The sequence below is a fragment of the Vigna unguiculata genome, unplaced genomic scaffold, assembly GCF_004118075.2.
Source record: "Vigna unguiculata cultivar IT97K-499-35 unplaced genomic scaffold, ASM411807v1 contig_522, whole genome shotgun sequence".
Lineage (NCBI taxonomy): Eukaryota > Viridiplantae > Streptophyta > Magnoliopsida > Fabales > Fabaceae > Vigna > Vigna unguiculata.
In genome coordinates, this window is record NW_021011239.1 from 28192 (window position 1) to 100280 (window position 72089).

Consider the following 72089-nt stretch of genomic DNA (forward strand, 5'->3'; position numbering starts at 1 on the left):
AACACAGCTCCGAGAAAAACAACAGCCATCCCACTTAAGCAAACTAGCCAGATTCAAAGAAAGATTCAAGAAACCATCGGTCACGAATCGTAAAAGAAATATCATCTTGGCACAGCAACATGAGTATCTAATACAACCCACCACACCAGACCCAAAAACCCCCATTCTAGAACTAGGACAATTCCTTCAAACACAACAGATATTGTACATGCCATTTCTGAATCAAATATAATAACAGAGGCATACAGTATCTGCTATTTTAATACTGATAAAAAGAATATCTTAGTATTTCAAATGCACATTGTATATGATTCAAAACCTGAAATTATTGGGGGTGCCAAGTGTGTGAAAAAGAAGTCAGACATAAATGAAAATAGATATGTTGAGCATACAACATAAACCACAACAATTGTTATAATCAAAAGATCATATTAGCATAACATCTATGTAACTCAAAGCAAGAATCATATCCTGAACCCTAAGCAAGAATCATATCCTGAAATTAACAAATTCTTCTCAAAAACTCCAGTCTTAATCTCAGATAAAGAAATAATCACATAATGAAATAAGCCAACTAATGACATAAAAGGTGACTTCATCTTTGATAACTAGCAAACATATTCATTGCTAATGTGTCTCGAAATCTTGTCCATTCTTCGGTGACTTGAATAGTTGCAACTTCATCTGTGATATTGTTTTGAATTATTTCCCTTGATAGGGTTAACTCTTCATCTACATTAGCTAAAAGCTTTAGGTCTTGAACTTCTAAAACTTTATCAGTTAGTCCCTCATTTCTGATGAAGTTATGTAACACAAAACAAGCATTGATAATCCTTATTTGTGTCTTTATATCAAAAAATGAAGGAGTTCTTAATATGCTCCATCGTTTTTTCAATATCCCAAATGACCTTTCTATTTCATTTCGTGCACTTGCATGACGAAGATTAAACAACTCCTTGTAAGTTTGAGGGGTGTTCCCAATCCACTCATTGAGATGATATCTAGTCCCACGATATGGTGCTAAAAATCCAGGACCATTAGTATATCCCGCATCCACAAGAAAGTACTTACCTACAACAGTTTAAAGTAAAAATCATAGGCTTCAATTAAAATTAAATTAAATATTATTTTTAAAAGATATTACCAGTTGGGATTTTAAGTTTATTTTGACGATGTAAAGCATCTCGTAATACTCGAGAATCTCCTGCAGAACCTTCCCACCCAGGTAACACATAAATAAACCTTAAATCTGGACCACAAACTGCCAACACATTTGTAGAGACATCACCCTTTCTATTACGATATTTAGGCCTATCTTCTGGAGAAACTGTTATCGGAATATGAGTTCCATCAAGTGCTCCAACACATTTCTACAAGCAACATACATTTATTAATATGTAATGTCTATACAAATGTGTAAAGTTAATTAATCTAGTATAATTATCAATAAACATACCTCAAACCATCTCCATCTACTTGCATCAAGACCTTCCAGGTTATAAGTATGAAACTTCAAATAATCCTTGCTCACTTTCATTATCGCTCTTAAGACATTATTGAATTGTCTACTTATTGTTTCTTTTGATCTATAGTAACTAAATTGTATCACCCTGTACTTAAGATTGTGAGCTAGGATATGTAAAAACATCGCCACTGCCTCAGTTATTGGAATATTTTTCGTTCTTACCAATCCACCTCTCTCTTTTAAAATTTTACAAAGTTTGAGAAACGCACTTTTACTAACTCTTAGTTGTTCAATACAATCTTTTTCTGTCCCTCTATAAAGACGATTAAGGAAATTACGTCGTTCCAATTCCCAATTACGAGCAGGTTCCTTATCTAAGTAATTATTGTGATACCATACTGCTACACTCATAAACATATAAACAACATAAGCAGCAGCAATCATAATGGTTTTCTTAAATTCCTCTCTTTTACGTTTCCTTGAAATAATTGCACCATCATTTATACTAGTATCCATTTCTTAACAATATGTTGGCACTGAAAGAGTAAAAGGAAACAACAATTAGTTAAACAACAAAATCCATATTGAATATAGTATCTAAAAGTACACCTACACTGGTGACCAACTCACTGGCAGGAGAAACTACACCTACACTCAAGCTGTCAGATCTTATCTAGGTATGCATGTTGCCAAACTCAACTATGTTACTTTTCCAATGCAAAATCCATGTTATCAATAAAAAAATATATATGCGGGAAATTTAAGACTAATGGCAAGACAACTTGTGCAAATTACAGGATTCTTATCTATGTGTTGTTGCAAATTCAACTTTCATATCAGACAAATTATTTATAGTTACACAGTCACTGCTTGAATTTGTACACTGAAAACTGGGAACATGTAATTCCCAATAGACTCCATTAAACCTGAATGGGTGAAAAATCCATTCCCGGGTACTAAATATCAAAATCACAAATTATACCTGCCACACTTTTGACTTTAATTTGGATTTAAATATTATTTTGCATAAAATAACAAAAGGTTGATGATATTGACAGAAAATTTTCGAGTATCTCCCTATAAATACTATTTCGCTGTTACCAGTTTCCACCATAAGTTGTTCCCATGACTTCTTCACACTCACACTTGTTGTTCCTTCTTGGAGTGGCACTTGTTACTACACCAGCAGTGGCCAATTTCAACATACCCATTTATGAGCCTCCCCCAATTGGGATACCAAAATTGAACCTCCACCCATCTATGAACCTCCACCAACTGAAAAACCACCGCCATTATATAACCCCCAATTTCTCCCTCCACCACTGTTCCATCCTCCATATGAGAAGCCACCACCAGAAAACTAACATTGCTTGCTTAAGTTTAACACTAGAAAACTAACATTGTGACTTGAACATTTCATCGAATATTTAGTAGGCAAATGGGACAAAAATGATAAACACAAAATATTAAACTAACATTGAAACCCAAATCCCAAATGCAACAACCAAATAAGGAAGAACAATGAAAATAAAACAAAAAGTAGAGAAGAAAAGGGAAAGAACAAGTTGTGATGGTGTGAAGGAAATAAAAATGTGGTGGAAGAGGAAGAATGTTGTGTACCTGCAGAGGAGTAGAATATTCGTGTGAGCAAAGCTAGTGAGAGAGGAACAGTGACGGGACTGTGAGAGAGGAACGGGGCTGTGAGAGAGGAGCAGAGAGAGCACCACTGAACCAGAGAGAGCACCAGAATATTCGTGTGTGAGATGAAGAATTTTAAATTCTAACTATTTTGAGGGCATTTCAATTACTACTGTTTTAGTTAATTAAAATTCCTTAAAAAAATACCTGCATTTCAAATACCTTTTAATTTCTCTGTCCAAACAACACATTTTATCACAAAGTAATTTAAATTCTTTAAAAAAATGAATTGACTCATTAAATTACCCTATCCAAACACACTCTAAAGAAAAAGTTGATGGAAAAGGTTGTAGAGAAACAAGGTGTTTAATCGAAGACCACCAATGTTTAGTTGCATTCGTTTACGAAAGCGAACAAAATGTTGTAAGCCAAAGATTGGTGGAGAAACTCTACTTACCACAAAGCTTTCATGCGAATCAAGCAAGGATCAAATTCAGTACAGGATAATGTGTGAAAGAAGTATTATGTGATATTTCTCCCACGAACTCTTGTCATCTTCTTTTAGATGGGCATGGCTTCATTTTAAAATGATCAATCTTGATGAACGTTCCCTTTATTTGAGGCATGAGGGACATAAAATGAAGTTGAAATTTATGACACCAAGACAAGCCAGTAAGGATCAACATAGGCTGAAGGAGAAAATAGAAAAAGAAAGAATAGAAAAAGAAGAAATATCAACTACAAAAGGAAGGACAATTGAAGAAAAAGAAAAGAAAGAGAAGAAAAAGATGATGGAAAAGGTAGTAGAGAAACAAGGTGTTTAATCGAAGGCCACCCATTTTTAGTTGCATTCGTTTACGAAAGCGACAACAATGTTTTAAGCGAAAGATTGGTGGAGAAAGTTCAGTTACCAACAAGCTTCAATCCGAATCAAGCAAGGATCAAATTCATTACAGGACAATGTGTGGGAGAAGTATTATGTGATCTTGCTCCTACGAACCCTTGTCATCTTCTTTTGAGATGGGCATGGCTTCATTTTAAAACGCTCAATCTTGATGAACGTTCCCTTTATTTGAGGTATGAGGGACATGAAATGAAGTTGAAGTTTATGACACCAAGAAAAGCCAGTAAGGATCAACATAGGCTGAAGGAGAAAATAGAAAAAGAAGAAATATAAACTACAGAAGGAAGGGAAATTGAAGAAAAAGAAAAGGAAGAAAAGATAAAGATGATGGAAAAGGAAGTAGAGAAATAAGGTGTTTAATCGAAGACCAACCATGTTTAGTTGCATTCGTTTACGAAAGCGAAACAATGTTGTGAGCCAAAGATTGGTGGAGAAACTGTAGTTACCACGAATCTTCCATCCGAATCAAGCAAGAATCAAATTCAGTACAGGACAATGTGTGAAAGAAGCATTATGTGATATTACTCCCACGAACTCTTGTCATCTTCTTTTAGATGGGCATGGCTTCATTTTAAAACGCTCAATCTTGATGAACGTTCCCTTTATTTGAGGTATGAGGGACATGAAATGAAGTTGAAGTTTATGACACCAAGAAAAGCCAGTAAGGATCAACATAGGCTGAAGGAGAAAATAGAAAAAGAAGAAATATAAACTACAGAAGGAAGGGAAATTGAAGAAAAAGAAAAGGAAGAAAAGATAAAGATGATGGAAAAGGAAGTAGAGAAATAAGGTGTTTAATCGAAGACCAACCATGTTTAGTTGCATTCGTTTACGAAAGCGAAAACAATGTTGTGAGCCAAAGATTGGTGGAGAAACTGTAGTTACCACGAATCTTCCATCCGAATCAAGCAAGGATCAAATTCAGTACAGGACAATGTGTGAAAGAAGCATTATGTGATATTACTCCCACGAACTCTTGTCATCTTCTTTTAGATGGGCATGGCTTCATTTTAAAATGCTCAATCTTGATGAACGTTCCCTTTATTTGAGGCAAGAGGGACATGAAATGAAGTTGAAATTTATGACACCAACACAAGCTAGTAAGGATCAACATAGGCTGAAGGAGAAAATAGAAAAAGAAAGAATAAAAAAAGAAGAAATATAAACTGCAGAAGGAAGGACAATTGAAGAAAAAGAAAAGAAAGTAAAGAAAAGATGATTGAAAAGGTTGTAGAGAAACAAGGTGTTTAATCGAAGGCCACCCATGTTTAGTTGCATTCGTTTACGAAAGAGATAACAATGTTGTAAGCCAAAGATTGGTGGAGAAAGTTCAGTTACCAACAAGCTTTCATCTGAATCAAGCAAGGATCAAATTCAGTACAAGACAATGTATGAAAGAAGTATTATGTGATATTGCTCCCACGAACTTTTGTAATCTTCTTTTGAGATGGGCATGGCTTCATTTTACGACGCTCAATCTTGATGAACGTTCCCTTTATTTGAGGCATGAGGGACATGAAATGAAGTTGAAATTTATGCCACCAAGACAAGCCAGTAAGGATCAACATAGGCTGAAGGAGAAAATAGAAAAAGAAGAAATATAAACTGCAGAAGGAAGGGAAATTGAAGAAAAAGAAAAGGAAGAAAAGATAAAGATGATGGAAAAGGAAGTAGAGAAATAAGGTGTTTAATCGAAGACCACCCATGTTTAGTTGCATTCGTTTACGAAAGCGAACACAATGTTGTAAGCCAAAGATTGGTGGAGAAACTCTAGTTACCACAAAGCTTTCATGCGAATCGAGCAAGGATCAAATTCAGTACAGGATAATGGGTGAAAGAAGTATTATGTGATATTGCTCACACGAACTCTTGTCATCTTCTTTTGAGATGGGCATGGCTTCATTTTAAAATGCTCAATTTTGATGAACGTTCCCTTTATGTGAGGTATGAGGGACATGAAATGAAGTTGAAATTTATGACACCAAGGCAAGCCAGTAAGGATCAACATAGGCTGAAGGAGAAAATAGAAAATGAAGAAATATAAACTGCAGAAGGAAGGAAAATTGAAGACAAAGAAAAGGAAGAAAAGATAAAGATGATGGAAAAGGAAGTAGAGAAACAAGGTGTTTAATCGAAGACCACCCATGTTAAGTTGCATTTGTTTACGAAAGCGAACACAATGTTGTAAGCCAAAGATTGGTAGAGAAACTCTAGTTATCACGAAGCATTCATCCGAACGAAGCAAGGATCAAATTCAGTACAGGACAATGTGTGAAAGAAGTATTATGTGATATTGCTCCCACGAACTCTTGTCATCTTCTTTTGAGATGGGCATGGCTTCATTTTAAAACGCTCAATCTTGATGAACGTTCCCTTTATTTGATGCATGAGGGACATGAAATGAAGTTGAAATTTACGACACCAAGACAAGCCAGTAAGGATCAACATAGGCTGAAGGAGAAAATAGAAAAAGAAGAAATATAAACTACAGAAGGAAGGACAATTGAAGAAAAAGAAAAGGAAGTAAAGAAAAGTTGATGGAAAAGGTTGTAGAGAAACAAGGTGTTTAATCGAAGACCACCCATGTTTAGTTGCATTCGTTTACGAAAGCGAACACAATGTTGTAAGCGAAAGATTGGTGGAGAAACTCTAGTTACCACAAAGCTTTCATGCGAATCAAGCAAGGATCAAATTCAGTACATGATAATGTGTGAAAGAAGTATTATGTAATATTGCTCACACGAACTCTTGTCATCTTCTTCTGAGATGGGCATGGCTTCATTTTAAAATGCTCAATCTTGATGAACGTTCCCTTTATTTGAGGTATGAGGGACATGAAATGAAGTTGAAATTTATGACACCAAGACAAGCCAGTAAGGATCAACATAGGCTAAAGGAGAAAATATAAAAGAAAGAATAGAAAAGAAGAAATATAAACTGCAGAAGGAAGGGAAATTGAAGAATAAGAAAAGGAAGTAAAGAAAGAGATGATGGAAAAGGTAGTAGAGAAACAAGGTGTTTAAACGAAGGGCACCCATGTTTAGTTGCACTCGTTTACAAAAGCGACAACAATGTTGTAAGCGAAAGATTGGTAGAGAAAGTTCAGGTACGAACAAGCTTCCTTGCGAATCAATCAAGGATCAAATTCATTACAGGAAAATGTGTGGGAGAAGTATTATGTGATATTGCTCCCACAACTCTTGTCATCTTCTTTTGAGATGGGCATGGCTTCATTTTAAAACGCTCAATCTTGCTGAACGTACCCCTTATTTGTGGCATGGGGGACTTGAAATGAAGTTGAAATTTACGACACCAAGACAAGCCAGTAAGGATCAACATAGGCTGAAGGAGAAAATAGAAAAAGAAGAAATATAAACTACAGAAGGAAGGACAATTGAAGAAAAAGAAAAGGAAATAAAGAAAAAGTTGATGGAAAAGGTTGTAGAGAAACAAGGTGTTTAATCGAATACCACCCATGTTTAGTTGCATTCGTTTACGAAAGCGAACACAATGTTGTAAGCCAAAGATTGGTGGAGAAACTCTAGTTACCACAAAGCTTTCATGCGAATCAAGCAAGGATCAAATTCAGTACAGGATAATGTGTGAAAGAAGTATTATGTGATATTGCTCACACAAACTCTTGTCATCTTCTTTTGAGATGGGCATGACTTCATTTTAAAATGTTCAATCTTGATGAACGTTCCCTTTATGTGAGGTATGAGGGACATGAAATGAAGTTGAAATTTATGACACCAAGACAAGCCAGTAAGGATCAACACAGGCTACAAGAGAAAATAAAAAGAAAGAATAGAAAAAGAAGAAATATAAACTGCAGAAGGAAGGGAAATTGAAGAAAAAGAAGGAAGAAAAGATAAAGATGATGGAAAAGGAAGTAGAGAAACAAGGTGTTTAATCGAAGACCACCCATGTTAAGTTGCATTTGTTTACGAAAGCGAACACAATGTTGTAAGCCAAAGATTGGTAGAGAAACTCTAGTTATCACAAAGCATTCATCCGAATGAAGCAAGGATCAAATTCAGTACAGGACAATGTGTGAAAGAAGTATTATGTGATATTGCTCCCACGAACTCTTGTCATCTTCTTTTGAGATGGGCATGGCTTCATTTTAAAACGCTCAATCTTGATGAGCGTTCCCTTTATTTGAGGCATGAGGGACATGAATTGAAGTTGAAATTTACGACACCAAGACAAGCCAGTAAGGATCAACATAGGCTGAAGGAGAAAATAGAAAAAGAAGAAATATAAACTACAGAAGGAAGGACAATTGAAGAAAACAGAAGGAAGTAAAGAAAAGTTGATGGAAAAGGTTGTAGACAAACAAGGTGTTTAATCGAAGACCACCCATGTTTAGTTGCATTCGTTTACGAAAGCGAACACAATGTTGTAAGCCAAAGATTGGTGGAGAAACTCTAGTTACCACAAAGCTTTCATGCGAATCAAGCAAGGATCAAATTCAGTACAGGATAATGTGTGAAAGAAGTATTATGTGATATTGCTCACACGAACTCTTGTCATCTTCTTTTGAGATGGGCATGGCTTCATTTTAAAATGCTCAATCTTGATGAACGTTCCCTTTATTTGAGGTATGAGGGACATGAAATGAAGTTGAAATTTATGACACCAAGACAAGCCAGTAAGGATCAACATAGGCTAAAGGAGAAATATAAAAAGAAAGAATAGAAAAAGAAGAAATATAAACTGCAGAAGGAAGGGAAATTAAAGAATAAGAAAAGGAAGTAAAGGAAAAGATGATGGAAACGGTAGTAGAGAAACAAGGTGTTTAAACGAAGCGCACCCATGTTTAGTTGCACTCGTTTACGAAAGCGACAACAATGTTGTAAGCGAAAGATTGGTAGAGAAAGTTCAGGTACCAACAAGCTTCCATGCGAATCAATCAAGGATCAAATTCATTACAGGAAAATGTGTGGAGAAGTATTAGATGATATTGCTCCCACGAACTCTTATCATCTTCTTTTGAGATGGGCATGGCTTCATTTTCAAACGCTCAATCTTGATGAACGTTCCCTTTATTTGTGGCATGGGGACTTGAAATGAAGTTCAAATTTATGACACCAAGATAAGCCAGTAAGGATCAACATAGGCTGAAGGACAAAATAGAAAAAGAAGAAATATAAACTACAGAAGGAAGGACAATTGAAGAAAAAGATGATGGAAAAGGTTGTAGAGAAACAAGGTGTTTAATCGAAGACTACCAATGTTTAGTTGCATTCGTTTACGAAAGCGAACAAAATGTTATAAGCCAAAGACTGGTGGAGAAACTCTAGTTACCACAAAGCTCTCATGTGAATCAAGCAAGGATCAAATTCTATACAGGATAATGTGTGAAAGAAGTATTATGTGATATTGCTCACACGAACTCTTGTCATCTTCTTTTGAGATGGGCATGGCTTCATTTTAAAATGCTCAATCTTGATGAACGTTCCCTTTATGTGAGGTATGAGGGACATGAAATGAAGTTGAAATTTATGACACCAAGACAAGCCAGTAAGGATCAACATAGACTGAAGGAGAAAATAGAAAAAGAAGAAATATAAACTGCAGAAGGAAGGGAAATTGAAGAAAAAGAAAAGGAAGAAAAGATAAACATGATGGAAAAGGAAGTAGAGAAACAAGGTGTTTAATCGAAGGCCACCCATGTTTAGTTGCATTTGATTACGAAAGCGACAACAATGTTGTAAGCCAAAGATTGGTGGAGAAAGTTCAGTTACCAACAAGCTTTCATCTGAATCAAGCAAGGATCCAATCCAGTACAGAACAATGTGTGAAAGAAGTATTATGTGATATTGCTCCCACAAACTCTTGTCATCTTCTTTTGAGATGGGCATCGGTTCATTTTAAAACTCTCAATCTTGATGAACGTTTCCTTTATTTGAGGCATGAGGGACATGAAATGAAGTTGAAATTTATGACACCACGTTAAGCCAGTAAGGATCAACATAGGCTAAAGGAGAAAATAAAAAGAAAGAATAGAAAAAGAAGAAATATAAACTGCAGAAGCAAGGGAAATTGAAGAATAAGAAAAGGAAGTAAAGAAAGAGATGATGGAAAAGGTAGTAAAGCAACAAGGTGTTTAAACGAAGGGCACCCATGTTTAGTTGCACTCGTTTACAAAGCGACAACAATGTTGTAAGCGAAAGATTGGTAGAGAAAGTTCAGGTACCAACAAGCTTCCTTGCGAATCAATCAAGGATCAAATTCATTACAGGAAATGTGTGGGAGAAGTATTATGTGATATTGCTCCACAAACTCTTGTCATCTTCTTTTGAGATGGGCATGGCTTCATTTTCAAACGCTCAATCTTTATGAACGTTCCCTTTATTTGTGGCATGGGGACTTGAAATGAAGTTCAAATTTCTGACACCAAGATAAGCCAGTAAGGATCAACATAGGCTGAAGGACAAAATAGAAAAAGAAGAAATATAAACTACAGAAGGAAGGACAATTGAAGAAAAAGATGATGGAAAAGGTGTAGAGAAACAAGGTGTTTAATCGAAGACTACCAATGTTTAGTTGCATTCGTTTACGAAAGCGACAAAATGTTATAAGCCAAAGACTGGTGGAGAAACTCTAGTTACCACAAAGCTTTCATGTGAATCAAGCAAGGATCAAATTCTGTACAGGATAATGTGTGAAAGAAGTATTATGTGATATTGCTCACACGAACTCTTGTCATCTTCTTTTGAGATGGGCATGGCTTCATTTTAAAATGCTCAATCTTGATGAACGTTCCCTTTATGTGAGGTATGAGGGACATGAAATGAAGTTGAAATTTATGACACCAAGACAAGCCAGTAAGGAACAACATAGACTGAAGGAGAAAATAGAAAAAGAAGAAATATAAACTGCAGAAGGAAGGGAAATTGAAGAAAAAGAAAAGGAAGAAAAGATAAAGATGATGGAAAAGGAAGTAGAGAAACAAGGTGTTTAATCGAAGCCACCCATGTTTAGTTGCATTCGATTACGAAAGCGACAACAATGTTGTAAGCCAAAGATTGGTGGAGAAAGTTCAGTTACCAACAAGCTTTCATCTGAATCAAGCAAGGATCAATCCAGTACAGAACAATGTGTGAAAGAAGTATTATGTGATATTGCTCCCACAACTCTTGTCATCTTCTTTTGAGATGGGCATCGGTTCATTTTAAAACTCTCAATCTTGATGAACGTTCCCTTTATTTGAGGCATGAGGGACATGAAATGAAGTTGAAATTTATGACACCACGATAAGCCAGTAAGGATCAACATAGGATAAGGAGAAAATAAAAAGAAAGAATAGAAAAGAAGAAATATAAACTGCAGAAGGAAGGGAAATTGAAGAAAAGAAAAGGAAGTAAAGAAAAGATGATGGAAAAGGTAGTAGAGAAACAAGGTGTTTAACGAAGGCCACCCATGTTTAGTTGCACTCGTTTACAAAGCGACAACAATGTTGTAAGCGAAAGATTGGTAGAGAAAGTTCAGTACCAACAAGCTTCCTGCGAATCAATCAAGGATCAAATTCATTACAGGAAATGTGTGGAGAAGTATTATGTGATATTGCTCCCACAACTCTTGTCATCTTCTTTTGAGATGGGCATGGCTTCATTTTAAAACGCTCAATCTTGATGAACGTACCCTTTATTTGAGGCATGAGGGACATGAAATGAAGTTGAAATTTATGACACCAAGACAAGCCAGTAAGGATCAACATAGGCTGAAGGAGAAAATAGAAAAAGAAGAAATATAAACTACAGAAGGAAGGGAAATTGAAGAAAAAGGAAGAAAGAAAAGATGATGGAAAAGGAAGTAGAGAAACAAGGTGTTTAATCGAAGACCACCCATGTTTAGTTGCATTCGTTTACGAAAGCGAACACAATGTTGTAAGCCAAAGATTGGTGGAGAAACTCTAGTTACCACAAAGCTTTCATCCGAATCAAGCAAGGATCAAATTCAGTACAGGATAATGTGTGAAAGAAGTATTATGTGATATTGCTCACACGAACTCTTGTCATCTTCTTTTGAGATGGGCATGGCTTCATTTTAAAATGCTCAATCTTGATGAACGTTCCCTTTATTTGAGGCATGAGGGACATGAAATGAAGTTGAAATTTATGACACCAAGACAAGCCAGTAAGGATCAACATAGGCTGAAGGAGAAAATAGAAAAAGAAGAAATACAAACTGCAGAAGGAAGGGAAATTGAAGAAAAAGAAAAGGAAGAAAAGATAAAGATGATGGAAAAGGAAGTAGAGAAACAAGGTGTTTAATCGAAGACCACCCATGTTTAGTTGCATTCGTTTACGAAAGCGACAACAATGTTGTAAGCCAAAGATTGGTGGAGAAATTCAGTTACCAACAAGCTTTCATCCGAATCAAGCAAGGATCAAATTCAGTACAGGACAATGTGTGAAAGAAGTATTATGTGATATTGCTCCACGAACTCTTGTCATCTTCTTTTGAGATGGGCATGGCTTCATTTTAAAATCTCAATCTTGATGAACGTTCCCTTTATTTGAGGCATGAGGGACATGAAATGAAGTTGAAATTTATGACACCAAGACAAGCCAGTAAGGATCAACATAGGCTGAAGGAGAAAATAGAAAAAGAAGAAGAAATAAAACTGCAGAAGGAAGGGAAATTGAAGAAAAAGAAAAGGAAGAAAAGAAAAGATGATGGAAAAGGTAGTAGAGAAACAAGGTGTTTAATCGAAGGCCACCCATGTTTAGTTGCATTCGTTTACGAAAGCGACACAATGTTGTAAGCGAAAGATTGGTGGAGAAATTCAGTTACCACAAGCTTTCATCCGAATCAAGCAAGGATCAAATTCAGTACAGGAAATGTGTGAAGAAGTATTATGTGATATTGCTCCACGAACTCTTGTCATCTTCTTTTGAGATGGGCATGGCTTCATTTTAAAACGCTCAATCTTGATGAACGTTCCCTTTATTTGAGGCATGGGGACATGAAATGAAGTTGAAATTTATGACACCAAGACAAGCCAGTAAGGATCAACATAGGCTGAAGGAGAAAATAGAAAAAGAAGAATAGAAAAGAAGAAATAAAACTCAGAAGGAAGGGAAATTGAAGAAAAAGAAAAGGAAGAAAGAAAAGATGATGGAAAAGGTAGTAGAGAAACAAGGTGTTTAATCGAAGGCCACCCATGTTTAGTTGCATTCGTTTACGAAAGCGAAACAATGTTGTAAGCCAAAGATTGGTGGAGAAACTCAGTTACCAACAAGCTTTCATCCGAATCAAGCAAGGATCAAATTCAGTACAGGACAATGTGTGAAGAAGTATTATGTGATATTGCTCCCACGAACTCTTGTCATCTTCTTTTGAGATGGGCATGGCTTCATTTTAAAACGCTCAATCTTGATGAACGTTCCCTTTATTTGAGGCATGAGGGACATGAAATGAAGTTGAAATTTATGACACCAAGACAAGCCAGTAAGGATCAACATAGGCTGAAGGAGAAAATAGAAAAAGAAGAAATACAAACTACAGAAGGAAGGGAAATTGAAGAAAAAGAAAAGGAAGAAAAGATAAAGATGATGGAAAAGGAAGTAGAGAAACAAGGTGTTTAATCGAAGACCACCCATGTTTAGTTGCATTCGTTTACGAAAGCGAACACAATGTTGTAAGCCAAAGATTGGTGGAGAAACTCTAGTTACCACAAAGCTTTCATCCGAATCAAGCAAGGATCAAATTCAGTACAGGATAATGTGTGAAAGAAGTATTATGTGATATTGCTCACACGAACTCTTGTCATCTTCTTTTGAGATGGGCATGGCTTCATTTTAAAATGCTCAATCTTGATGAACGTTCCCTTTATTTGAGGCATGAGGGACATGAAATGAAGTTGAAATTTATGACACCAAGACAAGCCAGTAAGGATCAACATAGGCTGAAGGAGAAAATAGAAAAAGAAGAAATATAAACTACAGAAGGAAGGGAAATTGAAGAAAAAGAAAAGGAAGAAAAGATAAAGATGATGGAAAAGGAAGTAGAGAAACAAGGTGTTTAATCGAAGGCCACCCATGTTTAGTTGCATTCGTTTACGAAAGCGACAACAATGTTGTAAGCCAAAGATTGGTGGAGAAAGTTCAGTTACCAACAAGCTTTCATCCGAATCAAGCAAGGATCAAATTCAGTACAGGACAATGTGTGAAAGAAGTATTATGTGATATTGCTCCCACGAACTCTTGTCATCTTCTTTTGAGATGGGCATGGCTTCATTTTAAAACTCTCAATCTTGATGAACGTTCCCTTTATTTGAGGCATGAGGGACATGAAATGAAGTTGAAATTTATGACACCAAGACAAGCCAGTAAGGATCAACATAGGCTGAAGGAGAAAATAGAAAAAGAAGAAATATAAACTGCAGAAGGAAGGGAAATTGAAGAAAAAGAAAAGGAAGAAAAGATAAAGATGATGGAAAAGGAAGTAGAGAAACAAGGTGTTTAATCGAAGGCCACCCATGTTTAGTTGCATTCGTTTACGAAAGCGACAACAATGTTGTAAGCCAAAGATTGGTGGAGAAAGTCAGTTACCACAAGCTTTCATCCGAATCAAGCAAGGATCAAATTCAGTACAGACAATGTGTGAAAGAAGTATTATGTGATATTGCTCCCACGAACTCTTGTCATCTTCTTTTGAGATGGGCATGGCTTCATTTTAAAATGCTCAATCTTGATGAACGTTCCCTTTATTTGAGGCATGAGGGACATGAAATGAAGTTGAAATTTATGACACCAAGACAAGCCAGTAAGGATCAACATAGGCTGAAGGAGAAAATAAAAAGAAAGAATAGAAAAAGAAGAAATATAAACTGCAGAAGGAAGGGAAATTGAAGAAAAAGAAAAGGAAGTAAAGAAAAGATGATGGAAAAGGTAGTAGAGAACAAGGTGTTTAATCGAAGGCCACCCATGTTTAGTTGCATTCGTTTACGAAAGCGACAACAATGTTGTAAGCCAAAGATTGGTGGAGAAAGTTAGTTACCAACAAGCTTTCATCCGAATCAAGTCAAGGATCAAATTCATTACAGGACAATGTGTGAAAGAAGTATTATGTGATATTGCTCCCACGAACTCTTGTCATCTTCTTTTGAGATGGGCATGGCTTCATTTTAAAACGCTCAATCTTGATGAACGTTCCCTTTATTTGAGGCATGAGGGACATGAAATGAAGTTGAAATTTATGACACCAAGACAAGCCAGTAAGGATCAACATAGGCTGAAGGAGAAAATAGAAAAAGAAGAAATATAAACTAAGAAGGAAGGGAAATTGAAGAAAAAGAAAAGGAAGAAAAGATAAAATGATGGAAAGAAGTAGAGAAACAACGTGTTTAATCGAAGACCACCCATTTTAGTGCATTCTTTTACGAAAGTGACAACAATGTTGTAAGCAAAGATTGGTGGAGAAACTCTAGTTACCACAAGCTTTCATCCGAATCATGCAAGGATCAAATTCAGTACAGGACAATGTGTGAAAGAAGTATTATTGATATTGCTCCCACGAACTTGTCATCTTCTTTTGAGATGGGCATGGCTTCATTTTAAAATGCTCAATCTTGATGAACGTTCCCTTTATTTGAGGCATGAGGGACATGAAATGAAGTTGAAATTTATAATACCAAGACAAGCCATAAGGATCAACATAGGCTGAAGGAGAAAATAGAAAAAGAAGAAATATAAACTGCAAAAGGAACGAAATTGAAGAAAAAGAAAAGGAAGAAAAGATAAAGATGATGGAAAAGGAAGTAGAGAAACAAGGTGTTTAATCGAAGGCCACCCATGTTTAGTTGCATTCTATTACGAAAGTGACAACTGTAACACCCCAATTTCGGGACGTCACGGAACGTAAAAAAATTTTACGATTCGCGGAAAAAGAATTAACCATTGAAAATGTTCTAATTAAAACCTTTTAACTTAAAAGTAAATAGGTCATCCAAATGTTAACTTGAAATAATAATATTAATAAATAAACAAAGTTCCAACTAAAATCTAGAAATTAAAAGAAAATAGTCTTCCATGTTCAATATACTAGGAATCCAAAATAAAATCTCATAGTCTTCACTGTTTAATTTAAATCAACAAAATAAACCATAAATCCCCGAGTCCACTCCATCCTTTCCGATATCTACTTCGAGTCAGAATTATCTGCATTACCGTCTGCTCCCGCATAACACACACGTTATACGATCATCGCACAGGCAACAAACATACAACAAACAAATAGGGGTAAGCTAACCATAAACAATGATATTCATAAAAGAAATTTATACATAAAATATATGTCTAAAAATACTTAACGTCGCATTCCAGAAACAATTAACCAAAATCAAAATAATCATGCTAAATTAAGTATAACATCACACTCATCTCAATTCTTCAAATATAGTAATCATAACAATCCTTGGTTTTCCGCGGCCTCTCACCCCACAACAACATCTAGTTTCCTAGAACAGATGGTTTGATGTGTCCTGCTTAATGCAGCCAGACTGTCTCCCTTATTCCTCAAGGAATTATGAGTAAAAACGTCGATGCATCGCACATCGAGCACTATACTCGCAACGAGCCGAAATAAGGAGAAAACATCTTTCCCCTCCCCACTGCTTCACACAGGCGAGAGGGTACAACACTCTAACCAATCCTCTACCACTGCTTCACACAGGCGAAGAGGACCCCTTTCCACTGTTTCACACAGGCGAAAAGAGTCTCCACTGGGCTCCTAGGTACGGAAAACCTCACACAACATTTAATTCCACCAAGAGCTCTTCAAGCAAGACAAACACTTCCAACATACAACACATAAAAATCACATATCGGCAACAAAGTACTCACCACCACCTCATGCATAGCAACCCAAGTCCATAATGAAAACAAAATTCATATTCCACACCTAATTCATGTGATCAAATAATTAAACCATTGAAACACCAATACATATAATATATTCAGCCATGAAAACAAGAACCTGCTCCATGTTTTTACCAACCAATTACCACCCACTAACAAGTACATATTTGAAGAACAACAGAATGAAGCTGCACCAAGATAAAACTAACGTAAACAGAATACAAGCATCCCACCCAAACCATATTTTCCTTATCTCATACATATCCAATCAGTCACGCATACCGAAGAAAAAATAATAGACACCATTGTATCATGCATTCACGTGGGAAAACATAGAAAGAGTGAAGAAAGAGGAAATAAAAAAAAATGAACCAACATACAACGTAAAAAAAGCTAAAGAACCACTGCACCAATTTAATGACCACGGCACCTCACAAATATCAAATGCAGTAATTTGTCTACCACAATCTCCTATTGGGCCCCACATGCTAAAGTTAAATTTAAAAGGGTTTGTTTCCATAAGCCTATTGGTGTTTAATGTGGATAGTCCCTGACACATAAAGAATGGAAAGAGAAAATAAAGAACCCGTATGGAAAGCTTCACTGCATCAACGAAAAATAGGAAAACCAGATTATTGGCAAGCACGTAACCTTATGCATGAATCAAACGTAACTGCAGCAACGCACATAACCACCTTGCACCCATGCAAAAAGATATGAAACACAAACCGCGACCCTACAAAACTGTGACAGCACCATGTATATTGACCCATAGTAATCTTCATGATTCATACTCGAATAAGTACCCATCCAACAGAGTATCATGAAAATTTGGAAAAAAAATAACCACCATGCATTAAACCCAACAGGAACCAAACCCCAACGAAATGCATGCGTCATTTATCAAAAACAAAGCCACCAAGAAATCATGCAGACACGCATACAGATGTTAACGGTAATCAAAGGAAACTACACCATTCAATTTAACAACAACCACCTCAAAGCTTTATTCATCAAATAATCAAGGAATAAAGAAAAAAAAAAAAGACCAAGAACAACAAACTTCAAACGAAAAGAAAAGAAAAGGTCAACTTCCCCTACCTCTCTTGATGATTCCTCTTCTCTATCAGAGTCACTAAAAACTCTAACTTCCACTCTTCCTCTCTTTTCCTTCTCCCGTCTCACCCCTTCTCTTCTAAGGAATATTTCTAGGGTTTTACTTTATCTATTCTCACCTAATAATTCTGTTATGATTCTCTCAGTTTAAATTATTTCACTGGCCCATTTTATTTTTTCTTATCTTTTAACTCCAAAAGATAAAAACCAAAACAGAAAGATAAAACAGAAAAGAAAAATAAGCACATGAAGAAAATAAAGTGGCTGCTGTGTGCTTGAACCCAATATTTCCGCATGCAGCATGCTTGGAAACCACAACCCCATTCACTCCCCATGGGTCCCATCCCTTCCAAAGAGAAGAAAAACTTTATTTAAAATAAAACACAACATTAAGGCCTTTTCCGTCCGCAAGGTTCGAACCCCTGCACCTGCTCATCAATGCACGGAACTCCCACCACCAGGCTACATGCCATCACGTGATTTAATTTGCATTATAAGCATTAAAGTCTTATACTCTACAAACCATAATTTCTTAAAGTAGATAAATAGCAACTCTAATTACCTATTTAATTAAATTTAGTCCTAGATCATGACTAAATTTATTTATAGATCCATACCAGAATATAAATCACTATTTAATTTTTACCTAAAATGTTCCAAGTTGTTCGTGGATCTTACATTCTCCCCCTCTTAGAAATTTTCGTCCTCGAAAATTGCTCTATTCCGGAAACAAATATGGATATTCTTTCTTCATATCTTCTTCCAGCTCCCAAGTCATTTCCTGTGTCTTTTCATTCCAAAGTATCTTCACCGTGCGAATCTCCTTCCCTCTAAGCTTCTTTGTTTGCACGTCTAACACTCGTATTGGTCCAGCATCCAAAGTTAAATCCTCTCTAACTTGAATGTCATCCACTTCCAACACATGTTCTGGATCCTGAATGTACTTCCTCAATTGAGATACATGAAACACATTATGCAAATTTGCCAATTGAGGTGGTAAAGCTATCTCATAGGCTACTGGTCCAATCTTTCTGAGAATTTGATATGGTCCAAGAAACTTTGGCGACAATTTCTTTGATCGAATAGCTCTTCCAACTCCTGTTGTCGGTATCACTCGTAAAAACACATGATCTCCTACATCGAATTCCAATGGTCTCCTCCTCTTGTCAGCATATGATTTCTGCCTGCTCTGAGTTGCTTTCATTCGTTCTTGAATTAACTTCACCTTTTCTGTGGTTTGCTGTAACAACTCCGGACCTACTGCGACTATTTCTCCATCTTGATACCAACATAACGGTGTTCGACATCGCCTCCCATACAGAGCTTCATAGGGTGCCATCCCTATACTAGAATGATAGCTGTTATTGTATGTGAATTCTACCAGTGGTAATACCTCACTCCAACTTCCGAGATGATCTAACACACATGCTCTCAACAGATCCTCCAAAGACTGGATAGTCCTTTCTGACTGCCCATCGGTTTGAGGATGATATGCTGAACTCATCCTTAACTGTGTACCCAAAGCTGTCTGCAAAGTCTGCCAAAACCTCGAAGTGAACCTTGGATCTCGATCTGAAACAATACTTACTGGAACCCCATGCAATCTCACTATCTCACGGATGTACAACTTCGTCAACTTATCTAACGACATCTTCTGATGAACTGGCAGGAAGTGTGCACTCTTTGTTAACCTATCTATGATCACCCATATAGAGTCATGACCTCTCGACGACCTTGGTAAATGAGTTATGAAGTCCATTGCTATACTGTCCCATTTCCACTGTGGAATATCCAATTGCTGTAACATTCCTCCTGGTCTCTGGTGTTCCACCTTAGATTTTTGACATATTAAACAAGCTGACACGAACGCCGCCACATCTCGTTTCATTCCACACCACCAAAATGATTCCTTTAAATCTTTATACATCTTAGTCATACCAGGGTGTATGCTAAGATGACTCTTGTGTCCTTCTTCTAGAATCATCCTTCTCAAATTTGACTTAGCTGGAACGCACACCCTATTCTTGAACCGTAAGATACCATCCATACCTATGACGAAATCTTTGGCTTGATCAGTACCCAGTAATCCAACCATACTTTGCAACCCTTGATCAGCTAATTGTTCTTCCTTAATCTGCTCCAGGAAATCATTGGTAATTGTTAAGTGACTGCACCAGATATGGTCGTTATTAAGCTGTAAGCCTAAATTCATATCTCGGAACTTCTCTATTAGCTCTAGCTCCTTCATCATCAATGCAGACATCTGAACTCGTTTCCTACTCAAGGCGTCAGCAACTACATTAGCCTTGCCTGGATGATATAGTAATTCAAAATCATAATCCTTAAGATACTCCATCCATCTTCTTTGTCGCATATTCAATTCCTTCTGGTCGAATAAGTACTTTAAACTCTTATGATCACTGTAAACTTGGAATCGCGCTCCATAGAGATAATGTCTCCAAGCTTTCAAGGCAAATACCACCGCAGCTAACTCAATGTCATGTGTTGGATAATTTTTCTCGTGAACCTTCAACTGACGGGATGCATATGCCACTGGTCTCTTGTCTTGCATTAACACGCATCCGAGTCCTTGATAAGATGCATCACAAAAAACTTCGAAAGCTTTACTAGTATCTGGGACAATTAAAACTGGAGCAGTTGTCAACCTTCGCTTCATCTCTTCAAAACTAGCCTCACACTTGTCAGACCAGATAAAAGGCTGATCCTTGCGTGTCAACTGGGTCAAAGGTCCCACAATTGTGGAGAACCCTTCCACAAACCTCCTATAGTAACCAGCCAAGCCGACAAAACTCCGTACCTCCGTTACAGACTTCGGTCGCTCCCACTTTAATATTGCCTCCACTTTTGCTGGGTCTACTGAGATCCCTTTAGCAGAAATCACATGCCCCAAAAACTGCACTTCTTCTAACCAGAACTCACACTTGGAGAATTTTCCATATAGTTGACGTTCTCTCAAGATCTCCAACACGGTTCTCAAATGTTTAGCATGCTCTTCCCGACTCTTAGAATAGATGAGAATGTCGTCAATGAATACGACCACAAACTGGTCCAAGCAAGATCGGAAAATGCGATTCATATAATCCATAAAAATTGCAGGAGCATTCGTCACTCCGAACGGCATCACCACATACTCATAGTGTCCATAACGTGACCGAAAAGCTGTCTTTTGAACATCATTTGGCTTAACCAACATCTGATGATATCCTGACCTTAGGTCAATCTTTGAAAACACACCGGCGCCTCTCAACTGATCCAATAAATCCTCGATCCTAGGCAAAGGGTACTTGTTTTTAATCGTGACTTTGTTCAGCTGTCGGTAGTCAACACACAACCGTGAACTCCCATCCTTCTTTTCACAAGCAAAACTGGAGCTCCCCATGGTGATACACTTGGACGGATAAATTTCTTTTCCAAGAGATCTTCTAACTGCTTTTTCAATTCTGCAAGCTCGGCGGGGGCCATTCTATATGGAGCTACTGACACCGGACCTGCTCCTGGCACTAAATCAATTGCAAATTCGACTTCCCGACTTGGTGGTAACCCTGGGACTTCTTCTGGAAAAACATCCGCGAATTCCTCCACTACTGGTATGCCAGTGATTTTCTCTTCTGTGTTCTTCGGTTTTTCTTCTTCAACCCATACTACGTAGCATTCAGCTCCTTCTCTGATCTCCTGTATGACCGCCCGTGATTTTACAATCTGCCCATCTTTTATGTCTGGAACAACCACCTTTTGTTTCCCACAATCTATGATGACATCATTGGTCGTCAACCAATCCATCCCTAAAATCACATCCAACCCTTCCAGTGGCAAGCGTACCAAGTTAACCGTGAACTTGCGTCCAGCTATTTCAATCGGACACCCAACGCAAACTGAACTGGTTGAGACTTGTCCTGATGCTGGCGTAGAAACCACTAACTCACATCCGAGATCACGGACTGGTAACCCGAGCCTTTCCGAACACATCAAGGATACAAACGAATGCGATGCACCCGAATCAAACAGAACATTCACACGTTCACCAAACAACAAACAAGTATCCTGAATTAATTTACCTGACTTATTTGCCTCTGATCCAGACATAGCGAACACCCTTCCTGCTGCCTTCGTCTTTTCTCCGAAAGACTTTTGCTGCTGCGGAGGTGCTCCAGACTTCTTCTCAGGACAAGAGTTCGCAAAGTGACCTGGCTTCTGGCAATTGTAGCATTTCCTCTCGTCTGGCTTTGCCCCATGGAGTTTAGGACAATTACGCCGGAGATGAGCTCCTCCACATTCATAGCACTTCATCAATCCCTGTCCACCACGCTGAGGTCTAGAATAAGGTTTCTTCTGTTGTCTACCTCCAGTGTTATTACCAGGGTGTGACCTCATAACTCGATGCGGGTCCGCTTCCAATTGTTCTATCATCTTCGCCTGCTCTACTAAAAGTGGAAACTCTCTGATCCTCATAGGCATTATCACCTTCATCAGATTGTGACGCAATCCCCTTTCGAATTTTCTGCACCGCCACTCTTCACTCATGTTCTGAGAGTAGAATCGAGCTAGATATTCAAAGCGATCAACGTAAGCTTGCACTGATTTGTCTCTCTGAAGTAGTGTCAAAAATTCTGCTTCCCTCTCATGTCTAGCGCTATCTGGAAAGTACTGCCCCATAAACTTTGTCCGGAAACTTGTCCAATCGATGACCTCGTTACGAGCTTCCATCATCCGTTGCATGCCTCCCCACCAGTACTCAGCCTCGCCATTAAGCAAAAAAATAGCATACTCCAGCTTTTGTGCGTTACTGCAGCCGAGCACCCGAAAAATCTTCTCAATCTCTCGAATCCATGCATCTGCCTCATCTGGAGTTGCTTTACCATCGAACTTTGGCGGTTTGTGACGCATGAATTCATTCATACCATTATGTTGCACTGGTGCGTGCACCGCCTGCGGTTGTTGGTGTTGCATTGCGTCGACCAACCGCTGAATAGCTTGAGCCATTTCGTCAACAGAGTTGGTCGAATTCTGAGATCTACGTGCCATTGTTCTAATATGTATATAATCAAATAATTACCAGTTAAATATTATAAAACACAATACAATTCAAAGTCACACAACATCAACTAGACGAGCTCACTCCCCACAATCCCAAAGTTTTTTCGAAAACCTGGCTCTGATACCAAAATGTAACACCCCAATTTCGGGACGTCACGGAACGTAAAAAAAATTTTACGATTCGCGGAAAAAGAATTAACCATTGAAAATGTTCTAATTAAAACCTTTTAACTTAAAAGTAAATAGGTCATCCAAATGTTAACTTGAAATAATAATATTAATAAATAAACAAAGTTCCAACTAAAATCTAGAAATTAAAAGAAAATAGTCTTCCATGTTCAATATACTAGGAATCCAAAATAAAATCTCATAGTCTTCACTGTTTAATTTAAATCAACAAAATAAACCATAAATCCCCGAGTCCACTCCATCCTTTCCGATATCTACTTCGAGTCAGAATTATCTGCATTACCGTCTGCTCCCGCATAACACACACGTTATACGATCATCGCACAGGCAACAAACATACAACAAACAAATAGGGGTAAGCTAACCATAAACAATGATATTCATAAAAGAAATTTATACATAAAATATATGTCTAAAAATACTTAACGTCGCATTCCAGAAACAATTAACCAAAATCAAAATAATCATGCTAAATTAAGTATAACATCACACTCATCTCAATTCTTCAAATATAGTAATCATAACAATCCTTGGTTTTCCGCGGCCTCTCACCCCACAACAACATCTAGTTTCCTAGAACAGATGGTTTGATGTGTCCTGCTTAATGCAGCCAGACTGTCTCCCTTATTCCTCAAGGAATTATGAGTAAAAACGTCGATGCATCGCACATCGAGCACTATACTCGCAACGAGCCGAAATAAGGAGAAAACATCTTTCCCCTCCCCACTGCTTCACACAGGCGAGAGGGTACAACACTCTAACCAATCCTCTACCACTGCTTCACACAGGCGAAGAGGACCCCTTTCCACTGTTTCACACAGGCGAAAAGAGTCTCCACTGGGCTCCTAGGTACGGAAAACCTCACACAACATTTAATTCCACCAAGAGCTCTTCAAGCAAGACAAACACTTCCAACATACAACACATAAAAATCACATATCGGCAACAAAGTACTCACCACCACCTCATGCATAGCAACCCAAGTCCATAATGAAAACAAAATTCATATTCCACACCTAATTCATGTGATCAAATAATTAAACCATTGAAACACCAATACATATAATATATTCAGCCATGAAAACAAGAACCTGCTCCATGTTTTTACCAACCAATTACCACCCACTAACAAGTACATATTTGAAGAACAACAGAATGAAGCTGCACCAAGATAAAACTAACGTAAACAGAATACAAGCATCCCACCCAAACCATATTTTCCTTATCTCATACATATCCAATCAGTCACGCATACCGAAGAAAAAATAATAGACACCATTGTATCATGCATTCACGTGGGAAAACATAGAAAGAGTGAAGAAAGAGGAAATAAAAAAAAATGAACCAACATACAACGTAAAAAAAGCTAAAGAACCACTGCACCAATTTAATGACCACGGCACCTCACAAATATCAAATGCAGTAATTTGTCTACCACAATCTCCTATTGGGCCCCACATGCTAAAGTTAAATTTAAAAGGGTTTGTTTCCATAAGCCTATTGGTGTTTAATGTGGATAGTCCCTGACACATAAAGAATGGAAAGAGAAAATAAAGAACCCGTATGGAAAGCTTCACTGCATCAACGAAAAATAGGAAAACCAGATTATTGGCAAGCACGTAACCTTATGCATGAATCAAACGTAACTGCAGCAACGCACATAACCACCTTGCACCCATGCAAAAAGATATGAAACACAAACCGCGACCCTACAAAACTGTGACAGCACCATGTATATTGACCCATAGTAATCTTCATGATTCATACTCGAATAAGTACCCATCCAACAGAGTATCATGAAAATTTGGAAAAAAAATAACCACCATGCATTAAACCCAACAGGAACCAAACCCCAACGAAATGCATGCGTCATTTATCAAAAACAAAGCCACCAAGAAATCATGCAGACACGCATACAGATGTTAACGGTAATCAAAGGAAACTACACCATTCAATTTAACAACAACCACCTCAAAGCTTTATTCATCAAATAATCAAGGAATAAAGAAAAAAAAAAAAGACCAAGAACAACAAACTTCAAACGAAAAGAAAAGAAAAGGTCAACTTCCCCTACCTCTCTTGATGATTCCTCTTCTCTATCAGAGTCACTAAAAACTCTAACTTCCACTCTTCCTCTCTTTTCCTTCTCCCGTCTCACCCCCTTCTCTTCTAAGGAATATTTCTAGGGTTTTACTTTATCTATTCTCACCTAATAATTCTGTTATGATTCTCTCAGTTTAAATTATTTCACTGGCCCATTTTATTTTTCTTATCTTTTAACTCCAAAAGATAAAAACCAAAACAGAAAGATAAAACAGAAAAGAAAAATAAGCACATGAAGAAAATAAAGTGGCTGCTGTGTGCTTGAACCCAATATTTCCGCATGCAGCATGCTTGGAAACCACAACCCCATTCACTCCCCATGGGTCCCATCCCTTCCAAAGAGAAGAAAAACTTTATTTAAAATAAAACACAACATTAAGGCCTTTTCCGTCCGCAAGGTTCGAACCCCTGCACCTGCTCATCAATGCACGGAACTCCCACCACCAGGCTACATGCCATCACGTGATTTAATTTGCATTATAAGCATTAAAGTCTTATACTCTACAAACCATAATTTCTTAAAGTAGATAAATAGCAACTCTAATTACCTATTTAATTAAATTTAGTCCTAGATCATGACTAAATTTATTTATAGATCCATACCAGAATATAAATCACTATTTAATTTTTACCTAAAATGTTCCAAGTTGTTCGTGGATCTTACAACAACAATGTTGTAAGCCAAAGATTGGTGGAGAAAGTTCAGTTACCAACAAGCTTTCATTTGAATCAAGCAAGGATCAAATTCAGTACAGGACAATGTGTGAAAGAAGTATTATGTGATATTGCTCCCACGAACTCTTGTCATCTTCTTTTGAGATGGGCATGGCTTCATTTTAAAACGCTTAATCTTGATGAACGTTCCCTTTATTTGAGGCATGAGGGACATGAAATGAAGTTGAAATTTATAATACCAAGACAAGCCAGTAAGGATCAACATAGGCTGAAGGAGAAAATAGAAAAAGAAGAAATATAAAATGAAAAGGGAAGGGAAATTGAAGAAAAAGAAAAGGGAGAAAAGATAAAGATGATGGAAAAGGAAGTAGACAAACATGGTGTTTAATCGAAGGCCACCCATGTTTAGTTGCATTCGTTTAGGAAAGCGACAACAATGTTGTAAGCCAAAGATTGGTGGAGAAAGTTCAGTTACCACCAAGCTTCCATCCAAATCAAGCAAGGATCAAATTTCTTACAGGACAATGTGTGAAAGAAGTATAATGTGATATTGCTCCCACGAACTCTTGTCATCTTCTTTTGAGATTGGCATGGCTTCATTTTAAAATGCTTAATCTTGATGAAAGTTCCCTTTATTTGAGGCATGAGGGACATGAAATGAAGTTGAAATTTATGACACCAAGACAAGCCAGTAAGGATCAACATAAGCTGAAGGAGAAAATAGAAAAAGAAGAAATATAAACGGCAGAAGAAAGGGAAATTGAAGAAAAAAAAAAGGAAGAAAAGATAAAGATGATGGAGAATGAAGTAGAGAAACAACGTGTTTGATCGAAGACAACCCATTCTTAGTTGCATTCGTTTACGAAAGCGACAACAATGTTGTCAGCCAAAGATTGGTGGAGAAACTCTAGTTATCACGAAGCTTTCATCCGACTCAAGCAAGGATCAAATTCAGTACAGGACAATGTGTGAAAGAAGTATTATTTGATATTGCTCCCACGAACTCTTGTCATCTTCTTTTGAGATGGGCATGGCTTCATTTTAAAATGCTCAATCTTGATGAACGTTCCCTTTATTTGAGGCATGAGGGACATGAAATGAAGTTGAAACTTATGACACCAAGACAAGCCAGTAAGGATCAACATAGGCTGAAGGAGAAAATAGAAAAAGAAGAAATATAAACTGCAAAAGGAACGGAAATTGAAGAAAAAGAAAAGGAAGAAAAGATAAAGATGATGGAAAAGGAAGTAGAGAAACAAGGTGTTTAATCGAAGGCCACCCATGTTTAGTTGCATTCGATTACGAAAGCGACAACAATGTTGTTAGCCAAAGATTGGTGGAGAAAGTTCAGTTACCAACAAGCTTTCATCTGAATAAAGCAAGGATCAAATTCAGTACAGGACAATGTCTGAAAGAAGTATTATGTGATATTGCTCCCACGAACTCTTGTCATCTTCTTTCGAGATGGGCATGGCTTCATTTTAAAACGCTTAATCTTGATGAATGTTCCCTTTATTTGAGGCATGAGGGACATGAAATGAAGTTGAAATTTATGATACCAAGACAAGCCAGTAAGGATCAACATAGGCTAAAGGAGAAAATAGAAAAAGAAAGAATAGAAAAAGAAGAAATAGAAACTGCAGAAGGAAGGACAATTGAAGAAAAAGAAAAGGAAGTAAAGAAAAAGATGATGGAAAAGGTTGTAGAGAAACAAGGTGTTTAATCGAAGGCCACCCATGTTTAGTTGCATTCGTTTACGAAAGAGATAACAATGTTGTAAGCCAAAGATTGGTGGAGAAAGTTCAGTTACCAACAAGCTTTCATCTGAATCAAGCAAGAATCAAATTCAGTACAAGACAATGTATGAAAGAAGTATTATGTGATATTGCTCCCACGAACTTTGTAATCTTCTTTTGAGATGGGCATGGCTTCATTTTAAAACGCTCAAACTTGATGAATGTTACCTTTATTTGAGGCATGAAGGACATGAAATGAAGTTGAAATTTATAATACCAAGACAAGCCAGTAAGGATCAACATAGGCTGAAGGAGAAAATAGAAAAAGAAGAAATATAAAATGAAGAGGGAAGGGAAATTGAAGAAAAAGAAAAGGAGAAATGATAAAGATGATGGAAAAGGAAGTAGAGAAACAAGGTGTTTAATTGAAGGCCACCCATGTTTAGTTGCATTCGTTTACAAAAGCGACAACAATGTTGTAAGCCAAGGATTGGTGGAGAAAATTCAGTTACCAACAAGCTTCCATCCAAATCAAGCAAGGATCAAATTCCTTTCAGGACAATGTGTAAAAGAAGTATTATGTGATATTGCTCCCACAAACTCTCGTAATCTTCTTTTGGGATGGGCATGGCTTCATTTTAAAACGCTCAATCTTGATGAACGTTTCCTTTATTTGAGGCATGAGGGACATGAAATGAAGATGAAATTTATGACACCAAGACAAGCCAGTAAGAAACAACATAGGCTGAAGGAGAAAATAGAAAAAGAAGAAATATAAACGGCAGAAGGAAGGTAAATTGAAGAAAAAGAAAAGGAAGAAAAGATAAAGATGATGGAAAATGAAGTAGAGAAACAAGGTGTTTAATCAAAGGCGACCCATGTTTAGTTGCATTCGATTACGAAAGCGACAACAATGTTGTAAGCCAAAGATTGGTGGAGAAAGTTCAGTTACCCACAAGCTTTCATCTGAATCAAGCAAGGATCAAATCCAGTACAGGACAATGTGTGAAAGAAGTATTATGTGATATTGCTCCCACGAACTCTTGTCATCTTCTTTCGAGATGGGCATGGCTTCATTTTAAAACGCTCAATCTTGATGAACGTTCCCTCTATTTGAGGCATGAGGGACATGAAATGAAGTTGAAATTTATGATACCAAGACAAGCTAGTAAGGATCAACATAGGCTAATGGAGAAAATAGAAAAAGAAAGAATAGAAAAAGAAGAAATATAAACTGTAGAAGGAAGGAAAATTGAAGAAAAGAAGAGGAAGTAAAGAAAAGGAAGTAAAGAAAAAGATGATGGAAAAGGTTGTAGAGAAACAAGGTGTTTAATCGAAGGCCTCCCATGTTTAGTTGCATTCGTTTACGAAAGAGATAACAATGTTGTAAGCCAAAGATTGGTGGAGAAAGTTCAGTTACCAACAAGCTTTAATCTGAATCAAGCAAGGATCAAATTCAGTACAAGACAATGTATGAAAGAAGTATTATGTGATATTGCTCCCACGAACTTTTGTAATCTTCTTTTGAGATGGGCATGGCTTCATTTTAAAACGCTCAATCTTGGTGAATGTTCTCTTTATTTGAGGCATGAGGGACATGAAATGAAGTTGAAAGTTATGACACCAAGACAAGCCAGTAAGGATCAACATAGGCTGAAGGAGAAAATAGAAAAAGAAGAAATATAAACTGCAAAAGGAACGGAAATTGAAGAAAAAGAAAAGGAAGAAAAGATAAAGATGATGGAAAAGGAAGTAGAGAAACAAGGTGTTTAATCGAAGGCCACCATGTTTAGTTGCATTCGATTACGAAAGCGACAACAATGTTGTTAGCCAAAGATTGGTGGAGAAAGTTCAGTTACCAACAAGCTTTCATCTGAATCAAGCAAGGATCAAATCTAGTACAGGACAATGTGTGAAAGAAGTATTATGTGATATTGCTCCCACGAACTCTTGTAATCTTCTTTTGAGATGGGCATGGCTTCATTTTAAAACGCTCATTCTTGATGAACGTTCCCTTTATTTGAGGCATGAGGGACATGAAATGAAGTTGAAATTTATGACACCAAGACAAGTTAGTACGGATCAACATAGGCTGAAGGACAAAATAGAAAAAGAAAGAATAGAAAAAGAAGAAATATAAACTGCAAAAGGAAGGACAATTGAAGAAAAAGAAAAGGAAGTAAAGGAAAAGATGATGGAAAAGGTGTAGAGAAACAAGGTGTTTAATCGAAGGCCACCCATATTTAGTTGCATTCGTTTACGAAAGAGATAACAATGTTGTAAGCCAAAGATTGGTAGAGAAGGTTCAGTTACCAACAAGCTTTCATCCGAATCAAGCAAGGATCAAATTCAGCACAGGAGAATGTGTGAAAGAAGTATTATGTGATATTGCTCCGACGAACTTTTGTCATCTTCTTTTTAGATGGGCATGGCTTCATTTTAAAATGCTCAATCTTGATTAACGTTCCCTTATTTGAGGCATGAGGGACATGAAATGAAGTTGAAATTTATGACACCAAGACAAGCCAAGAAGGATCAGCATAGGCTGAAGGAGAAAATAGAAAAAGAAAGAATAGAAAAAGAAGAAATATAAACTGCAGAAGGAAGGGAAATTGAAGAAAAAGAAAAGAAGTAAAGAAAAAGATGATGGAAAAGGTAGTAGAAAAGCAAGGTGTTTAATCGAAGGCCACCCATATTTAGTTGCATTCGTTTACGAAAGCGACAACAATGTTGTAAGCCAAAGATTGGTGGAGAAAGTTCAGTTACCAACAAGCTTTCATCTGCATCAAGCAAGGATCAAATTCAGTACAGGACAATGTGTGAAAGACGTATTATGTGATATTGCTCCCACGAACTCTTGTCATCTTCTTTTAGATGGGCATGGCTTCATTTTAAAACGCTCAATCTTGATTAACGTTCCCTATAGTTGAGGCATGACGGACATGAAATGAAGTTGAAATTTATGGCACCAAGACAAGCCAGTAAGGATCAACATAGGCTGAAGGAGAAAATAGAAAAAGAAAGAATAGAAAAAGAAGAAATATAAACTGCAGAAGGAAGGGAAATTGAAGAAAGAGAAAAGGAAGTAAAGAAAAAGATGATGGAAAAGGTAGTAGAAAAGCAAGGTGTTTAATCGAAGTCCACCCATGTTTAGTTGCATTCGTTTACGAAAGCGACAACAATATTGTACGCCAAAGATTGGTGGAGAAAGTTCAGTTACCAACAAGGTTTCATCTGAATCAAGCAACGGTCAAATTCAGTACAGGACAATGTGTGAAAGAAGTATTATAAGATATTGCTCCCACGAACTCTTGTCATCTTCTTTTAGATGGGCATGACTTCATTTTAAAACGCTCAATCCTGATTAACGTTCCCTTTATTTGAGGCAGGAGGGACATGAAATGAAGTTGAAATTTATGACACCAAGACAAGCCAATAAGGATCAACATAGGCTGAAGGAGAAAATAGAAAAAGAAAAAATTAAACTGCAGAAGGAAGGGAAATTGAAGAAAAAGAAAGGAAGAAAAGATAAAGATGATGGAAAAGAAAGTAGAGAAACAAGGTGTTTAATCGAAGGCCACCCATGTTTAGTTGCATTCGTTTACGAAAGCGACAACAATGTTGTATGCCAAAGATTGGTTGAGAAAGTTCAGTTACCAACAAGCTTTCATTGAATCAAGCAAGGATCAAATTCAGTACAGGACAATGTGTGAAAGAAGTATTATGTGATATTGCTCCCACGAACTCTTGTCATGTTCTTTTAGATGGGCATGGCTTCATTTTAAAACGCTCAATCTTGATTAACGTTCCCTTTATTTGAGGCACGAGGGACATGAAATGAAGTTGAAATTTATGACACCAAGACAAGCCAGTAAAGATCAACATAGGCTGAAGGAAAAATAGAAAAAGAAAGAATAGAAAAAGAAGAAATATAAACTGCAGAAGGAAGGGAAATTGAAGAAAAAGAAAAGGAAGTAAAGAAAAAGATGATGGAAAAGGTAGTAGAAAAGCAAGGTGTTTAATCGAAGGCCACCCACGTTTAGTTGCATTCGTTTACGAAAGCGACAACAATGTTGTAAGCCAAAGATTGGTGGAGAAAGTTCAGTTACCAATAAGCTTTCATCTGAATCAAGCAAGGATCAAATTCAGTACAGAACAATGTGTGAAAGAAGTATTATGTGATATTGCTCCCACGAACTCTTGTATCTTCTTTTAGATGGGCATGGCTTCATTTTAAAATGCTCAATCTTGATTAACGTTCCCTTTATTTGAGGCATGACGGACATGAAATGAAGTTGAAATTTGTGACACCAAGACAAGCCAGTAAGGATCAACATAGGCTGAAGGAGAAAATAGAAAAAGAAAGAAATATAAACTGCAGAAGGAAGGAAATTGAAGAAAAAGAAAAGGAAGAAAAGATAAAGATGATGGAAAAAAAGTAGAGAAACAGGGTGTTTAATCGAAGGCCACACATGTTTAGTGGCATTCATTTACGAAAGCGACAACAATGTTGTAAGCCAAAGATTGGTAGAGAAGGTTCAGTTACCAACAAGCTTTCATCCGAATCAAGCAAGGATCAAATCTAGTACAGGACAATGTGTGAAAGAAGTATTATGTGATATTGCTCCCACGAACTCTTGTAATCTTCTTTTGAGATGGGCATGACTTCATTTTAAAACGCTCATTCTTGATGAACGTTCCCTTTATTTGAGGCATGAGGGACATGAAATGAAGTTGAAATTTATGACACCAAGACAAGTTAGTACGGATCAACATAGGTGAAGGACAAAATAGAAAAAGAAAGAATAGAAAAAGAAGAAATATAAACTGCAAAGGAAGGACAATTGAAGAAAAAGAAAAGGAAGTAAAGGAAAAGATGATGGAAAAGGTGTAGAGAAACAAGGTGTTTAATCGAAGGCCACCCATGTTTAGTTGCATTCGTTTACGAAAGCGACAATAATGTTGTAAGCCAAAGATTGGTGGAGAAAGTTCAGTTACCAACAAGCTTTCATCCGAATCAAGTAAGGATCAAATTCATTACAGGACAATGTGTGAAAGAAGTATTATGTGATATTGCTCCCACGAACTCTTGTAATCTTCTTTTGAGATGGGCATGGCTTCATTTTAAAACGCTCATTCTTGATGAACGTTCCCTTTATTTGAGGAATGAGGGACATGAAATGAAGTTGAAATTTATGATACCAAGACAAGCCAGTAAGGATCAACCTAGGCTGAAGGAGAAAATAGAAAAAGAAGAAATCTAAAATGAAGAGGAAGGGAAATTGAAGAAAAAGAAAAGGAAGAAAAGATAAAGATGATGGAAAAGGAAGTAGAGAAAAAGGGTGTTTAATCGAAGGCCACCCATGTTTAGTTGCATTCGTTTACGAAAACGACAATAATGTTGTAAGCCAAAGATTGGGGAGAAAGTTCAGTTACCAACAAGCTTTCATCCGAATCAAGTAAGGATCAAATTCATTACAGGACAATGTGTGAAAGAAGTATTATGTGATATTGCTCCCACGAACTCTTGTAATCTTCTTTTGAGATGGGCATGGCTTCATTTTAAAACGCTCATCTTGATGAAGTTCCCTTTATTTGAGGAATGAGGGACATGAAATGAAGTTGAAATTTATGATACCAAGACAAGCCAGTAAGGATCAACCTAGGCTGAAGGAGAAAATAGAAAAAGAAGAAATCTAAATGAAGAGGAAGGGAAATTGAAGAAAAAGAAAAGGAAGAAAAGATAAAGATGATGGAAAAGGAAGTAGAGAAACAAGGTGTTTAGTCGAAGGCCACCCATGTTTGTTGCATTCGATTACGAAAGCGACAACAATGTTGTAAGCCAAAGATTGTTGGAGAAAGTTCAGTTACCAACAAGCTTTCATCGAATCAAGCAAGGATCAAATCTAGTACAGGACAATGTGTGAAAGAAGTATTATGTGATATTGCTCCCACGAACTCTTGTAATCTTCTTTTGAGATGGGCATGGCTTCATTTTAAAACGCTCATTCTTGATGAACGTTCCCTTTATTTGAGGATGAGGGACATGAAATGAAGATGAAATTTATGATACCAAGACAAGCCAGTAAGGATCAACCTAGGCTGAAGGAGAAAATAGAAAAAGAAGAAATCTAAATGAAGAGGAAGGGAAATTGAAGAAAAAGAAAAGGAAGAAAAGATAAAGATGATGGAAAAGGAAGTAGAGAAACAAGGTGTTTAATCGAAGGCCACCCATGTTTGTTGCATTCGATTACGAAAGCGACAACAATGTTGTCAGCCAAAGATTGGTGGAGAAAGTTCAGTTACCAACAAGCTTTCATCTGAATCAAGCAAGGATCAAATCTAGTACAGGACAATGTGTGAAAGAAGTATTTGTGATATTGCTCCCACAAACTCTTGTCATCTTCTTTTGAGATGGGCGTGGCTTCATTTTAAAACGGTCAATCTTGATGAACGTTCCCTTTATTTGAGGCATGAGGGACATGAAATGAAGTTGAAATTTATAACACCAAGACAAGCCAGTAAGGATCAACATAGGCTGAAGGAGAAAATAGAAAAAGAAGAAATATAAATGAAGAGGAAGGGAAATTGAAGAAAAAGAAAAGGGAAAAAGATAAAGATGATGGAAAAGGAAGTAAGAAACAAGGTGTTTAATCGAAGGCCACCCATGTTTAGTTGCATTCGTTTACGAAAGCGACAACAATGTTGTAAGTCAAAGATTGGTGGAGAAAGTTCAGTTACCAACAAGCTTTCATCCAATGAAGCAAGGATCAAATTCTTACAGGACAATGTGTGAAAGAAGTATTATATGATATTCTCCACGAACTCTTGTAATCTTCTTTTGAGATGGGCATGGCTTCATTTTAAAATGCTCAATCTTTATGAGCGTTCCTTTATTTGAGGCATGAGGGACATGAAATAAGTTGAAATTTATGACACCAAGACAAGCCAATAAGGATCAACATAGGCTGAAGGAGAAAATAGAAAAAGAAGAAATATAAACTACGGAAGGAAGGGAAATTGAAGGAAAAGAAAAGGAAGAAAAGATAAAGATGATGGAAAAGGAAGTAGAGAAACAAGGTGTTTAATCGAAGGCCACCCATGTTTAGTTGCATTCGATTACGAAAGCGACAACAATGTTGTAAGCCAAAGATTGGTGGAGAAAGTTCAGTTACCAACAAGCTTTCATCTGAATACAGCAAGGATCAAATTCAGTACAGGACAATGTGTGAAAGAAGAATTATGTGATATTGCTCCCACGAACTCTTGTCATCTTCTTTTGAGATGGGCATGGCTTCATTTTAAAATGCTCAATCTTGATGAACGTTCCCTTTATTTGAGGCATGAGGGACATGAAATGAAGTTGAAATTTATGACACCAAGACAAGCTAGTAAGGATCAACATAGGTGAAGGAGAAAATAGAAAAAGAAAGAATAGAAAAAGAAGAAATATAAACTGCAGAAGGAAGGGAAATTGAAGAAAAAGAAAAGGAAGTAAAGAAAAGATGATGGAAAAGGTAGTAGAAAACAAGGTGTTTAATCGAAGGCCACCCACGTTTAGTTGCATTCGTTTACGAAAGCGACAACAATGTTGTAAGCCAAAGATTGGTGGAGAAAGTTCAGTTACCAAAAGCTTTCATCTGAATCAAGCAAGGATCAAATTCAGTACAGGACAATGTGTGAAAGAAGTATTATGTGATATTGCTCCCACGAACTCTTGTTATCTTCTTTTTAGATGGGCATGGCTTCATTTTAAAATGCTCAATCTTGATTAACGTTCCCTTTATTTGAGGCATGACGGACATGAAATGAAGTTGAAATTTTGACACCAAGACAAGCCAGTAAGGATCAACATAGGCTGAAGGAGAAAATAGAAAAAGAAAGAAATATAAACTGCAGAAGGAAGGAAATTGAAGAAAAAGAAAAGGAAGAAAAGATAAAGATGATGGAAAAAAAGTAGAGAAACAGGTGTTTAATCGAAGGCCACACATGTTTAGTGCATTCATTTACGAAAGCGACAACAATGTTGTAAGCCAAAGATTGGTGAGAAGTTCAGTTACCAACAAGCTTTCATCCGAATCAAGCAAGGATCAAATCTAGTACAGGACAATGTGTGAAAGAAGTATTATGTGATATTGCTCCCACGAACTCTTGTAATCTTCTTTTGAGATGGGCATGACTTCATTTTAAAACGCTCATTCTTGATGAACGTTCCCTTTATTTGAGGCATGAGGGACATGAAATGAAGTTGAAATTTATGACACCAAGACAAGTTAGTACGGATCAACATAGGTTGAAGGACAAAATAGAAAAAGAAAGAATAGAAAAAGAAGAAATATAAACTGCAAAGGAAGGACAATTGAAGAAAAAGAAAAGGAAGTAAAGAAAAGATGATGGAAAAGGTGTAGAGAAACAAGGTGTTTAATCGAAGGCCACCCATGTTTAGTTGCATTCGTTTACGAAAGCGACAAAATGTTGTAAGCCAAAGATTGGTGGAGAAAGTTCAGTTACCAACAAGCTTTCATCCGAATCAAGTAAGGATCAAATTCATTACAGGACAATGTGTGAAAGAAGTATTATGTGATATTGCTCCCACGAACTCTTGTAATCTTCTTTTGAGATGGGCATGGCTTCATTTTAAAACGCTCATCTTGATGAACGTTCCCTTTATTTGAGGATGAGGGACATGAAATGAAGTTGAAATTTATGATACCAAGACAAGCCAGTAAGGATCAACCTAGGCTGAAGGAGAAAATAGAAAAAGAAGAAATCTAAAATGAAGAGGAAGGGAAATTGAAGAAAAAGAAAAGGAAGAAAAGATAAAGATGATGGAAAAGGAAGTAGAGAAAAAGGGTGTTTAATCGAAGGCCACCCATGTTTAGTTGCATTCGTTTACGAAACGACAATAATGTTGTAAGCCAAAGATTGGAGGAGAAAGTTCAGTTACCAACAAGCTTTCATCCGAATCAAGTAAGGATCAAATTCATTACAGGACAATGTGTGAAAGAAGTATTATGTGATATTGCTCCCACGAACTCTTGTAATCTTCTTTTGAGATGGGCATGGCTTCATTTTAAAACGCTCATTCTTGATGAAGTTCCCTTTATTTGAGGAATGAGGGACATGAAATGAAGTTGAAATTTATGAACCAAGACAAGCCAGTAAGGATCAACCTAGGCTGAAGGAGAAAATAGAAAAAGAAGAAATCTAAAATGAAGAGGAAGGGAAATTGAAGAAAAAGAAAAGGAAGAAAAGATAAAGATGATGGAAAAGGAAGTAGAGAAACAAGGTGTTTAGTCGAAGGCCACCCATGTTTGTTGCATTCGATTACGAAAGCGACAACAATGTTGTAAGCCAAAGATTGTGGAGAAAGTTCATTACCAACAAGCTTTCATCTGAATCAAGCAAGGATCAAATCTAGTACAGGACAATGTGTGAAAGAAGTATTATGTGATATTGCTCCCACGAACTCTTGTATCTTCTTTTGAGATGGGCATGGCTTCATTTTAAAACGCTCATTCTTGATGAACGTTCCCTTTATTTGAGGAATGAGGGACATGAAATGAAGTTGAAATTTATGTACCAAGACAAGCCAGTAAGGATCAACCTAGGCTGAAGGAGAAAATAGAAAAAGAAGAAATCTAAAATGAAGAGGAAGGGAAATTGAAGAAAAAGAAAAGGAAGAAAAGATAAAGATGATGGAAAAGGAAGTAGAGAAACAAGGTGTTTAATCGAAGGCCACCCATGTTTGTTGCATTCGATTACGAAAGCGACAACAATGTTGTCAGCCAAAGATTGGTAGAGAAAGTTCAGTTACCAACAAGCTTTCATCTGAATCAAGCAAGGATCAAATCTAGTACAGGACAATGTGTGAAAGAAGTATTGTGTGATATTGCTCCCACAAACTCTTGTCATCTTCTTTTGAGATGGGCGTGGCTTCATTTTAAAACGGTCAATCTTGATGAACGTTCCCTTTATTTGAGGCATGAGGGACATGAAATGAAGTTGAAATTTATAACACCAAGACAAGCCAGTAAGGATCAACATAGGCTGAAGGAGAAAATAGAAAAAGAAGAAATATAAAATGAAGAGGGAAGGGAAATTGAAGAAAAAGAAAAGGGAAAAAGATAAAGATGATGGAAAAGGAAGTAAAGAAACAAGGTGTTTAATCGAAGGCCACCCATGTTTAGTTGCATTCGTTTACGAAAGCGACAACAATGTTGTAAGTCAAAGATTGGTGGAGAAAGTTCAGTTACCAACAAGCTTTCATCCAAATGAAGCAAGGATCAAATTCCTTACATGACAATGTGTGAAAGAAGTATTATATGATATTTCTTCCACGAACTCTTGTAATCTTCTTTTGAGATGGGCATGGCTTCATTTTAAAACGCTCAATCTTTATGAGCGTTCCTTTTATTTGAGGCATGAGGGACATGAAATAAAGTTGAAATTTATGACACCAAGACAAGCCAATAAGGATCAACATAGGCTGAAGGAGAAAATAGAAAAAGAAGAAATATAAACTACGGAAGGAAGGGAAATTGAAGGAAAAGAAAAGGAAGAAAAGATAAAGATGATGGAAAAGGAAGTAGAGAAACAAGGTGTTTAATCGAAGGCCACCCATGTTTAGTTGCATTCGATTACGAAAGCGACAACAATGTTGTAAGCCAAAGATTGGTGGAGAAAGTTCAGTTACCAACAAGCTTTCATCTGAATACAGCAAGGATCAAATTCAGTACAGGACAATGTGTGAAAGAAGAATTATGTGATATTGCTCCCACGAACTCTTGTCATCTTCTTTTGAGATGGGCATGGCTTCATTTTAAAATGCTCAATCTTGATGAACGTTCCCTTTATTTGAGGCATGAGGGACATGAAATGAAGTTGAAATTTATGACACCAAGACAAGCTAGTAAGGATCAACATAGGTTGAAGGAGAAAATAGAAAAAGAAAGAATAGAAAAAGAAGAAATATAAACTGCAGAAGGAAGGACAATTGAAGAAAAAGAAAAGGAAGTAAAGAAAAAGATGATGGAAAAGGTTGTAGAGAAACAAGGTGTTTAATCGAAGGCCACCCATGTTTAGTTGCATTCGTTTACGAAAGCGACAATAATGTTGTAAGCCAAAGATTGGTGGAGAAAGTTCAGTTACTGATAAAGGATTGATCCCTACCAAGGATGATGGCCCATGGCACATGCTTAGAAGAAAGGGAGTTCCTTGATCCCTTCCTTTGCTTTTATTTTCTTTAGTTTAAAATTCCATTAAGTTGGCTTGGTTGACTATTTTTAAGTTGACTTGTTGACCTTGACTTTGGGTTGACTTGTTGACTTAAAAGATTAGCTTAACCTTAAACCAACATGCTAATAAATTCCTTAATTTGCTTTTGTAGGAATAAGAAAGGAGGAGGACCACATAGGAGACACTTGGCGTCCTAAGGAAGAGAGAGAAGGAATAAGACTTTCTAGAAGCATCTAGAAAGGGGAGGCCCACATGCCTTGGACACCAAGTCTTCTAGAATGTTCTAGAACCTTCCTTTGGGAGCCTTGGCCATGAAGACTTGCCACCTAGATGGCTTGGACGAAAATTCACCCATGTGCACCCTAGGATGACCTACTTTCTAGAACATGCTAGGTTTCTTTTGTAATCCTTTAACTTAGTTGTTTTGCTAAGGGGCCCCTAGACTTGTCTATTTAAGGGGACCTCTAACACTTGTACAAGGGTTGAACATTTTGGAGAAATTATACACTTTGTGTTTCAACCTTTTGTGAGAGCATTCCTCCTTAGGGAGTGAAGTTCTTTCAAGCCTTATCTTGCCTTGGCAAGTGGCGGCATACACCACTCATCTTCAAGGTTGCCATGGCTTCTTCTAGCCTAGCCTTGTAGTGGCGTGAATCCTCCATTCCTCCCATTTCCCTTGCTTTTCATTTTATGTTTCTTTACTCTTCTTGGTTTATATTGTTTCTATTATATGTTTTTCCTTTTGATTTCTTACTCCCCATCAATCCATTCTCCCCCTCTCTAGAACCTTGGAAAGGAACCTTCACATCTAGATAGTTTGCTATCTTAATGTCCAGTGGGGATTTCCTTGGTTTTCTTAATCAACTCACACCATATTCAATAATCTTAAAAAGGAACAAGATAATCCTTCATCAGTTACCAACAAGCTTTCATCCGAATCATGTAAGGATCAAATTCATTACCGGACAATTTGTGAAAGAAGTATTATGTGATATTGCTCCCACGAACTCTTGTAATCTTCTTTTGAGATGGGCATGGCTTCATTTTAAAACGCTCATTCTTGATGAACGTTCCCTTTATTTGAGGCATAAAGGACATGAAATGAAGTTGAAATTTATGATACCAAGACAAGCCAGTAAGGATCAACAAAGGCTGAAGGAGAAAATAGAAAAAGAAGAAACATAAAATGAAGAGGGAAGGGAAATTGAAGAAAAAGAAAAGGGAGAAAAGATAAAGATGATGGAAAAGGAAGTAGAAAAACAAGGTGTTTAATCGAAGGCCACCCATGTTTAGTTGCATTCGTTTACGAAAGCGACAACAATGTTGTAAGCCAAGATTGGTGGAGAAAGTTCAGTTACCAACAAGCTTCCATCCAAATCAAGAAAGGATCAAATTCCTTACAGGACAATGTGTGAAAGAAATATAATGTGATATTGCTCCCACGAACTCTTGTCATCTTCTTTTAAGATGGGCATGGCTTCATTTTAAAACGCTCAATCTTGATGAACGTTCCCTTTATTTAAGGCATGAGGGACATGAAATGAAGTTGAAATTTATGACACCAAGACAAGCCAATAAGGATCTGTTCTTAGGGGACCGAGTTGTACTTCACAAGTCTCGAGTACTATCTTGGTGCTGAGAGGTCGGGTGCGTCTTCTGGCTTCAGGGGGTTGTGGTCACAACGCAGGTGTGCCTGCAAAAGACACTCCGATGCCAAAGTCAGTGCTGAGTGATGTCTATGGTTGCAGAGAATATTTAGAGCGTAATCAATGCATAGGGTAGTGTGCTATTTATACCTTTTTTACCTGTGGGTCCTACCTGGGATGGGCTTTTGGCCCAATATTTCCTCTTTTGTTATCCTTGGATCCAGTGCTGATGGGGAAATTACCAAGGGGTCCCTCAGGGGTAGGCGGTACCCGATATTCGGTCGTGAGAATGTCTACGGATGATAGGTTTCGTCTTATTGTCCGCGATGGTTGTATCATGGGTCTGGATTGTTTTGAGTAGGAGTACCTGTGGTGCGGAATAGGCGGCCTGGGGAGTTTGCTGCCGAGAAGACCTTTTGGGGATGCTTTTGGAAAAGGATACGGCTTCGGAGGTTCGCTGGTGGCTGCTTGGGGGAGGGGGGACATTTTCTAGAACAAGGTGCGTGATCCGTAGCTTGCCTTGTGGTCGCATACTTTGGAAGGGGGTGTCTACCGTGCAATGTGTGGCCTGGGTGCTCGTTAAGGGTCGTATGTCGAAGAGGAGGTGGCCGATACCAGGTGTGGTGTTTGGGTTCACTGAGGTTGCGTGTTCAGAGGCCGAGTGCCGTGTACTTTGGGTATAGTTGGGACATCAGCCTTCCAGTCTTGAGGAGTAAAACGACGCTTAGACTTTAGAGGCCGAGTGCCGTGTACTTTGGGTATAGTTGGGACATCAGCCTTCCAGTCTTGACGAGTAAAACGACGCTTAGACTTTAGAGGCCGAGTGCCGTGTACTTTGGGTATAGTTGGGACATCAGCCTTCCAGTCTTGAGGAGTAAAACGACGCTTAGACTTTAGAGGCCGTGGCCGTGTACTTTTTGCAATTTTCATTTGTGGGACTTGCCGTATACTCTATGGGTATACCAGCCTCCCAGTCTAGAGGAGCATGGTGACGCAATAGACTTAAGATGTCTACAGTTTATTGCTTTTGGAGTAGGATTGTTACTTGTACACGTTTGTGCCGCTATGCTTGGACTTGCGTTGGCCACTACTTGTGCGTGCTTGGGGCCGCTATCTGTGTGCGCTAGGGGCCGCTATCTGTGTACGCTTGGGGCCGCTATCTGTGTGCGTTTGGGGCCGCTATCTGTGCGCGCTTGGGGCCGCTATCTGTGTGCGTTTGGGGCCGCTATCTGTGTGCGGTTGGGGCCGCTATCTTTGTGCGTCGTTTTTGGTGCGAAGTGTCAGGATGTCAGGTTTACTGTAACGGTGTAGATGTCAATTAATATGGTCAGTGAAAAGACGTGACTGTTGGGTGCACTATGTTGTCAGGGTTCGTTTTTCGAAGCATTTTCCTGGGGGTTGGGCCTTGGGCTTCTGGGGTTTTGCGCGAGGGGTATGAGTGGCCTTTATATATGGTACTCATTCATTTTCTTCTCCGTTGTGGTGTGGGTTTCGGAAGTTTTATTGTGATTCTCTGTGTAATCGTCTTGCTTCAGTTGTTGCCGCGTGACGAGGTATGTCGACTTCTTCTAATGGGTCTAATTCGGGTGATTCCGGAGCTAGTTTTGGGGGCCTTAGGCTAGAATTTTTGAGTACGTCATCCGAGTCTTTGCACATAGAGGTGGAAAGGGAAGTGCGTGAAGATCCGGCTAGTGAACATGCCGAGTCTCTTTTGCCGAGGAGGGAAGGTTATGATTGGGTGGCTGAGGGCGTCAGAGAGTGTTGTTTGAAATATCGATGGTCGAGGCTTCTTAGGTCATGGTTAAATAGCGTCTATTTGTTTGAGAGGGGGGCCGATACGAATGCTGTTTCTATTGAGCGGGTAAGTGGGGTGGACGCCGTGTGCCATGGCCGTGAAGGTTTTGAGGATGATTTCTTTTATATGTATTCATGCATGTTTATGAAATTGCATGTACGATTGCCCTTTGATGAATTTACTATGGGTGTTCTGCGGAAGCTAAACGTGGCACCTACGCAGCTCCATCCGAATAGTTGGGGGAGTCTCCAGGCGTTCAGGCTGATTTGTAAAGCGTTGTATTTGACGCCAACTCCTGACAGTTTCTTGTATTTCTATGTTACGCGGCCGAGGGATCCGATCTCGTGGCTCTCTCTGATTAGTCGTCCTAAGATTGGTTTATTGGACGGTTTTACTCAGTCGTTTAAGAAGTTTAAGGACGGCTTTTTCCGGGTGCGGATTCTTAGTGCCGGCCGGTTGTTGTATTGCGATGAGGATGGTTTCCCCAAATTTCCGTTTTATTGGACTGGGGCACCTGCTCGTTTAGATGCGGTTTCGAAGGATGGGCTGGATGTCAAAAGTAGGCGGGTAGTGGACGTGCTTGAGAGATTGCCGTCGAGGGTTCCTGGGAAATGGGTGGTGTGTTGCTATTTGACGGATAAACCGGCTAGGGATTTATGTGGTATGTATGTTTCGTTTTCGGCTTTGCTAGTATTGGACTAAAAAAGAAAAGGAAGTAAAGAAAAAGATGATGGAAAAGGTTGTAGAGAAACAAGGTGTTTAATCAAAAGCCAGCCATGTTTAGTTGCATTCGTTTACGAAAGCGACAACAATGTTGTAAGCCAAAGATTGGTGGAGAAACTCAAGTTACCAACAAGCTTTCATCTGAATACAACAAGGATCAAATTCAATACAGGACAATGTGTGAAAGAAGTATTATGTGATATTGCTCCCACAAACTCTTGTCATCTTCTTTTGAGATGGGCATGGCTTCATTTTAAAATGCTCAATCTTGGTAAACGTTCCCTTTATTTGAGGCATGAGGGACATGAAATGAAGTTGAAATTTATGACACCAAGACAAGCTAGTACGGATCAACATAGGCTGAAGGAGAAAATAGAAAAAGAAAGAATAGAAAAAGAAAAAATATAAACTGCAAAAGGAAGGAAAATTGAAGAAAAAGAAAAGGAAGTAAAGAAAAAGATGATGGAAAAGGTTGTAGAGAAACAAGGTGTTTAATCGAAGGCCACCCATGTTTTGTTGCATTCGTTTACGAAAGCGACAACAATGTTGTAAGCCAAAGATTGGTGGAGAAACTCAAGTTACCAACAAGCTTTCATCTGAATCAAGCAATGATCAAATTCAATACAGGACAATGTGTGAAAGAAGTATTATGTGATATTGCTCCCACAAACTCTTGTAATCTTCTTTTGAGATGGGCATGGCTTCATTTTAAATGCTCAATCTTGATGAACATTCCCTTTATTTGAGGCACGAGGGACATGAAATGAAGTTGAAATTTATGACACCAAGACAAGCTAGTAAGGATCCACATAGGCTGACGGAGAAAATAGAAAAAGAAAGAATAGAAAAAGAAGAAATATAAACTGCAAAAGGAAGGACAATTGAAGAAAAAGAAAAGGAACTAAAGAAAAAGATGATGGAAAAGGTAGTAGAGAAACAAGGTGTTTAATCGAAGGCCACCCATGTTTTGTTGCATTCGTTTTCGAAAGTGACAACAATGTTGTAAGCCAAAGATTGGTGGAGAAAGTTCAGTTACCAACAAGCTTTTATTTGAATCAAGCAAGGATCAAATTCAGTACAGGACAATGTGTGAAAGAAGTATTATGTGATATTGCTCCCACGAACTCTTGTCATCTTCTTTTGAGATGGGCATGACTTCATTTTAAAACGCTCAATCTTGATGAACGTTCCCTTTATTTGAGGCATGAGGCACATGAAATGAAGTTGAAATTTATGACACCAAGCCAAGCCAGTAAGGATCAACATAGGCTAAAGGAGAAAATAGAAAAGGAAAGAATAGAAAAAGAAGAAATATAAACGACAGAAGGAAGGTAAATTGAAGAAAAAGAAAAGGAAGAAAAGATAAAGATGATGGAAAAGGTTGTAGAGAAACAAGGTGTTTAATCGAAGGCCACCCATGTTTAGTTGCATTCGATTACGAAAGCGACAACAATGTTGTAAGCCAAAGATTGGTGGAGAAAGTTCAGTTACCCACAAGCTTTCATCTGAATCAAGCAAGGATCAAATTCATTACAGGACAATGTGTGAAAGAAGTATTATGTGATATTGCTCCCACAAACTCTTGTCATCTTCTTTTGAGATGGGCATGGCTTCATTTTAAAACGCTCAATCTTGATGAACGTTCCCTTTATTTGAGGCATGAGGGACATGAAATGATGTTGAAATTTATAATACTAAGACAAGCTAGTAAGGATCAACCTAGGCTGAAGGAGAAAATAGAAAAAGAAGAAATATAAAATGAAGAGGGAAGGGAAATTGAAGAAAAAGAAAAGGAAGAAAAGATAAAGATGATGGAAAAGGAAGTAGAGAAACAAGGTGTTTAATCGAAGGCCACCCATGTTTAGTTGCATTCGTTTACGAAAGCGACAACAATGTTGTAAGCCAAAGATTGATGGAGAAAGTTCAGTTACCAACAAGCTTTCATCAAAATGAAGCAAGGATCAAATTCCTTACAGGACAATGTGTGAAAGAAGTATTATGTGATATTTCTCCCACGAACTCTTGTAATCTTCTTTTGAGATGGGCATGGCTTCATTTTAAAACGCTCAATCTTTATGAGCGTTCCTTTTATTTGAGGCATGAGGGACATGAAATGAAGTTGAAATTTATGACACCAAGACAAGCCAATAATGATAAACATATGCTGAAGGAGAAAATAGAAAAAGAAGAAATATAAACTGCAGAAGGAAGGGAAATTGAAGAAAAAGAAAAGGAAGAAAAGATAAAGATGATGGAAAAGGAAGTAGAGAAACAAGGTGTTTAATCGAAGGCCACCCATGTTTAGTTGCATTCGATTACGAAAGCGACAACAATGTTGTAAGCCAAAGATTGGTGGAGAAAGTTCAGTTACCAACAAGCTTTCATCTGAATCAAGCAAGGATCAAATCCAGTACAGGACAATATGTGAAAGAAGTATTATGTGATATTGCTCCCACAAACTCTTGTCATCTTCTTTTGAGATGGGCATGGCTTCATTTTAAAACGCTCAATCTTGATGAACGTTCCCTTTATTTGAGGCATGAGGGACATGAAATAAAGTTGAAATTTATCATACCAAGACAAGCTAGTAAGGATCAACATAGGCTGAAGGAGAAAATAGAAAAAGAAGAAATATAAAATGAAGAGGGAAGGGAAATTGAAGAAAAAGAAAAGGGAGAAAAAGATAAAGATGATGGAAAAGGAAGTAGAGAAACAAGGTTTTTAATCGAAGACAACCCATGCTTAGTTGCATTCGTTTACGAAAGTGACAACAATGTTGTCAGCCAAAGATTGGTGGAGAAACTCTAGTTACCACGAAGCTTTCATCCGAATCAAGCAAGGATCAAATTCAGTACAGGACAATGTGTGAAAGAAGTAATATTTGATATTGCTCCCACGAACTCTTGTCATCTTCTTTTGAGATGGGCATGGCTTCATTTTAAAATGCTCAATCTTGATGAACGTTCCTTTTATTTGAGGCATGAGGGACACGAAATGAAGTTGAAATTTATGACACCAAGACAAGCCAGTACGGATCAACATAGGCTGAAGGAGAAAATAGAAAAAGAAAGAATAGAAAAAGAAGAAATATAAACTGCAAAAGGAAGGACAATTGAAGAAAAGAAAAGGAAGTAAAGGAAAAGATGATGGAAAAGGTTGTAGAGAAACAAGGTGTTTAATCGAAGGCCACCCATGTTTAGTTGCATTCGTTTACGAAAGCGACAATAATGTTGTAAGCCAAAGATTGGTGGAGAAAGTTCAGTTACCAACAAGCCTTCATCCGAATCAAGTAAGGATCAAATTCATTACAGGACAATGTGTGAAAGAAGTATTATGTGATATTGCTCCCACGAACTCTTGTAATCTTCTTTTGAGATGGGCATTGCTTCATTTTAAAACGCTCATTCTTGATGAACGTTCCCTTTATTTGAGGCATGAGGGACATGAAATGAAGTTGAAATTTATGATACCAAGAAAAGCCAGTAAGGATCAACCTAGGCTGAAGAAGAAAATAGAAAAAGAAGAAATCTAAAATGAAGAGGGAAGGGAAATTGAAGAAAAAGAAAAGGAAGAAAAGATAAAGATGATGGAAAAGGAAGTAGAGAAACATGGTGTTTAATCGAAGGCCACCCATGTTTTGTTGCATTCGATTACGAAAGCGACAACAATGTTGTAAGCCAAAGATTGGTGGAGAAAGTTCAGTTACCAACAAGCTTTCATCTGAATCAAGCAAAGATCAAATCTAGTACAGGACAATGTGTGAAAGAAGTATTATGTGATATTGCTCCCACAAACTCTTGTCATCTTCTTTTGAGATGGGCGTGGCTTCATTTTAAAACGCTCAATCTTGATGAACGTTCCCTTTATTTGAGGCATGAGGGACATGAAATGAAGTTGAAATTTATAACACCAAGACAAGCCAGTAAGCATCAACATAGGCTGAAGGAGAAAATAGAAAAAGAAGAAATATAAAATGAAGAGGGAAGGGAAATTGAAGAAAAAGAAAAGGGTGAAAAAGATAAAGATGATGGAAAAGGAAGTAGAGAAACAAGGTGCTTAATCGAAGGCCACCCATGTTTAGTTGCATTCGTTTACGAAAGCGACAACAATGTTGTAAGTCAATGATTGGTGGAGAAAGTTCAGTTACCAACAAGCTTTCATCCAAATGAAGCAAGGATCAAATTCTTTACAGGACAATGTGTGAAAGAAGTATTATGTGATATTTCTCCCACGAACTCTTGTAATCTTCTTTTGAGATGGGCATGGCTTCATTTTAAAACGCTCAATCTTTATGAGCATTCCTTTTATTTAAGGCATGAGGGACATGAAATGAAGTTGAAATTTATGACACCAAGACAAGCCAATAAGGATCAACATAGGCTGAAGGAGAAAATAGAAAAAGAAGAAATATAAACTGCAGAAGGAAGGGAAATTGAAGAAAAAGAAAAGGAAGAAAAGATAAAGATGATGGAAAAGGAAGTAGAGAAACAAGGTGTTTAATCGAAGGCCACCCATGTTTTGTTGCATTCGATTACGAAAGCGACAACAATGTTGTAAGCCAAAGATTGGTGGAGAAAGTTCAGTTACCAACAAGCTTTCATTTGAATCAAGCAAAGATCAAATCTAGTACAGGAAAATGTGTGAAAGAAGTATTATGTGATATTGCTCCCACAAACTCTTGTCATCTTCTTTTGAGATGGGCGTGGCTTCATTTTAAAACGCTCAATCTTGATGAACGTTCCCTTTATTTGAGGCATGAGGGACATGAAATGAAGTTGAAATTTATAACACCAAGACAAGCCAGTAAGCATCAACATAGGCTGAAGGAGAAAATAGAAAAAGAAGAAATATAAAATGAAGAGGGAAGGGAAATTGAAGAAAAAGAAAAGGGTGAAAAAGATAAAGATGATGGAAAAGGAAGTAGAGAAACAAGGTGCTTAATCGAAGGCCACCCATGTTTAGTTGCATTCGTTTACGAAAGCGACAACAATGTTGTAAGTCAAAGATTGGTGGAGAAAGTTCAGTTACCAACAAGCTTTCATCCAAATGAAGCAAGGATCAAATTCTTTACAGGACAATGTGTGAAAGAAGTATTATGTGATATTTCTCCCACGAACTCTTGTAATCTTCTTTTGAGATGGGCATGGCTTCATTTTAAAACGCTCAATCTTTATGAGCATTCCTTTTATTTAAGGCATGAGGGACATGAAATGAAGTTGAAATTTATGACACCAAGACAAGCCAATAAGGATCAACATAGGCTGAAGGAGAAAATAGAAAAAGAAGAAATATAAACTGCAGAAGGAAGGGAAATTGAAGAAAAAGAAAAGGAAGAAAAGATAAAGATGATGGAAAAGGAAGTAGAGAAACAAGGTGTTTAATCGAAGGCCACCCATGTTTTGTTGCATTCGATTACGAAAGCGACAACAATGTTGTATGCCAAAGATTGGTGGAGAAAGTTCAGTTACCAACAAGCTTTCATCTGAATCAAGCAAGGATCAAATCTAGTACAGGACAATATGTGAAAGAAGTATTATGTGATATTGCTCCCACAAACTCTTGTCATCTTCTTTTGAGATGGGCATGGCTTCATTTTAAAACGCTCAATCTTGATGAACGTTCCCTTTATTTCAGGCATGAGGGACATGAAATGAAGTTGAAATTTATCATACCAAGACAAGCTAGTAAGGATCAACATAGGCTGAAGGAGAAAATAGAAAAAGAAGAAATATAAAATGAAGAGGGAAGGGAAATTGAAGAAAAAGATAAAGATGATGGAAAAGGAAGTAGAGAAACAAGGTTTTTAATCGAAGACAACCCATGCTTAGTTGCATTCGATTACGAAAGCGACAACAATGTTGTAAGCCAAAGATTGATGGAGAAAGTTCAGTTACCAACAAGCTTTCATCCAAATGAAGCAAGGATCAAATTCCTTACAGGACAATGTGTGAAAGAAGTATTATGTGATATTGCTCCCACAAACTCTTGTCATCTTCTTTTGAGATGGGCGTGGCTTCATTTTAAAACGCTCAATCTTGATGAACGTTCCCTTTATTTGAGGCATGAGGGACATGAAATGAAGTTGAAATTTATAACACCAAGACAAGCCAGTAAGCATCAACATAGGCTGAAGGAGAAAATAGAAAAAGAAGAAATATAAAATGAAGAGGGAAGGGAAATTGAAGAAAAAGAAAAGGGTGAAAAAGATAAAGATGATGGAAAAGGAAGTAGAGAAACAAGGTGCTTAATCGAAGGCCACCCATGTTTAGTTGCATTCGTTTACGAAAGCGACAACAATGTTGTAAGTCAAAGATTGGTGGAGAAAGTTCAGTTACCAACAAGCTTTCATCCAAATGAAGCAAGGATCAAATTCTTTACAGGACAATGTGTGAAAGAAGTATTATGTGATATTTCTCCCACGAACTCTTGTAATCTTCTTTTGAGATGGGCATGGCTTCATTTTAAAACGCTCAATCTTTGTGAGCATTCCTTTTATTTAAGGCATGAGGGACATGAAATGAAGTTGAAATTTATGACACCAAGACAAGCCAATAAGGATCAACATAGGCTGAAGGAGAAAATAGAAAAAGAAGAAATATAAACTGCAGAAGGAAGGGAAATTGAAGAAAAAGAAAAGGAAGAAAAGATAAAGATGATGGAAAAGGAAGTAGAGAAACAAGGTGTTTAATCGAAGGCCACCCATGTTTTGTTGCATTCGATTACGAAAGCGACAACAATGTTGTATGCCAAAGATTGGTGGAGAAAGTTCAGTTACCAACAAGCTTTCATCTGAATCAAGCAAGGATCAAATCTAGTACAGGACAATATGTGAAAGAAGTATTATGTGATATTGCTCCCACAAACTCTTGTCATCTTCTTTTGAGATGGGCATGGCTTCATTTTAAAACGCTCAATCTTGATGAACGTTCCCTTTATTTCAGGCATGAGGGACATGAAATGAAGTTGAAATTTATCATACCAAGACAAGCTAGTAAGGATCAACATAGGCTGAAGGAGAAAATAGAAAAAGAAGAAATATAAAATGAAGAGGGAAGGGAAATTGAAGAAAAAGATAAAGATGATGGAAAAGGAAGTAGAGAAACAAGGTTTTTAATCGAAGACAACCCATGCTTAGTTGCATTCGATTACGAAAGCGACAACAATGTTGTAAGCCAAAGATTGATGGAGAAAGTTCAGTTACCAACAAGCTTTCATCCAAATGAAGCAAGGATCAAATTCCTTACAGGACAATGTGTGAAAGAAGTATTATGTGATATTTCTCCCACGAACTCTTGTAATCTTCTTTTGAGATGGGCATGGCTTCATTTTAAAACGCTCAATCTTTATGAGCGTTCCTTTTATTTGAGGCATGAGGGACATGAAATGAAGTTGAAATTTATGATACCAAGACAAGCCAGTAAGGATCAACATAGGCTAATGGAGAAAATAAAAAAGAAAGAATAGAAAAAGAAGAAATATAAACTGCAGAAGGAAGGGAAATTGAAGAAAAAGAAAAGGAAGAAAAGATAAAGATGATGGAAAAGGAAGTAGAGAAACAAGGTGTTTAATCGAAGGCCACCCATGTTTAGTTGCATTCGATTACGAAAGCGACAACAATATTGTAAGCCAAAGATTGGTGGAGAAAGTTCAGTTACCAACAAGCTTTCATCTGAATCAAGCAAGGATCAAATCCAGTACAGGACAATATGTGAAAGAAGTATTATGTGATATTGCTCCCACAAACTCTTGTCATCTTCTTTTGAGATGGGCATGGCTTCATTTTAAAACGCTCAATCTTGATGAACGTTCCCTTTATTTGAGGCATGAGGGACATGAAATAAAGTTGAAATTTATCATACCAAGACAAGCTAGTAAGGATCAACATAGGCTGAAGGAGAAAATAGAAAAAGAAGAAATATAAAATGAAGAGGGAAGGGAAATTGAAGAAAAAGAAAAGGGAGAAAAAGATAAAGATGATGGAAAAGGAAATAGAGAAACAAGGTTTTTAATCGAAGACAACCCATGCTTAGTTGCATTCGTTTACGAAAGTGACAACAATGTTGTCAGCCAAAGATTGGTGGAGAAACTCTAGTTACCACGAAGCTTTCATCCGAATCAAGCAAGGATCAAATTCAGTACAGGACAATGTGTGAAAGAAGTAATATTTGATATTGCTCCCACAAACTCTTGTCATCTTCTTTTGAGATGGGCATGGCTTCATTTTAAAATGCTCAATCTTGATGAACGTTCCCTTTATTTGAGGCATGAGGGACATGAAATGAAGTTGAAATTTATAACACCAAGACAAGCCAGTAAGGATCAACATAGGCTGAAGGAGAAAATAGAAAAAGAAGAAATATAAAATGAAGAGGGAAGGGAAATTGAAGAAAAAGAAAAGGGTGAAAAAGATAAAGATGATGGAAAAGGAAGTAGAGAAACAAGGTGTTTAATCGAAGGCCACCCATGTTTAGTTGCATTCGTTTACGAAAGCGACAACAATGTTGTGAGTCAAAGATTGGTGGAGAAAGTTCAGTTACCAACAAGCTTTCATCCAAATGAAGCAAGGATCAAATTCCTTACAGGACAATGTGTGAAAGAAGTATTATGTGATATTTCTCCCACGAACTCTTGTAATCTTCTTTTGAGATGGGCATGGCTTCATTTTAAAACGCTCAATCTTTATGAGCGTTCCTTTTATTTGAGGCATGAGGGACATGAAATAAAGTTGAAATTTATGACACCAAGACAAGCCAATAAGGATCAACATAGTCTGAAGGAGAAAATAGAAAAAGAAGAAATATAAACTACGGAAGGAAGGGAAATTGAAGGAAAAGAAAAGGAAGAAAAGATAAAGATGATGGAAAAGGAAGTAGAGAAACAAGGTGTTTAATCGAAGGCCACCCATGTTTAGTTGCATTCGATTACGAAAGCGACAACAATGTTGTAAGCCAAAGATTGGTGGAGAAAGTTCAGTTACCAACAAGCTTTCATCTGAATACAGCAAGGATCAAATTCAGTACAAGACAATGTGTGAAAGAAGATTTATGTGATATTGCTCCCACGAACTCTTGTCATCTTCTTTTGAGATGGGCATGGCTTCATTTTAAAATGCTCAATCTTGATGAACGTTCCCTTTATTTGAGGCATGAGGGACATGAAATGAAGTTGAAATTTATGACACCAAGACAAGCTAGTAATGATCAACATAGGTTGAAGGAGAAAATAGAAAAAGAAAGAATAGAAAAAGAAGAAATATAAACTGCAGAAGGAAGGACAATTGAAGAAAAAGAAAAGGAAGTAAAGAAAAAGATGATGGAAAAGGTTGTAGAGAAACAAGGTGTTTAATCGAAGGCCACCCATGTTTAGTTGCATTCGTTTACGAAAGCGACAATAATGTTGTAAGCCAAAGATTGGTGGAGAAAGTTCAGTTACCAACAAGCTTTCATCCGAATCATGTAAGGATCAAATTCATTACCGGACAATTTGTGAAAGAAGTATTATGTGATATTGCTCCCACAAACTCTTGTAATCTTCTTTTGAGATGGGCATGGCTTCATTTTAAAACGCTCATTCTTGATGAACGTTCCCTTTATTTGAGGCATGAAGGACATGAAATGAAGTTGAAATTTATGATACCAAGACAAGCCAGTAAGGATCAACATATGCTGAAGGAGAAAATAGAAAAAGAAGAAATATAAAATGAAGAGGGAAGGGAAATTGAAGAAAAAGAAAAGGGAGAAAAGATAAAAATGATGGAAATGGAAGTAGAAAAACAAGGTGTTTAATCAAAGGCCACCCATGTTTAGTTGCATTCGTTTACGAAAGCGACAACAATGTTGTAAGCCAAAGATTGGTGGAGAAAGTTCAGTTACCAACAAGCTTCCATCCAAATCAAGAAAGGATCAAATTCCTTACAGGACAATGTGTGAAAGAAATATAATGTGATATTGCTCCCACGAACTCTTGTCATCTTCTTTTAAGATGGGCATGGCTTCATTTTAAAACGCTCAATCTTGATGAACGTTCCCTTTATTTAAGGCATGAGGGACATGAAATGAAGTTTAAATTTATGACACCAAGACAAGCCAATAAGGATCTGTTCTTAGGGGACCGAGTTGTAGTTCACAAGTCTCGAGTACTATCTTGGTGCTGAGAGGTCGGGTGCGTCTTCTGGCTTCAGGGGGTTGTGGTCACAGCGCAGGTGTGCCTGCAAAAGACACTCCGATGCCAAAGTCAGTGCTGAGTGATGTCTGTGGTTGCAGAGAATATTTAATGCGTAATCAATGCATAGGGTAGTGTGCTATTTATACCTTTTTTACCTGTGGGTCCTACCTGGGATGGGCTTTTGGCCCAATATTTCCTCTTTTGTTATCCTTGGATCCAGTGCTGATGGGGAAATTACCAAGGGGTCGCTCAGGGGTAGGCGGTACCCGATATTCGGTCGTGAGAATGTCTACGGATGATAGGTTTCGTCTTATTGTCCGCGATGGTTGTATCATGGGTCTGGATTGTTCTGAGTAGGAGTACCTGTGGTGCGGAATAGGCGGCCTGGGGAGTTTGTTGCCGAGAAGACCTTTTGGGGATGCTTTTGGAAAAGGATACGGCTTCGGAGGTTCGCTGGTGGCTGCTTGGGGGAGGGGGGACATTTTCTAGAACAAGGTGCGTGATCCGTAGCTTGCCTTGTGGTCGCATACTTTGGAAGGGGGTGTCTACCGTGCAATGTGTGGCCTGGGTGCTCGTTAAGGGTCGTATGTCGAAGAGGAGGTGGCCGATACCAGGTGTGGTGTTTGGGTTCACTGAGGTTGCGTGTTCAGAGGCCGAGTGCCGTGTACTTTGGGTATAGTTGGGACATCAGCCTTGCAGTCTTGAGGAGTAAAACGACGCTTAGACTTTAGAGGCCGAGTGCCGTGTACTTTGGGTATAGTTGGGACATCAGCCTTCCAGTCTTGAGGAGTAAAACGACGCTTAGACTTTAGAGGCCGAGTGCCGTGTACTTTGGGTATAGTTGGGACATCAGCCTTCCAGTCTTGAGGAGTAAAACGACGCTTAGACTTTAGAGGCCGTGGCCGTGTACTTTTTGCAATTTTCATTTGTGGGACTTGCCGTATACTCTATGGGTATACCAGCCTCCCAGTCTAGAGGAGCATGGTGACGCAATAGACTTAAGATGTCTACAGTTTATTGCTTTTGGAGTAGGATTGTTACTTGTACACGTTTGTGCCGCTATGCTTGGACTTGTGTTGGCCGCTACTTGTGCGCGCTTGGGGCCGCTATCTGTGTGCGCTAGGGGCCGCTATCTGTGTGCGCTTGGGGCCGCTATATGTGTGCGCTTGGGGCCGCTATCTGTGTGCATTTGGGGCGCTATCTGTGCGCGCTTGGGGCCGCTATCTGTGTGCGTTTGGGGCCGCTATCTGTGTGCGGTTGGGGCCGCTATCTTTGTGCGTCGTTTTTGGTGCGAAGTGTCAGGATGTCAGGTTTACTGTAACGGTGTAGATGTCAGTTAATGTGGTCAGTGAAAAGACGTGACTGTTGGGTGCACTGTGTTGTCAGGGTTCGTTTTTCAAAGCATTTTCCTGGGGGTTGGGCCTTGGGCTTCTAGGGTTTTGCGCGAGGGGTATGAGTGGCCTTTTTATATGGTACTCATTCATTTGCTTCTCCGTTGTGGTGTGGGTTTCGGAAGTTTTATTGTGATTCTCTATGTAATCGTCTTGCTTCAGTTGTTGCCGCGTGACGAGGTATGTCGACTTCTTCTAATGGGTCTAATTCGGGTGATTCCGGAGCTAGTTTTGGGGGCCTTAGGCTAGAATTTTTGAGTACGTCATCCGAGTCTTTGCACATAGAGGTGGAAAGGGAAGTGCGTGAAGATCCGGCTAGTGAACATGCCGAGTCTCTTTGGCCGAGGAGGGAAGGTTATGATTGGGTGGCTGAGGGCGTCAGAGAGTGTTGTTCGAAATATCGATGGCCGAGGCTTCTTAGGTCATGGTTAAATAGCGTCTATTTGTTTGAGAGGGGGGCCGATACGAATGCTGTTTCTATTGAGCGGGTAAGTGGGGTGGACGCCGTGTGCCATGGCCGTGAAGGTTTTGAGGATGATTTCTTTTATATGTATTCATGCATGTTTATGAAATTGCATGTACGATTGCCCTTTGTTGAATTTACTATGGGTGTTCTGCGGAAGCTAAACGTGGCACCTACGCAGCTCCATCCGAATAGTTGGGGGAGTCTCCAGGCGTTCAGGCTGATTTGTAAAGCGTTGTATTTGATGCCAACTCCTGACAGTTTCTTGTATTTCTATGTTACGCGGCCGAGGGATCCGATCTCGTGGCTCTCTCTGATTAGTCGTCCTAAGATTGGTTTATTGGACGGTTTTACTCAGTCGTTTAAGAAGTTTAAGGACGGCTTTTTCCGGGTGCGGATTCTTAGTGCCGGCCGGTTGTTGTATTGCGATGAGGATGGTTTCCCCAAATTTCCGTTTTATTGGACTGGGGCACCTGCTCGTTTAGATGCGGTTTCGAAGGATGGGCTGGATGTCAAAAGTAGGCGGGTAGTGGACGTGCTTGAGAGATTGCCGTCGAGGGTGCCTGGGAAATGGGTGGTGTGTTGCTATTTGACGGATAAACCGGCTAGGGATTTATGTGGTATGTATGTTTCGTTTTCGGCTTTGCTAGTATTGGACTAATAATGAAAAAATTTATTTTGTGCAGGCGTGATGGCGCATCATGCGAGGAAGACGGGTGGGGAGATCGATCTCTTTGCTAAGATTCGTGACAAGATGGGGAACGTGGCTAAGGCGGAGGGACAGTCGCAAGCACCAAACTTGGTTGGTCCGGTTGTGGACGTGTATCGTCCTCCTACAACGAAAAGGCCGGCGCCATCCAAGATGAAGGGCGTGGGGAAGGATAGAAAGAGGCTGCGTGCCTTGGCGAAAACTGGAGGTGTGGGGTCGAGTGGTTCGAGTAATCCAGATTTAGGTGGGTTTGAGAAGAGCAAAATCCAAATGAGGAAAGGGGTTGAGATTAAGTTAAGCGATCCGGAGGTTGGCGTGGTGGAGGCGGCTGATCCTAGGTTGGTGATGAGGGCTCTGAACGAGTATATGGCTCGAGGATTGGTGCTGAGTAGGAGGGTGACGACCATGTTGCAAGAGGAGCTGAGTGTAGGAGATAAGAAGAAACTGGTGGAAGAGGTTGCTTCTTTGAAGATGTTAAGGGAGAGCGATCAGCAGTCTTGGGCTGAGGAGAAGAATAAATTGGAGGCGGAGGTTAAGAAGTTGAAGCTGAGTCTTACAGGTGCCGAGAAAAGATTGAAAGCGAAGCAAGAGGAGGTGGATGAGATTGTTGCTGCCAAGGAGGCTGCTGCGGAAGAGGCGGCTGGTGAGATATTTAGCCTGCAGCAAGCGGTTTACTCGGAGCATGTGAATGGATTTCAGAAGGCCTTGAGGCAGGCCGATTTTTTGTATAAGGAGGTTTCTGTGTCCGATTGTCGTTTTGACGTGAATTTGGACGTGTATGATAATCGTATGCTTGATGTGGCGGAAATTAGTCGTTTACGGGCCGAGCGCGAGTTGGCGGCAGGGGGAAATGAGGAGGCAGTTGCTGTTGCCTCGCCGGTGGATGTGGAGGGGGTGGTGCCGGATGGGGAGGATGGTGAAGGGGATGCTGAGGATGGGGAGGAAGCGGTGGAGGAAGGGAATGACGAGGTTGCTGATTAAGTAGGTCTTTGGGGGAGAGGTCGCCGAAAAAATTTTTTGTTTTGTGGGTTTGGGGTGCCTTGGGTTTCTGCTAGAGCGGATTGTACCCGTTTTTTGCTTTGTAAAGATACTTGATTTTGAATGAAAGGAGAAGCTTTATGGTTTATTGCCTTGTTGGTTTTTTAGTTATCGTCCTTTGCATATGTTAATTTATTGCTCGAGATTTGTCCGTGTTTGCGTGTATTTGAGCTTGTTATGCTTTGTGGGGTGGTTTCCCCTGTTGTCGTTTATTATTGTTTGGAATTTCGTGCACTGGAGCGAGTAAGTTTGTTGATGGACTTCGGCCAACAGCTCTTCGAGTAGAGGTTGGGAAGTTGTTAGATTAACTCGACCAGCGGCTCTTAGATTAGAAGCTGGGATATGTTTCTTTTAGTTGTCGTTCGTCGGCTCTTAGAGGCCGGGAGTGTTTGTAATCATATCGAGTAGTTGTGATCGTCGAACTTTCATTACTGGTGGATGCCTCGTTAAAACCTGCCTGGCCAAAACCCTCCTTAGGGAAAAATGCCAGGTTAGGAAAGAGTACATCTTTGATTACAAGTGACGATATGCTACGTGTAGCTTAACTAAAATAAAACTTTAAATGGGAGGCATTCCAAGTGTTAGGAATGGGGTCTTCTGATAGCCGTTCTAGTCTGTATGCGCCGTTGCCTACTTCTTGCAATACGCGGAAAGGTCCTTCCCAGTTCGGCGAGAATTTGCCTTGGTGTTTCCGTGCTTTGCTTGCCATTCGCCAGACTAGGTCTCCTTTGTGAAAGGAACGGGGGTCGAGTTTGCAGTTGTACTTTCTTGCGGCTCGGAGTTTGGTAGCGGTGTCCTGGATGTGCGCTTGCTCTCTTCTTTCCACGAGCAGGTCGAGATGTGTGTTCATGCATGCTTCGTTGGAGGTAGGTTCGAAGTGACTGTGTCGGATGGAGGGTTCTCCGATTTCGACGGGTATCATTGCGTCGGTGCCGTATACCAGACTGTACGGGGTTTCTTTGGTAGAAGATTGGGGGGTGCACCTATACGCCCATAGGACCTCTGTGAGTTCTTCTGGCCACTTTCCTTTGGCGGTGTCGAGTCTTTTCTTTAACTGGTTGAGGATGACTTTGTTTGCGGCTTCTGCCTGGCCGTTGGTCTGCGGGTGTTCGACTGAACTGGTGATGTGTTGGATGTTAAGGTTGTGGTAGAATTCGGAGAGGCCCTTGTCAATGAACTGTCTGCCGTTGTCTGTGATTATGGTGTGAGGTATCCCGTACCGACAAATGATATTTTTCCAGAGGAATCGTTGGACTTGTTTGGCTGTAATGTTTGCGAGTGGTTTAGCTTCAATCCACTTTGAGAAGTAATCCACTGCCACCAAGAGAAACTTGACTTGTCCTTTGCCCGGGGTGAAAGGTCCTATTATGTCCATTCCCCACTTGGAGAAGGGCCATGGTGCCGTTATGTGATGGAGTGGTTCCCGGTGTAGGTGGGGGCAGGGTCCGTGTTGTTGGCAGGGTTGGCATTTTTTGACGAAGTCGGTGCAGTCTCGTTCCATCGTGGGCCAGAAGTACCCTGCCCGGAGGATTTTTGCTGCCATCGTTTTCGGGCCTGAGTGGTATCCGCATGTTCCGTCGTGTATCTCCTTCATGACGTAGGACGCCTGGTCATTTGTAATGCATCGGAGTAGGGGGTGGCTGAAACCCCTTCTGTAGAGTTCCCCGGCTATCAAAGTGTATCTTGCCGCTTTCCTGGTCCATCCTTTTTCTTGATTGATGGGTGTTTCACCTGTTTCGAGGTATGTGACGAAGGGGCGCATCCAGGATTCTTGCGTGGTGACCTCAAAACATTCTGCTTGTGCTTGTATGGAGGGGATGGTGAGTACCTGCTGTATCAGGGATCTGTAGCGACCCTTCTTTTTCGTGCTTGCGAGCTTGGATAAGAGGTCGGCTCTAGTGTTGTCGCTTCGAGGTACGTGGTCGATTTTGAATTCCTCAAGTTTTGAGATCAAGTTCATTGCTAAGTGGTAGTATTGCGATAAGAGGTCATCTTTGACTTGGTATTGGCCCGTGAGGTGTCCGACTGTGAGTTTGGAGTCGGTTTTACATGACAAACGTTTGACTTCCATTTCGAGGGCCAGGTGTAGTCCAGCAATAATGGCCTCGTACTCGGCTTGGTTATTCGAAGTTTTGAAGGTGAAGCAAAGGGATTGCTCGATGAGTATGCCGCTCGGACCTTCAAGTACGATTCCGGCACCGGATCCCTTTGTGTTGGATGATCTGTCGACATGCATGATCCACCATTCGTGAGCGGGCTCCTGAGGTTGAAGATCGTTTGTGAAGTCTGCTAGGCATTGTGCCTTGATGGGGCCGTGAGGTTCATATTTGATGCTGAACTCTGAGAGCTCGATGGACCACGATGAGAGTCTTCCTGCGAGGTCTGGCTTTTGGAGGATTTTTTGTATGGGGTAGTCTGTCTTGACGATGATTGGGTGCGTTTGGAAGTATGGTCGCAAGCGTCGTGCTGCCGTAATTAGTGCGAGTGCTATCTTCTCGACCATTTGGTATCTTGTCTCAGGGTCCTGGAGTGTCCGACTGGTGAAGTAGATGGGCTGCTGTGTATCATTGAGCTCTTGTACGAGTGTCGCGCTGACGGCGTTGGAGGATGCTGCAATGTATATTAGCAAAGGGAAACCGGGTCGTGGCTTGTTCAAGATTGGGGGTGTGGCTAAGAGCAGTTTTAGTTGATCGAAATTTTCCTGGCATGCTGCGCTCCATTCGAACTTGGATGACTTTTTGAGCAGGTTTATCATAGGCTTGGTCTTCTCCGCAAGCTTGGGGAGGAAGCGTGCGATGGCTGTCAACCGTCCCACGAGTCTTTGCACTTCTTTAACATTGGCGGGACTGCGCATGCTGATGATGGCCTGACACTTTTCTGGGTTTACTTCGATGCCGCGCCGGGTCAGCATGTATCCTAAGAATTTTCCTCCGTCTACCCCAAAGGTGCACTTTTCTGGGTTCAGGCGGAGATTGTATCCTCGTATGGCTTTGAAGACGTCAGCAAGATCCAGGGCATGTTGGATGGGGTTCGGGGATTTGACCACTATGTCATCGACATATACCTCGACGCAGGTACCGAGGAGGGGTTTGAAGACTTTGTCCATTAGTCTTTGGTAGGTAGCGCCTGCGTTTTTGAGCCCGAAGGGCATGACCTTGTAGTACAGGTTTGCTTCCTCCGTAATGAAGGCGGTTTTGATCGCATCACTCTCCGCCATTGGTATCTGGTTGTACCCGGAGTATGCGTCCAGGAAACTGAGTGTGCCGCTTCCAGCTGCCCCATCTACCAGGCGGTCTATGTTGGGTAAAGGGTACGCGTCTCTGGGGCATGCTTTGTTCAGGTTCGTGTAATCGACGCACATCCGCCATTTGCCATTCTGTTTCTTGACTAGAACGACGTTGGCTAACTAGGTTGTGTATCGTGCTTCTTCGACAAAGCCTGCTTTCATCAATTTCTCTGCTTCGCACTTGGCAGCTTGCCTTCTTTCTTCTCCTAGCTTTCTCTTCTTCTGGGAGATGGGTTTGGCTTCTTTGAACACGGAGAGTTTATGTGCAGCGATTCTCGGATCGACGCCAAGTAGGTCTGCGGCTGTCCAGGCGAAGAGATCCGCATTTTTCTTGAGGGTATTTTCTATTGCTTCCTCCCCCGCGCTTTCCATTGTGGTCCCTATCTGCAGGAAATGGTTTGGTTGTCCCAATGGTAGGGGCTTGGTTTCCCCTACTGGCTCGATTCTTGCTTCATTGTTAAGCCGGGGGTCGAGATCTTCTGCTTGGATGGCGATCGCGGTTTGTGTTTTCTCGACGTTGTTGGTGGTGAGGGGGGGGGGGTATGGGAGCTTCAAACTGGCCATATAACATTCTCTGGCTGCTTTTTGATCGCCGTGGACGGTTATGATGTCTCCAGAGGCTGAGGGGAACTTTAGGGCGAGGTGCGGCGTAGAGACCACGGCTCCCAATAAGTTGAGGGAGGGTCGTCCTAGTAGCATGTTGTATGAAGTGTGGGCATCCACTATGAGGTATCGAACTTGGATCGTTCTAGTTTGTCTCCCTTCTCCGAAGGTGGTGTGAAGGTCCACATACCCTCGGGTTGGCACCCTTTCGCCAGAGAATCCGTATATGGGTTCGTCGTATGGGATCAGTTCTTCTGCGGGGATCTGGAGCTGTTGGAAAGTTTTCCAATATATGATATCTACTGAGCTTCCTTGGTCGATTAGCACCTTTTTCACGGCGAAGTTTTCAAGTTCTATGGTTATGACCACAGGGTCATCTTGGTTGGGGTCGACTCCTTGGAAGTCCGAGTCGCTGAAAGTGATTGGTGGCATTCTTCTTCTGGGTCCCTTGCAGATGGCGTGGACAGACCGGACTGCCCTCAGATGCTTTTTCCTGGAAGAAGAGGAACATCCGCCCCTAGCAAAACCTCCTGATATGGTGTTTATCGTCCCTCTCAAGGGGGGTCTTTCTTCTGGGTGCCTTTCCCCTCGAGGTGGTTCCTCCCTCCTTCGTTCAGAGTTTGTGCCTCTCCTAGGTTCTTGTCTGGATTCTCTGGGTTCGTTTCTCGCATCCTCCCTTCGTGGAATGTTCCTTTGTGGGCATCTCTTTGGTTGGGTCCTGGGATTTCCTTCAGTTATGTTTCTGACATAGTGCCGTAAGTGTCCGGCCCGTACAAGTTCTTCTATCTTATCCCGAAGCGTCTCACACTCCTCAGTGGTGTGTCCGTTGTTGCAGTGGTAGTGGCAGTATTTGCTTAGGTCGGCGTTTGGCGGGTTTTGGAATCTCTTAGGTGGAGCGATGAGTTCAGCTTGCAATACTTCGTCAAGGATACAGGATTTGGGGGCATTAAGGGGGGCGTAGTTGGAGAATCTGGCTTGTTTTCTGTCTCGAGGGCGGTTTTGGTCCCGACCTCCAGGCTCTCTACCGCCCCTTTTAACCTCCGGGTGGGTTGGGGTGTTCCGGATTGATGAGTGCGTATTTTTGCCCTAATTCAGTGTTTAATTTTGGGTATTTAATTGAATTTGTGTGTTTAAAGATTGATTTAATTGGGATTTCCTATAATTGGGTTTATTGAGCATGAGATACAAAAACATGTTAAAAATAGCTTTTTAGTTGCATAAATTTTCTTTGGATATTTTGAGGTGTGTTAGTGCAGCTGCAGCTAAGTTGAGCTCATTGAGGTGTGGAAATAAATTGATTGAAGCTTCATGACACCTTAAAGATAAATCCAAGAATAGGAAATCACAAAAATCCAAGCCAAGCATTCCATGAAGACGGCAAGAGAAGCTTGAAAAAGTGAAGATGTTTGGTTAAGCCAAGAAGAGAGCAACAAAAAATTGGACCTTGCGATTTTCTTTATCTTTATGATAGAAGATAATTTGGGAAAAATATATCTTAGATATTTTATTTGATATTTTTAAATAATTATCTTATTTAATTATATCATAAAATATTAAAAGATAATAACTGCCAAATCTTTTTAAATATGACAAGATCTTCTTGAATCTTTTTAGTTCCACAACAAACAAATATATCTTGAAGATATTGGATTATTTAGAAGATAATTTAAGGAGATTGCAAAGGGTTAATTTGGAAAATTAATACAAATATTAATTGGTGATAATTTATCATATATCTTTAAGTAATTAATTTATTTAATTATATTAGATATTGATATTATCAACCAACTATATTTGTCAAATACTCTAAATCTCTCCAAATATTTTTAAATATTTATATTTATCTTTATTTTAAAAGATATTTGAGAGATTTTAGCAACAGAAAAGCCCAGTCCAATTCCTATATAAAGAGACCAAGGGAGAAGTAAAAAAAATGATCGGGACTTCGGAGTTTTGGAACCCTTAGGGGTGCCTAATTTCGTTTCCTTTCTCTCTCTTTTCTTCTCTCTATTCTTCTTTTTATTTTGTATTCCATGGATTGCTAAACTTCTTAGGTTGATTCCATTGTAATTTCATTATGGATTTTGAGGTTAGAATGAATTAATTTCTTTGTTCTTTTTATTATTGTTGAGGTTTTAATTCATCTATGTCTTTTATCTTTGAATCACGTAACAAGTAATGATTTTAAATCTATATGCATGTTGATCATATGAGTTCAAGGGTTTTTAAATTTAATTGAGACTTTATTTTGATTTTATTTAGAAACTTTCATGTGATTAAATGAGTTTTTACCAATAATTGAGACTTTACTTTGGTTAAAGGTATTTACTCTAATGAAAATTAATCGAGACTTTACTTTGATTAATTAAGCTTTTTATTTGGTGAGGAGATAAAAGAATAGACATGATTAGGCATAGTAAAATTTGATTGAGACTGTACTTTGATTGAATTTACTATGGATAATCTAAAAGTTCTCACTTTTAATTGAGACTGTACTTTGGTTAAAAGTGAGAACGCCAACAAATTAATTGAGACTTTACATTGATTAATTTGCAAATCTACAACAATAATTAATTGAGCAATAATCTTTAGATAACCGATGATGAATCTATTTTGAAAAAGCAATGGAATCAATCTATTTTCTTTACTATTGTTTTTATTTCTTTTTATCTTTTAAATTTTATTTCTATCTTTGTTTATCTGAATCCCCTATATTTTTTATTTTATTTGACTAACCGCTTTGTATAGTTTTATAAGAACTAATTTGTTAAAAATCAATTCCGTGTTCATTGGGAGACGACTTTGGGTTACTTTACCCTTACTATTTTGTTGACTACTTTCTTAACAATACTGAAGTTGTTATAGATAAGTAGTATTAATTTGAACGCGTCAACGACAGCGTTATCAAATTTGGCGCCGTTGCCGGGGAACACGGTTAGAATTTTTATCATTTTAGTTCTTATTTTTATTCTTTTGATTTTATTTTTTATTCTTATTTTTGTTTTATTTTTATTTTTATTTTTTTGTTTATCACTAACATTTTCTTTTGTCAATTTTTATTCTAACATTTTTTTTTTATTTTCTTTAGTTATTTTATTTTATTTTATTTAGTTATTTTTGTTAAGCATAATTTTTGTTTGAGGAATTTTGTTGGGAAATTTGTGAAACTAGTTGGGAAAAACTTTGGCTAAGGAAAGACAAGGTACTTAAGTTGTCCATTGAGACGCACCTCTCTTTCCTGGAAGTCTACTCAACAAGCTTTCAACGTATTTCTTTTCAGAAAACCTCTTTCAGAAATGCAAAATAGTTTTTCATATGAAAATAATCAACAGTGTGATTTTCAAGTGAATTATGATTACTATCCACAGCAACCACGTGATTATCAACAACAAATTGTCATACCTACTTCTGCACCTGATATAAGTGGGTTAACTTTACGACAATTTAATGATCTATATCCTAGATCATCTTTTTTGGGATATGAGCAACAACCATATTCTGAGTGTCCACCTCAGCAACCATATATTCCAAATAGTTTTCAGCAACAATATGTACCACCACAGCAATTTGAAGCAACGAATGGACCATCCTACAAAGAAGTTATGATACTAATGGGTGAAGTTATAGAGAAATTAGAGTCCATGGATGAAAGGTTGCGAGTTGATCAACGATGCAGAGATATTGAGCAAGAGTGGTATGAAAATAAGCATATATTGTCTGATATGTTGAGGGATGCAAGTAAGAACAACTTCATAGAATTACTTGTAACTGTTAATACCACCCCTCAACCCCATCAGAGATTTCCTGAAAATCCAGATTTTAATACACTTCGTCATGAAATCAAAGATGTGCTTCTGAAGTTGGCCATCAGAGCTGAACAAATGTCTGAATATTTGAGTCAGCTAATGAATGATGCAGTGAGAAAGGTCACTTTGGAAGATATGATGAAAATGATGACTGAAATGATGAAGATGAATCAGACAGATCAGAAAGAGATGATGAATGCCGCCACACAAAGCTTGCAGAGTCAGTCTGAAAAATCAATAGCGGAATCACATCACATTGATATATCTACTGATGGATATAATGATTGTCATAGTAATATGTCTACTGATGAACATATTAAGGATGTTGCTGAAGTTGATGAAGAAATTGAAGGTTCTCACACAAACATATCTACTGATGGATATGTTGATGATGCTCAATGTGAATATAAAGTTGTACCCATCGATGAGGATATGAGTACAAATGATCATTTTCAAGAGCAAAGTTGTGAGAACAATACAATGGAGGAACCAAGTGCAGTTGAAGAGCCAACAATATTCGAAGATGCAGCTGAAGCATCTACTATTGCAACTGACTTGGTTAATGATGAAGCAGCAAATTCAACTACTTCAAGTGCAGATTTTTGCTCACAAGGTGAGATTATGAGGATTACTGATGATCCTGTTAACAATCTGAATGCACTTGATGATGCTCAAGTTGAGTTGAAGCCACACAATCCACACATCAAGTTTGTTGAAGTGAATGATGCAAATAAGTTTTCAGTGGTTATCTTTGTTGACATGGCTGCAGAAAAAGAAGAAAGGTTGCTGCAACAAGAAAACAGGTTAGATTTAAATTCTTTTGAAAGCATTGTTGATAAAAAATTTAAATTGCATGCATATTTGTTTTTGTTTTTGATTTTAATAAAAAATATAAAAAAATTTCAAAAATATGTGTTTTTGTTTTCTTTAATAAAATTGTACAAGCTGACTTGTACTTTATAAAGTTAAAGAAAATAAATTTTGACATATGGCCAGATTGAGCCAAAAGTCACAAGATTTTTCATTTCCTCCCCAAAATAAGTCCATGAAGGACATTTTTTGAAATAAGTGTGGGGGAAACAAACTGTAGGTAGAATTTTTCTTTTTTTTTTTTGTTTTTCAATTTTTTGTTTTTGTTTTCATTTAAAAAGAAAAAAAATTGTGATTTCTTTTTCAGAAAATTGTGAAAGTATTAACTTTTTACTAAGTGAAACTTTTAAACAATATGTCTCATAAGAAATCCACAAAAATATTTCCCTGCTTTCAATAAAACATATTGACATTGGATTTTGGGATTTGATTCAGTAATTGGGATGATCATAATTCTGGAAAAATAAAAGTCATGTTGATATGAATGGATTGTTTCTATGATTTGCTAATTGAGTTGATTTGAGAATTTCTTGATTAAATCTTTTGTGAAAGAATTTGACCTTGTGAGTCTTGAGCCTTAATGTAAAGGATGAACTACCATATGTCATTCCTATTTTTTTCTTGAGTGACTTGCTCATGTTTGTTTATACTCAAATGTTTAGCTTGACTCTTTTGTTTTGCATCTTAGGTGAATATGCATGATTTGATATGATTGAGGCATTTCTTGTTTTTAGCTACTTGGCCAAATAAGCCCACCTTGATATTAATCCATTGGTAGCCCCTTTGAGCTTTTAAACCTCTTTTTCTTGTTTTAAGCCTATTGCATAACCTTGAAAAGAAAAAGATCGTATTCTACTTTAGGAAGAAAGAAGGAGCTAATGGATTGTGTTCAGGAATGGTTGAGGAATAAAGTGTGTGGGTGAGTACCTCACCCACAAATTAATAAAAATGGCAAAAGGAAAAATTGTTGATGAAAAAGTGTTGAAATAATTGCTTTCTAAAAAGAAAAAGAGAGAGCAACAAGCAATAAACGAAAAAGACTTGTTTTTGAAATTATGCTCCATTATTCTTCCTACATTACTATTTCAAAAACCCAAGAGTCTTAAAATTTTTCCTACCTTTGCCTTGGCCCTGTTATAACCTGTGAAAAGTCCTCATGATCTTTGAAAGCATGTTTTCTGAAAGTTTGTGAATATGAGAGTCTTGTTAAGTATTAGGAGTGTTTACATGCATGGGTATTTTGAGTGAAAACACAAGCCAAAACACTTGAGAGAATTTTGGTGAGAAAATACACATTTAACTTGAGTACTTTCTTTCATAATTGATTGTTATGTGAATTCAAAAGATTAAGTCATGTGTGAAAAATAGAACCTTTCCGTTTGTATATACATGATAATTTGATCTCTAGAAGATTGATTTGTCTCAAGTAAGATTCATTCCTTTGATCCAGTGTTGATGTGAAATAAAATACCTCAGAACAAGTTTTGAAATTACTCAATTTTGCCCAGGAGTGCAAAAGGATAAGTGTGTGGGTATGATGAGTGCGTATTTTTGCCCTAATTCAGTGTTTAATTCTGGGTATTTAATTGAATTTGTGTGTTTAAAGATTGATTTAATTGGGATTTCCTATAATTGGGTTTATTGAGCATGAGATACAAAAACATGTTAAAAATAGCTTTTTAGTTACATAAATTTTCTTTGGATATTTTGAGGTGTGTTAGTGCAGCTGCAGCTAAGTTGAGCTCATTGAGGTGTGGAAATAAATTGATTGAAGCTTCATGACACCTTAAAGATAAATCCAAGAATAGGAAATCACAAAAATCCAAGCCAAGCATTCCATGAAGACGGCAAGAGAAGCTTGAAAAAGTGAAGAAGTTTGGTTAAGCCAAGAAGAGAGTAACAAAAAATTGGACCTTGCGATTTTCTTTATCTTTATGATAGAAGATAATTTGGGAAAAATATATCTTAGATATTTTATTTGATATTTTTAAATAATTATCTTATTTAATTATATCATAAAATATTAAAAGATAATAACTGCCAAATCTTTTTAAATATGACAAGATCTTCTTGAATCTTTTTAGTTCCACAACAAACAAATATATCTTGAAGATATTAGATTATTTAGAAGATAATTTAAGGAGATTGCAAAGGGTTAATTTGGAAAATTAATACAAATATTAATTGGTGATAATTTATCATATATCTTTAAGTAATTAATTTATTTAATTATATTAGATATTGATATTATCAACCAACTATATTTGTCAAATACTCTAAATCTCTCCAAATATTTTTAAATATTTATATTTATCTTTATTTTAAAAGATATTTGAGAGATTTTAGCAACAGAAAAGCCCAGTCCAATTCCTATATAAAGAGACCAAGGGAGAAGTAAAAAAAATGCTCGGGACTTCGGAGTTTTGGAACCCTTAGGGGTGCCTAATTTCGTTTCCTTTCTCTCTCTTTTCTTCTCTCTATTCTTCTTTTTATTTTGTATTCCATGGATTGCTAAACTTCTTAGTTTGATTCCATTGTAATTTCATTATGGATTTTGAGGTTAGAATGAATTAATTTCTTTGTTCTTTTTATTATTGTTGAGGTTTTAATTCATCTATGTCTTTTATCTTTGAATCATGTAACAAGTAATGATTTTAAATCTATATGCATGTTGATCATATGAGTTCAAGGGTTTTTAAATTTAATTGAGACTTTACTTTGATTTTATTTAGAAACTTTCATGTGATTAAATGAGTTTTTACCAATAATTGAGACTTTACTTTGGTTAAAGGTATTTACTCTAATGAAAATTAATCGAGACTTTACTTTGATTAATTAAGCTTTTTATTTGGTGAGGAGATAAAAGAATAGACATGATTAGGCATAGTAAAATTTGATTGAGACTGTACTTTGATTGAATTTACTATGGATAATCTAAAAGTTCTCACTTTTAATTGAGACTGTACTTTGGTTAAAAGTGAGAACGCCAACAAATTAATTGAGACTTTACATTGATTAATTTGCAAATCTACAACAATAATTAATTGAGCAATAATCTTTAGATAACCGATGATGAATCTATTTTGAAAAAGCAATGGAATCAATCTATTTTCTTTACTATTGTTTTTATTTCTTTTTATCTTTTAAATTTTATTTCTATCTTTGTTTATCTGAATCCCCTATATTTTTTATTTTATTTGACTAACCGCTTTGTATAGTTTTATAAGAACTAATTTGTTAAAAATCAATTTCGTGTTCGTTGGGAGACGACTTTGGGTTACTTTACCCTTACTATTTTGTTGACTACTTTCTTAACAATACTGAAGTTGTTATAGATAAGTAGTATTAATTTGAACGCGTCAACGACAGCGTTATCAAATTTGGCGCCGTTGCCGGGGAACACGGTTAGAATTTTTATCATTTTAGTTCTTATTTTTATTCTTTTGATTTTATTTTTTATTCTTATTTTTGTTTTATTTTATTTTTATTTTTTTGTTTATCACTAACATTTTCTTTTGTCAATTTTTATTCTAACATTTTTTTTTATTTTCTTTAGTTATTTTATTTTATTTTATTTAGTTATTTTTGTTAAGCATAATTTTTGTTTGAGGAATTTTGTTGGGAAATTTGTGAAACTAGTTGGGAAAAACTTTGGCTAAGGAAAGACAAGGTACTTAAGTTGTCCATTGAGACGCACCTCTCTTTCCTGGAAGTCTACTCAACAAGCTTTCAACGTATTTCTTTTCAGAAAACCTCTTTCAGAAATGCAAAATAGTTTTTCATATGAAAATAATCAACAGTGTGATTTTCAAGTGAATTATGATTACTATCCACAGCAACCACGTGATTATCAACAACAAATTGTCATACCTACTTCTGCACCTGATATAAGTGGGTTAACTTTACGACAATTTAATGATCTATATCCTAGATCATCTTTTTTGGGATATGAGCAACAACCATATTCTGAGTGTCCACCTCAGCAACCATATATTCCAAATAGTTTTCAGCAACAATATGTACCACCACAGCAATTTGAAGCAACGAATGGACCATCCTACAAAGAAGTTATGATACTAATGGGTGAAGTTATAGAGAAATTAGAGTCCATGGATGAAAGGTTGCGAGTTGATCAACGATGCAGAGATATTGAGCAAGAGTGGTATGAAAATAAGCATATATTGTCTGATATGTTGAGGGATGCAAGTAAGAACAACTTCATAGAATTACTTGTAATTGTTAATACCACCCCTCAACCCCATCAGAGATTTCCTGAAAATCCAGATTTTAATACACTTCGTCATGAAATCAAAGATGTGCTTCTGAAGTTGGCCATCAGAGCTGAACAAATGTCTGAATATTTGAGTCAGCTAATGAATGATGCAGTGAGAAAGGTCACTTTGGAAGATATGATGAAAATGATGACTGAAATGATGAAGATGAATTAGACAGATCAGAAAGAGATGATGAATGCCGCCACACAAAGCTTGCAGAGTCAGTCTGAAAAATCAATAGCGGAATCACATCACATTGATATATCTACTGATGGATATAATGATTGTCATAGTAATATGTCTACTGATGGACATATTAAGGATGTTGCTGAAGTTGATGAAGAAATTGAAGGTTCTCACACAAACATATCTACTGATGGATATGTTGATGATGCTCAATGTGAATATAAAGTTGTACCCATCGATGAGGATATGAGTACAAATGATCATTTTCAAGAGCAAAGTTGTGAGAACAATACAATGGAGGAACCAAGTGCAGTTGAAGAGCCAACAATATTCGAAGATGCAGCTGAAGCATCTACTATTGCAACTGACTTGGTTAATGATGAAGCAGCAAATTCAACTACTTCAAGTGCAGATTTTTGCTCACAAGGTGAGATTATGAGGATTACTGATGATCCTGTTAACAATCTGAATGCACTTGATGATGCTCAAGTTGAGTTGAAGCCACACAATCCACACATCAAGTTTGTTGAAGTGAATGATGCAAATAAGTTTTCAGTGGTTATCTTTGTTGACATGGCTGCAGAAAAAGAAGAAAGGTTGCTGCAACAAGAAAACAGGTTAGATTTAAATTCTTTTGAAAGCATTGTTGATAAAAAATTTAAATTGCATGCATATTTGTTTTTTGTTTTTGATTTAATAAAAAATATAAAAAAATTTCAAAAATATGTGTTTTTGTTTTCTTTAATAAAATTGTACAAGCTGACTTGTACTTTATAAAGTTAAAGAAAATAAATTTTGACATATGGCCAGATTGAGCCAAAAGTCACAAGATTTTTCATTTCCTCCCCAAAATAAGTCCATGAAGGACATTTTTTTGAAATAAGTGTGGGGGAAACAAACTGTAGGTAGAATTTTTCTTTTTTTTTTTGTTTTTCAATTTTTTGTTTTTGTTTTCATTTAAAAAGAAAAAAAATTGTGATTTCTTTTTGAGAAAATTGTGAAAGTATTAACTTTTTACTAAGTGAAACTTTTAAACAATATGTCTCATAAGAAATCCACAAAAATATTTCCCTGCTTTCAATAAAACATATTGACATTGGATTTTGGGATTTGATTCAGTAATTGGGATGATCATAATTCTGGAAAAATAAAAGTCATGTTGATATGAATGGATTGTTTCTATGATTTGCTAATTGAGTTGATTTGAGAATTTCTTGATTAAATCTTTTGTGAAAGAATTTGACCTTGTGAGTCTTGAGCCTTAATGTAAAGGATGAACTACCATATGTCATTCCTATTTTTTTCTTGAGTGACTTGCTCATGTTTGTTTATACTCAAATGTTTAGCTTGACTCTTTTGTTTTGCATCTTAGGTGAATATGCATGATTTGATATGATTGAGGCATTTCTTGTTTTTAGCTACTTGGCCAAATAAGCCCACCTTGATATTAATCCATTGGTAGCCCCTTTGAGCTTTTAAACCTCTTTTTCTTGTTTTAAGCCTATTGCATAACCTTGAAAAGAAAAAGATCGTATTCTACTTTAGGAAGAAAGAAGGAGCTAATGGATTGTGTTCAGGAATGGTTGAGGAATAAAGTGTGTGGGTGAGTACCTCACCCACAAATTAATAAAAATGGCAAAAGGAAAAATTGTTGATGAAAAAGTGTTGAAATAATTGCTTTCTAAAAAGAAAAAGAGAGAGCAACAAGCAATAAACGAAAAAGACTTGTTTTTGAAATTATGCTCCATTATTCTTCCTACATTACTATTTCAAAAACCCAAGAGTCTTAAAATTTTTCCTACCTTTGCCTTGGCCCTGTTATAACCTGTGAAAAGTCCTCATGATCTTTGAAAGCATGTTTTCTGAAAGTTTGTGAATATGAGAGTCTTGTTAAGTATTAGGAGTGTTTACATGCATGGGTATTTTGAGTGAAAACACAAGCCAAAACACTTGAGAGAATTTTGGTGAGAAAATACACATTTAACTTGAGTACTTTCTTTCATAATTGATTGTTATGTGAATTCAAAAGATTAAGTCATGTGTGAAAAATAGAACCTTTCCGTTTGTATATACATGATAATTTGATCTCTAGAAGATTGATTTGTCTCAAGTAAGATTCATTCCTTTGATCCAGTGTTGATGTG

The 72089-nt window shown here is 37.9% G+C and overlaps 2 protein-coding genes across 2 annotated transcripts; both read right to left on the minus strand.

The window, feature by feature from the left end:
• Positions 1-595: 595 nt before the first annotated feature.
• LOC114172270 lies at positions 596-1648 on the minus strand. Its single transcript, XM_028056857.1, has 4 exons — positions 1457-1648; positions 1145-1370; positions 1027-1071; positions 596-702 (listed from the first exon to the last, which is right to left on the minus strand). The coding sequence occupies exons 1-4, from the start codon at positions 1646-1648 to the stop codon at positions 596-598; spliced, it is 570 nt and encodes a 189-aa protein (XP_027912658.1).
• A 19674-nt stretch (positions 1649-21322) lies between these two features.
• LOC114172271 lies at positions 21323-23038 on the minus strand. Its single transcript, XM_028056858.1, has one exon. The coding sequence runs from the start codon at positions 23036-23038 to the stop codon at positions 21323-21325; it is 1716 nt and encodes a 571-aa protein (XP_027912659.1).
• Between the last annotated feature and the right edge of the window lie 49051 nt (positions 23039-72089).

Excerpts from the sequence above, each read along its gene's own strand:
- LOC114172270 (XM_028056857.1), bottom strand. The coding sequence starts at position 1,648 with ATGTTTTTACATATCCTAGCTCACAATCTTAAGTACAGGGTGATACAA. Across the intron at positions 1,371-1,456 it reads GTAGATGGAGATGGTTTGAG|AAATGTGTTGGAGCACTTGA; the intron begins GTATGTTTATTG and ends TGTTGCTTGTAG. Across the intron at positions 703-1,026 it reads ATATACTAATGGTCCTGGAT|TTCAAAACAATATCACAGAT; the intron begins TTTTAGCACCAT and ends CAAGGGAAATAA.
- LOC114172271 (XM_028056858.1), bottom strand. The coding sequence starts at position 23,038 with ATGGCACGTAGATCTCAGAATTCGACCAACTCTGTTGACGAAATGGCT.